Below are 72,089 nucleotides of genomic sequence, written 5' to 3' on the forward strand. Positions count from 1 at the left end.
TGGTGTTATTATATATATTGCACGCTACATAAATACTATTTTGGAAAACATAGGGATTTTATAAAACTATGAATCAAAAATGAAATTATAATATTTTAATTATTTTTTAATAAATAATATTTTTTCTTGAGGCAAATACTTTTTTTATTTAGATTAATTAAAATAGATAATATATTTTTTCTTCACGTCATGAACTCAAATGTGTATTTTGCATTTTAATTGATATTTACAAGTGAAAAATGTATCAAATAGCTAAGAAAATATTGCAATATAAAATATTTTAATTTTGAGTTCATGTCATGACTGTATATCATGTATTCATATGTATTAATTTTTTACCACAGTTCGTTAACTACGTTAAAAACTTTACTCACCGAGGATTAATATACAGTGAGTCGGAACCTATCAGTTCCAAAGACTAGAAACTTAAAAGTCTGTTGTACTACATAAATGGAGAAGATATCCCCTATATGTATCTCTAATTTCCAAGTTTATAAAGCGATATCAATTGTTACTATTAGCTTCAGTTTAACAATCAACTGAGATGAAAATTGCTTTCATTTTGGGCATGTCAAAAAGAAACCCAAAATCATAATGGCAACCCTGAAAATTTGAAGAATGTTTTGGAGGAGAGCAGGTTAGCAAACTTGACGTGCAGGTTAGCAAACTTGACGTTTCATTGGATCAATTAAAATCAGCAGTTACAAAAGAGGAGTGGTAGAAGGAAATAAAAAAGGACATAGGCAAGAATGACTCCTTTGTCGATCTTCAATTCTACTCCGAGTCCAACAAGGACTTACAATTATATCTCCGCAACAAATCCTCAAGATTACTATCCGTCTTTTATGAGCTCACAAGAATGTTCAATCAGTTTTTGAATATAATTTATCAATGAAAGTTAACTATTCAGTAGTTAAATAATAATTACAACAGCTAATGAAAAGAAAATTCGTTCTATAAATTAGCAATTCCAGAAAAACAAGGCAGTTAAAAAATACACACGACATCTACATCTATAATTATAACAATGATTTACTTTAATAGCCACACGTGTTATGCACATTTTAAGTAAACTGAATTATCTCTTGGAATAATTAAATAGTTATATATCCTTGAAATATAATTTTTAAAATACAATTTAAACAATTTAGTGCTGAATTCAAGACAATTTGCCTGTAACAATGTAACAATCTAGTAAATGTTTTTCATAAACTTGACATTTATAACATGCATAAATAATTTATACAACTGGCAATCTAGTGACAAGGTTATGCTAATAATTATAGCAACATTTGAATTTTAGTGTACAAATTTTTGTCCAGATAACATATTTTCTCCTTCGGTCAACGATATTTCGTTTATTTGAACACAAAGCTTGTTACAACGCAAATAAATGTAATAAATCTTAAATAAACTGTCTGATTTACAAAAATAAATTTAAGAATATTAATGAAAGTGGTGTATAATATATAATTTATGTATTTCTATAAATATATTATATAATATAAAAAAAATAGGAGTTTAGAAAAAAAAATAATACGTTTTTTAATTAAAAATTTATCTATTTTTAAATGAAAAACACATATATTTCAAATGACAATATTTTACATAACTGCGTTTTTAATAGAAATATCCATATTTCTTCCAAGTGTCTATATGTAGTTGACAAATGTTTAATATATAAAGATATACGAGTATATTAGTGTTTACTGATACGATAATCGTTAACCTTTGGGTATCACAGGTTATTTGTTATATTATTCATCCTAAGAAATGACCAAAAAAAAGTTACTTTATTTAAGCAATTCGAAATACTGACATCAATAATAGAAGATGATAAAAGTATTATAATTAAACAACTGAGAATCTATAATTTCTATAGTATTTGACATAAAGAGTATATTTGATAATATTATATTACCCACTTGCTGCATACAATCCGCAGTACTAAAAGTTCATACATATTTATTTGCGACATGTTTGGGACTACAATAATCAAAACGTGAGGGAAATTATAGTAACTTGTCAAATTAATGTTGAATAATGAAGTTATTATTTACAATATTTGCCTTCATTAAAATCATGATTCAACTCAATAATTAGTCAGAAAAAACGTGAAAAAGTCCATTTTTACATTTTTCCAGATAAATATCAAGTACATGAAGTACTTTTTTTCTGGTAAATATGTATAATAGGGTTTCCTATTTGACATAAATAAACATTGAAAGTACAAAAGATAATATTATATTGGCCGCATCCTATCGAAAAACGAGAGTCGAGTCCTACAAATGTAGGAGAACATTACAATAGTTTCAAAAAGTTTATATTTGTTACATGTTGGGACCTACATACACAGATAATGGGGAAGTTAAAATAATATTTTTAAATATTGTTGAGTGATATCTGAAAATCTACAATAGTTAGTATAATGAGGCTCCCGTATCTTGATTTAACTCAGTAATTATTACGGAAAAAGAAGAAAAAATATTATATTACAGCTTTTCAGATCAGCTTTCGTATATTTGACGGTGATAATCTTGTTTAAATGAACAAAATGCGGAATGAAAAATATCCCGTGATATCTAAGCCTAACTTTTGTCATATCAATATACACTAATATGTTCTGTATTGATGTACTCAATTTATTTGTAAATAGGTCATTTTAGGTTGATCTTTCTATATTACGAAAATACATACTAAAAATATAAAATGATGAAAGAGGGAATACTCGTAAATATTATGTATTTTTTATACCCTAGTCAGTTAATTACATCTCTCTATTATACTTAAATGAGAATGTAAAGACATAAATCTAAAAGTTTTTATTTTGTATTAACAGATGTACATTTCCCTAATAAGTCCCAAAATTCATTAAAACCTTTAATTAATGATTTATTTACATATATATTCATATATATCGATTCTATGGAAGAGGTTAAAATGAATTAACTATTATGTTACTATATACTTAAGTATTTAAACAAATGTTTGTTTACATTTAATCGCAAATATTTTTCAGAAAGCTCCAGGAAAATTCAATTTTAATTGAGGTTTAGTTAATTTAATTATCTGTTTTGCTGAAAAGTTGTTCCTTCGTTTTTCCTTTTCATTTCTGGGATTCTTTTTTTCTTTTCTTTTTTTTTTAAATGTGTTTCCACTAAAAATTTGAATGAGGTAACGGATTTTTCTTAAACTTAATATGAGGCCTTATTGAAATTAGTCCTACCCAGAAATGAAATATTGGATCCGTATGTCAATTCAACTAAGGACTTAGCGGTTAAAAATTAGCATTTTGATGAATTTTTGCTTAGTGATAAATCGTGAACCAATGCAATGATAAGCAAATATAATCAATACATCATATACATTTATTATTAATCTAAACAAACTTATGTTATAAGGATATTTGTCATTATGTAAATAATAAACATTGACCTTAAATTTTTCAAGTTCAGTGGCATTTGATCTTTTTTTTTGTTATAATCTTAGCCATTTAAAAATAAAACGCCTAAAAATCTTTTATTAATAAGTGTACAGTAACGGAATTAGAAGTAATGGCGTGACTTATAAAAATTATAGCTTCATTTATATACAAATATATTGTATCTTTTGTACATATATTCTATTTTACTTCTACAAAAAGATATTTTTGATGAAACCTTACTTTATATATATATATTAATCAGGGGAGGTCTAATATTTCTGTAAAAAGGCCAAATTAAACTTTAATTAATCAATAAAGTGTTCTACTACTCCAATATAAAATTGATATTTTATTAACATGTAACTTTAATCCCGTTGCTATATTGTGGAGTCGGAATGAAAATTTCGTGAGCGGCAAAAGCAAAATAATATATTTGAAATTTAATTTCGTCAGAAAATTTTAGAAAGTGTGACATACTCTATGTTATTTTGCTTGTAACGTATTATATAAAACAATAATGCTACTAATATTTGGAGGAAGATTTCCTTTTTGTCAATTATTGGATAGTACAGATGAATACTTCCTTGCACAATTAATTATTCCTTTAGATTTGAGAGCTTTTATCTGATGTATATAGTTGTAATTAGATTGAGATATTTGTTGTTTATTTATCACAGCAAGACTTCTATGTGGATCCTTCGTATGGATGTGGACCTGATGTTTCCTGTCATTATTGAAAATCTAGACGCCAAAGCAGGGGTAGGGAACCTTTGAGACGTGGAGTGCCAACTTCAACATTTCTAATCAGTGAAAATTCTGTTATACATTCATACCAGGTGGGTAGTTGACATTGGTACGCTTATAAAAGGGGTAAATAAGAAAAACAAAAAAGAGGAATTCCTCCCATCTGGTGACAATCTGTGTGTATTGACACTTTCAATAAAAAAATAACCTCACAAAGAGACAAAATCATCAATATCACTGTTCTTCTTTTCGCAGAACACACATCCATAGAGATCCAAATATTAACTAAGGCAACTAGGCAGACTGTTTACAATATCAAGAAGCTTGTAACTGGTACTCTACTTTTTAAAAATATCAATGACATCCTAGATGCTGTTCAGAACAGCTCAAAGAAATACAATCGATCTCATGGCAAAGAAATCAACGTTTGGGAGGAATCATCCATCAAGAAGCTATATTGAGTACTAAGTTAAGATCCTCTGGATCAAGGAGAAGTTTCTGTACGAAATGTGGTACTTCAACAAGATGGTGGACTGTCACATAATACATATGTTATATGGTCCTTTTTGGATATCAACATTCATTTCTAGCCAAAACCAATGTAGCCTTCATACTCTCCATATGCCAACCCGATATACTTTTCATATTAGTAGCATATGAAGGGCAGAGCCTCCCAAAAATGAACACCAAATCTTTTTGCTTTTAAAAGTCTGTTAATTAGTGTTTGAACTCCTTGAGCCCAATTACATTATTACCACCAGTCAGAGCTTCTGTTGGTGCATCGAGATATAATCATTGTTGATGTCGGCTACATTGAAGGTAGAAATGGTATCCCGTGTGCCAACATCTGTACACAGCTTATTTAATGTAGCTACTGTAGTTTCTGAAATAAAACTATTTTAAATTCCACGTGCAAAGTGTCTAATTTTCAATTACACGCCCAGTAGAACCTTGGACCTATTGAAAAAAGGGATTGAGTTGTATTGTATGCAATTATTATACCCAGAAGTTTGATAATAATTTAGTCATTAATTCGCTAAATCATTTTTGATTATTATAAATATTCATGAGTAAGAGAGGATTTCATATTTTGTACCGATGTATGTACATCAAAAGAATAGTCATCAATCAAGCTTTCAACGTTTCTTCAGGATTTCCTGTCTTATGCGACCCAAAGAAAACTATTTTTTTTTATTGGATTAAAGAACATAATATAAGGGGAAAAGGTAGGTCTTTTGAGGTCCTTCCTTTGCTTTTCCAAGTAAATTGTATTTATGTTACTCAACTGTTTATTTGTGAGACGTTATAACCGTCAACTGACTTTGTCAGGCTTTAGTCAAACAAGAAATTGTAGTAAGTATTTTTTTGTCAGCTGTGGTAAACTATCTTAAGAACATTGCATTTTTTATCTTCAACCCTCAACAATATGTGTCAATACTTTTAAGAATTATTTGTTAACGTCTGCAGATATATGTTTCAAATATATAAAACTTACTAGAATTCTTGAAGTGGCAGCAAAACTTTATAAACAAGTGAGGAGAGTGCCTTTTATTAAAAACCAAAGGTCATTTTTTGGGGACTGTTTGATATTATAGGATGTATGTACGAAAGTTTAATTTTTACTGAAGAATACCTTCGGATGTAAACAAAGTAAAGATGATTTTTTAAACCTTTTTTAAAACACGATCAATGAAAGTCTAACAAAAACTCAGTATGCTTAATATAGAATGAGAATACAAAGGAAGATTGACACTAATGTATTATTTAATATTGCAGAACACTATAATTGTTTTTTATTGAGTATTTAGTGCTATTAGAGATGATTTAAATAACTATTTTTTTGACGAATTTTATTTTAGAGTAACTTTGGAAAATTTGTTTTCCTTCTTATACATTTATTTATATAGTTGTGGTAAAATTGAATTCTAAAACTAAATGTATGCCACAAATAAAAGCCAAGAAAGAAAAAATATCTATCAATCTCAACAACTCTCTATCACAAAATAAAAAGGTACTGTGAATTAAAATGTTTCTTGTTTGGAGTAAAGAAAATAGTCCGTTAGTAGTTATTTTGATTACAAGAATATAATATACCAAGGTATAAACAAGACAGATTTGAAATAAAATAGATATTTTTCCTCAAAAACAGAATATTCAATCATAAATTAAATAAAACACATTATATAACAATGATGAAGTTTTATTAAAGTTCAGTTAATTGAAGTTCAGTCTTAATCTCCATTTTTTAGAAGCACACTCACGCCTCACCCTTATATAAATTCATATGTATTATTGCCTCAAGAACAAAATAATAATAATAAGACTTTTTTTAAGAATATGTTGGGATGGCTGATGAGTACATTAGCATTTATAGTGCTCACTAACAAAAACAAACAAAGTTCATTTTAACATACCAGCGTTTATATTTTATTCATATCTTTATATATACTCTAAATGTATAGGAATTATAATATATGTATATAAGATACCAATAACAAAATCAAACGGAAACTTTACTCTCTGTATGAATGCACATATCTGCATTATTTAATATCGATGTTATTTCTTTGATAGAAATATGTTTAAGATATTTGTACATCATGAAGCACTATTGACGGTGCATCTACTAACTGTTTTTCATACGTTCAGATAGAGAAAACAATCTTTGCTCTAATAAAATACATTGCATTAGTAAATTAAACAAAAAACAATCAAAATCCTACTTTTTTGTTCGACAAATCTTTTTAAATTGTGATGTCATACTTTTTCCTTTAGTTTTAGCAATAATATAATGACAATGAAAACAAAAATATTATTTTTCAAATTAAATCCTTCATTTAATTTGATTTTTGTACACACTTTTTTTTTCATTTATATAGTTATTTCAATTCAAAAATTGGCTTTGAATCGAAATTATACTTTAATCTTGATATACAAAAAAAAAAGAAAAAAAAAGGTTTTAAAGACTAAAACTATTGGCTTTGAAGTTTAGAAACTTGTCAATGTCGTTTTCTACGCCTAAATAATAATAATAAATGTGGGTTTTAGCCGATGGGAGTTCCAAGATCTTAATTTCATTGTAGTCCAATTTGACACCTATTTCTCAAGGTTATACGCTTTAAACTAATAGAAAAACGTCAATAATCTAATAATTGACAAAATAAAGTAAATTCCTTAATTGATACAATGAAGTAAATTCTTCTATTGATGATATGAAGTAAATTCCTTAAATGATGAAATAGAGTAAATTCCTTCATTGATGAAATGAGGTAAATTCTATTAAAATATAGAAGAAATTTTTAGCTTTTTACATCTTTTATAAAAAGGTGAATTGTATCCGAAGAGGTTGCAAAATTCCTATAAGAGGTTCTTTATTTGTTTCTTTACGCGTTGGGGCGTATCCAATATTTTTTTTTTTTTCACATTAAGACTTTATTTGTTTGGAGAAGTTACATATATAAAATTTTTTTTAGATGTATTTGTTGTATTAACAAAAGTCAATACAACAATTAATTAGCACGGTGAGTAAAAAGTCAATACAACAATTAATTAGGACTGTTAGTCAAAAGATAATGAAAATACTCTTTAGTATTTAATCACATTTCTTAAAAATCTTTGATAAAATTTGTAAATTGATCTAGTAGAATACAAATATATGAACATAAATTATCAAAATTATACGACTAAAAATAGTAGGCTGGAGACAAAAGTCACAGCAATTAAGTATTTAATGCACAAAACTTCTTAAACTGTCTTTGGATGCGTATTAGACGGCGAAGAAATGCCATATTATCTTATGAACTATATGGGTAGTAGCTTATCAAATCCCCTTTGTACTTCCACGTTAGATTTAAAAAATCCGGAATTTGTTTGGCAAAAACATAGTATCATTCAGCTGTTGAATTAAGAATATATCTAAATTTTCTTCATTTCGGATAGGGTCACCTTCTGTCAGCTTCTTTACTATCCTACTTCTACAGTTCGAGAAAGCTAACTCTATAGTGCCAGTTGTTGTAGGAAAACTCGAAATATTTAAAGTGAGCCCGAATAAAAGAAAAGTAGTCAGGACTTTATCAATTATTCCATCTATGTTTAGTTATATGACTTTGGTAGTAGATATAATGAAGCGCAGTCTGCAAAAACAAGAATAAGTTTGTTAAACAGTCCTTGCGAGGAGCATTGGTGAATATACATCTTTAGGATATTTGAAATTGCGAAGCAAATCGCTTTCCATCTTTTATTTTAGAAATTGAACGCAAAACTTTCTTCTTCCACGATGTGGGCAGGTCCAATATTTTTAAGAGCTTGTTGTAGATTTTTTCAGCTGCTGCCTTATCATTTAATGCAAAATATATTCTCAAATATTATAGAATAGGCATCAAGTGATTGTCTGTGGCTCTCTATAGTAGATAAAAAAAATTGCCACTCAGTCTCTGGATATCTTGTAAGGTATATTTGTACTTTTTCTTGAGATCAGAGATAATCCTCTTCCCACAAGAGATCTAAGTCGTTGGATTGAAGGTAAATAGATCCAATGAAATAAATTATGAAACCAGGAATTTCCTTCATCAATTGTTTCCGTAATTGAACAGCTTGGCAATTTGAATATCCTTACTTGGGCTACCAATAGGAAGAACATCGGTTTTTATAGTTGATTTTCAAACCGGACCTGATTTCATACTTCTTAAAGTAATTTAAAATAAATTTAGTTTTTTTTGTTAATTAAGCCTCTGATTTAGCTTCTAACATCAATGTGACGTCGTCGTCACAAATATCAATTATATGTCTCAAAGTCCCAACATCAACTCCAAACCCCATGAATTTCTATACAATCGAATCTCCAAGATATTTTAGGGTATCAACAAATAATAGGGAGGCTGAAGGACAACCTTGACGGCTACCTTTCTTAAAGTAATTGGTTCACTTTCTCCATCCCCCATCAAGATAGTTGACGTACCATAAAGGAGAAGAGCTCTAATGGGATTAAAGTATTCTTTTTGAAGAAGTCTTTTAACTATTGTCTAAATATGAATTTGTAGGACAGAATCAAATGCATTGGTAAAGTCCACACGTATAATTGCCCAAAAAAAATTTACTTACAATTTCAACAGCAGACTGTACATTTCTTAAAAATTCTGAAATCTTCCTCCCCTTGAGGAAGCCTTTTTGTTCTTTGCCAAGTTTGGAGTTCAAAATTGGTTCTATTTTATTGGTTAGACCATCCGAAAGAATGCAATAGCTCTCATTGAGTACCGTGATTGGTCTTGGTTAGGGATCAAAACTATTTGGCCTCTTGTTATGGATTATGGAATATTTTCCTAGACTTTCCCAGTTCAACTAAACAGGGAACATTCTCATCTACACATTAGGTGAAAATCTTCACACCAATACTATCTGGACCAGAAGCTCTTCCATCCTTACAATGTGTGTGTTTTATTTTTATGTATTTTGATATAATATTATTCCTGAAGATTGAATGTTTTCCTAATTTAGAACGAGGAAGCTTTTTCACCCTCAACAAGCTTTTGGAAGCACGTATGAAAGAACTTCAAAACTCCCAATGAGTCCTTGATAGTTTCGCCTTCGACATTTATTTTCTTGGTTAATGTAGTTGATTGGTCTTTTGGAACCATTTTTGTTTAAACTCCATCTCAACAATCTCCAAAATACTATATAAATTGGCTGTTTCTACTGTAATTGAGCGTAAAAAGAGAGATCCTTTTTTCAAAACATCTTTAAGATCCTTTTGAAATGATACTGCTCTCTTCCTTTTCCATTTTATAAATTTAGAGGTCAACAAATTTCCCATTTTATTTGGATTGAAGGTAAAGTTAAAAAATTAGTAAATACAACTTCAGTTCTTTGATAAAATATTTTTCCATCACAACCCACCTTGGGGCCTGAAAATGTATCTATGAATGATATTATTGAATATAAATTTCAATCATTTTATGATCTGATCCAGGATGAAGGTAATAGAGTGCATTCTTTGTTTTTGACCGGATAGAAGAAGAAGCAAGTGCTAAATCGATCTGTAAGGAATTCTTCCAGCTATTCTTCGACACACTATCCTTCGGATTAAAAATTCTAATTATATCACATTAGTCAAGTTCCATTCCGGTCGTATGGAATATGATTATGGATAGCTTACTTAATACATTTAAAAAGGATCAATCAATGTCGTTGGCTATTCAGACGACATCCTCCTTTTAATTAGTGGAAAACATCCCCACACCCTTGTCTATGCAATGCAATGGGCAATCAATACTGTTATTTAATGCGTAAAAGAAAATGGGATTACCTTTAACCCATCAAAATCAAGTGCTATAATCTTTTCCAAAGCTTTTAAACTTAGATTAAAATATTTTCCACAATTAGAAATGGAGAGCAAAGTGATGGAATATGCCACACATATTAAGCACCTAGATGTGACTTTTGATCAAGAACTCATCTGGACAGAGTATTTGAAAAATAAAGTGGTCTCTGATAAGAAATATGACCAAGGCAATCATAGTACATAAATGGGGACTGACCTCAGACAAGGTTCTCTGGTTGTATGAATTATGATCAGACATGTCATCTCCTATGGGTGTCTAGTATGGGGACATGAAATCACTACAAAGAAAAGTGCATTGCAAATATTAAGCATCATTCATAGGCCAACACTCTTGATAATGACTCATACATTTTGATCGACACCAACCGCAGGAATGTAGATAGTTTTGGGTATTTCTCTCATCTGGAAATATACAATAAGGAACAAGCAACGAAATCAAGATGAAGAACGAAGGATTTCTTACGTGATACCTGGGATGGAATAGGTAATCTTCCAAAAGTGTCGTGGGCATAGGTTCCATTGTTATAAAATACTTATACAAGTCGGAATGGCTCAACTAAGTGACTACATAAAAACTAATTGTATTTGGATAAATATAGTCAGATTAAGAATCTTGATGCAATCATCGACACGGACGGGTCTAAGGACGAAGACAAAAACACGGGGGCTAGATGGGACATTACTAAAGGTGATGCATCAATTTTTCATTCTGTGTTTCAAGCAGAGTTGTTCGCCATAACACAAGGTGTAAAATCACTTTTCAAATACAAAAAAAACACTGAGCAATGTAATAATCAGATTAGACTTCCAATCAGCAATTGCTGCAATCTTTAATCCACTTAAAACTAGTAAAGAAGTTTTAAAATGTAAAGAAACCATCATCAAAGGAATGAGTGAGAAAAATATACATCTAGAATGGTGTAAAGGACATTCTGATATTACAGGAAATGAATTTGCAGACCATTTTGCGAAGAGGGATACTGAGAGCCAAAACCAGTTTTCTATTGGAACCCCACCAAACTACATAAAGAAAGTAATCCATGACTTCTTCTTTCAATATTGGTGTGACCGATATAAAAAAGATCAAGGTATGAAACATACACATACTCTGCTTAAGTAGCCGAAGTCGAAGGTTATCAAGCTCGGAAGAGAAAAATTGAGACTCATTGTACACGCTTACACTGGGCATGGCCCTTTTCTAGCACACCTAAGCAAGTGGAAGGAAACAAGCTCAAACTGTAATGTATGTATGTTTATCTCTTGACCCTGTATATAACAAAAATAATGTATGAATGCAATAAGTTTTTAATTTTATAAAATTCTACATGTTGAAAATTTCATATTTGTAAGTTTAACCTAGAGAATAAATGAATTAAACAAAACAATAATAACTTCACATGGGTAGTACAATTATCAAATAGTTTCCTGATGTATAGGTAAGTACTGAAAATAATCGATTCTGAAGTTGTGCATAAAATTAAATTCTGTTCAAAATTCAAGTATCTGTCCTAATTGAAAATTGATGTTAGTTTTATATGAATGATTTATTCAAGTTATACTTTTATATTCTGCTAAGTTTATTTTTGTATAATAAATTAATCACAATTGTCAGCAAAATAATGAAATATATGTGAGTTTTACGTAGAATCCGCAAAAATAAGATATAAAATGTGTAATTTCTTGAATGAATCGAAAAAAACATAAATTTTTAATAAATCACACTGCAATATTTATAGACACACCGAAAAAAAATTACAACAAAGAAAAATCTTCTCTGTCGTGGATGCATATAATAAAAAAATTATAACTAATACTTGGTAACTGCTAGTTAGATAATGTTAATAATTGTGCGTCTTGCTTCCTTGTTTTAAAAAGAGCTCATCTTCCGTACAAGTATTGAGGTGGTAGATGATTACGCTAGACATAGAAATTTATGTATCTTGTAATCTGAGATTTGAGAAGCATATCAGCTATATTTTAAGGAAGACCAATCGAAACTTGGGATTCATTAAAATAAGTTTTCAAACATGTTACCTTTTGTTGATTGTGAAACTTAACAATCTTTTTGGCTTAATCTTAATGTACGGATCTGAGATATGAAATCCTTCCAGTAACTATTTTATTAAGTCCCTGGAATAAGTAGAAGTTAGGTATGTGTTGTTTTTTTCCACTTCATTGGGAGATAACAATAACTATCAATGGAAAATCAAAAGAATACGCTTAATCACTCTGTATCGTAGACGTGCTATTCAGGAAGTTATTACGCTCCACCTAATTTTAAACAAAAAGATAAGGCTTTCTCTTCCACCCAGAATAATAAACACAGGATACTTCATCAACGAAACAAGACTCTCTTATCCCAACATCCTAATACCAAATATATAAACATTTTCAAGAATAGTGTTATTATAAATCAGCCAGTCTCTGGAGTTCTATAACTCCATAGTTTCGTCAGAGAAGTGAAGCTGATACGAATGATTTTTATTTAGTTTCTCATTGATTTATATATGTTGATATTTTTGCAGTTTTTTGATCATTTAAAAAAATCATATTTTTATATACATTCATTACTTTTATCTACAATTACAATTTGTATACTTTATAAATACTAATTATAAGTTGACCTTTCTATGCATGGATTATGTCCACTGATCAAAAAATATTTATATAATATTTTAATATTCTAAAGTAACAAAAATTATCTTTTTGTTTTTAATCATTTATAACAACAATTTTGTTCTTCAAAGAATTATAAAATCCTTGGGAGAGGATTTCAGTTATTCTACAATGAAGGAGAAAACAATATTAATATAAACCTGAAAAATATAAAACACTGCGTAAGCTCCTCCATTTTAGTAATTGAAACGTTTATCTGTTACTACTAATTAACCTGCAGTTAAAATAGCAATAGTCAAACAGTTTGAGAGAAGAATTACGTATGGCAGAGGTGATATTTCTTTCTTCTTAAAAATGACACTGTGTTCTCAATCGAGGGTTATGGTTAATTGATGCAGTAGAACTTAAATTGACGAGTACTCCATCAATATAAACTTCCAAGAAAGTGCCATTTGTTGCCATTATTAATCGAGATACTTCAGGATCTTCATATTTCACCAAGGCCCTGAAAAATTCTTGTTATAAAGACAACAGAAATTCGTTGATCACCTTCAGATGACATTTTCATGAATTCTAAGGCACTTAGGAAGATCTAATTATTTTTTTGTTTATTTCATTTTGTGCTAATTTTTAGTGATTGAAGGGAACAATTTTACTGCTTTAACAAAAACCTTAATTTATCCCTTTAACGTCCTCGCCAAAAAAAAAAAAAAAAAGAATGTTGTTTTTTTAACAGACCCCACAGGTTTGTTTATAGGTTTCAACCACCTAGTTCAGATATCTATTGATGGTAAAAGTGGAGTCTAACAAACATGCTTGATTTTTTATGCATTAAACTAAAAGAAAATAGATTTCTATCCATATAACGAAGATAAAATGACTGAAAATGTGCTTTATCAAACGGTCAAGCGTTAAAAGATTATTTAGCAAAAATGGAGCGTAAATATTTTTTCCTCGCACCTGGTGATAGAAAGAGGCGTACCTAAGCTATTATATAAAATTTTTTTTAATAAAATAAAATAAAAAATAAACGAATGTGTATTCAATTAAATAATTTAAAGATAATTAAATCAGAATAAGCTGAATTAAATATGGAACTTTATTCATTATGCATTTATTTTAACTGAAGTACAAAGGATATTTAGAACTATTATCTTGTATATCCAGTAAATTGAAGCACTAACAGCTTTTAATAGAAAATTGAAATGTTAAATAATGATCTTAACAAAAATGATATTATATATATTTTTCATTTATCCCAATTTTTATAATGAAAAAGTTATGTAGAATATACATTAAAACAGTGAAGATAATATTGAGATAATTCACAAATTTTAAGTGAAAAAATAAATTCTTGAATGATTTCATTTGTTTTATTCCCATGAAATTAACTGTTTGCTTTCGAAACAAAACAATTAGACCAGATATGGAAATATTTTGATATAATTTGATTGGAAAAAGCGCTGAGTAGATGGTTATTATTGCACGATTATTTTTGAAAACATGTTAGTTGTGTGGTAAAGTGACTTTTTTTGACAGATGGCATGAAACCCAGGAGACTGGAGAGGTGCAAGAAAATCCTCACATTGATTAAGACAAATAGGTCAATTTTTAATATTTTCTAGGACGATTTTCACACTTGATTAATTCCACTACCGCCAGAACAACCACTCACTTGCAGAAACAAAAGAAAAGGTCCAAATGGTTTACCACACAAAATATCTGCCCCAAATAATGGTCCTCGGCGTTGGGGTCTGTGATGAAAAGAAGATACCTTCGTTCTTTTTCAAAGCTGGACAGAAAATCGGACAGGAGTCCTACGAAAATGCGTTTAGGTTCATCATCTTATCATGGCTCAACACCAACTCTCCGGAGGGTAACTACGTGTAGACTCAGGAAGGCACCCCCTCTCAGACGTTTGTGTCAAGTGCCAAAAGTTATGTGCAGATAACATATCTCGATTCTGGTCCAAAGATATATGGCCCCTTCCTCACCTGATATGAACCCACTGGACTTTTCTATTTGAGGCATTTTGAAGAGGGAAACCAATAGGACCTCACACGCAAATGTGGACTAACTGATGTTCTTCATCTGTGACTAAATGGCACAACTTGTCAGAGGGTTTGTCATCAACTCCTGCATGGCTTTCAGGGGACGTGTAAAGGCTCTGATGAATAAGGAAAGTGGTCATATGGAGTGAAAAAAGTATTGCAAAAACCTTATCTACATGTTTTGATAACATCCTTTTTTTTCCCTATTAATGAAAATAGAAATTTTGGATTATTTATAAATTCATCTCTCGAACCCTACCCTACCCTGTATACTTTTTGAAGCGAAGCAATTTTGCTCGCACACACTGTAAAATTCATATATAATGTCTTTAAAACAATAATTATTTAATGGTTTAACTTTTTATCAAAATAAATTTATTTACTATAAAAAAAATGGTAAGATATGAGCTGTTAAAGTTTTCATTTATTGCAATTACGTTGTGAATATGCGAAAATTATTTGTTATTTCCGTCAAGCACAAAAAAAGAGCGTTTTATATAATCGTTTCGGTGATCTGTGCTTAAATATTCATAAACATACATTCTTGACATTTCTTGGCACTTGGCATTCAGAATATGTTACAAAAAAATTTCCTATAAGGTAAAAATGAGAAACAAAAAAATAATTGTAATCTAATAACATCATCAAAGTTACATATTTTGAAAACATCATAAATATATTCCTTGTGACATATTTAAGTTTACACTACAAAATTGTTTTTCAATTAGAACAAAATTAAGTTTGTTTTTATTGAATTATCACTAAAATCGACTTTTTTTTAATAATAAATATGGCCTCCCTTAGCCTCAATGACGGCCTTCACCCTCTCCCTGAAGGTTGCAAGCCTTACAAATTTAGTCTTCTGACATATCAGCGATGTAGCATTGACGGCATACTCCAAAGAAGGCTTGTTGCAGGCAGTTCCCTCCACCATTGCCAAGATGGAATAATCTAAAGGAACGTGGAGCTGTGTGGTCAGATTTTTTTTTGGTCACATTCAAAAGATGCTTGACTTTAAACAACATTTTCTCTGTTGTAGCTGCAGTAATGAAATTTATACTACGGTAATAATACTTCGTGCATATTCATCATCTTTGTCATACCTTGAAACGTACTCGATGGATATCTAGTAAGACGGTTTTGACACAAATAGTCATGGCCTTTGTTCTTACTGTTCGTTTCTGACCTTACATAGACTTTCTGTCAACTGATCCTTTGGTTTCAAATTTTTAATACCATACACTGCCGTCCAGCTGATCCTGATTTCAATTGCATATCAGTTGGCGAAGGAAATATTTTGACTTCAAATTTGTCACGTTAGGAGATACAGCCAATAAATAAATACAATTAAAAACAATTCTTAGAATATAAACAACCTCAATTTTGTAAAAATTAGTATCAAAACTCGAGCTATGATCATTTCTTTAAGTGTACCCTTGTGAATAACGTATGAGATACATTGAATTTGAAAATTTGCCCAATATCACCGTTTTGACTCTAATTAAATGTCAAATTGTCTAATTTATTATTTATTTTGAATTAAATTATACAAAATTCAATATGAGATCTTACCTACGGCTTTTTTAAAGTATTTTAGCTTCTTATAGGATTAGAAACAAAACTAATAATACTATTTTATTTTTTTCATGTCTGATTCATTTTTTTTATTTTACAAAATTACATATAAAAATTTTAAATATTTTTAAGCAATTTAAATTAGACTTATCTTTGAATATACTGTGCCCAGAGTCACACTTAGGATAAAAAGTAGCTTCTGAAACATTTCCTATTTCCAAATCAGATTATTCAGCCAACAAAAGTTTACATTGTTGATTCTGTGAACGAATTATGAGCTAGTAAATTGATTTGGTGGTCCATATCAATGTGATAAAAGTTATGTATGAAAATTACAATCGAATACAAAGAATCTGCAGGAGATTTTAGTGCACCTCAATTACAAATCCATCAGAAATCTGTTGTAGCATATTCTTAAACAAAATCAGAAAAAATCTTTCTCTTTAGATTGAGCAAAAAATACCTTTTTGCTCTCAGTCAGATTTTCAAGTATTTATATAAGTAATAAGTTATAAGTAATTATATGTTCATTTAGATAGTCAAAATAAAAATAAAATATTAGGTTAGATTGAACATATCCTTTTACATTTAAGTAGAATAAATATATCTTTTATATAGAAAAAGAAACATTTCTATCTTCCTCCTCCGTTTTTGCTGCCTAGCAACAATTTTTGTTTATTCTATCTCTAACTACTATTAAGAATAAGAAGTAAGGGGAAGATTGTACTATCCAGTTAATTCGTCTTGGATGAACAATTAAGAGAATTCAATCTGTTCAATAGTTTTTTTAGGTAGTAACATAAAGGGAGATTGCATTAGCCAGTTAACTATTCTGCAATTCAAATTCAAATAAACACTTATTGCCAAAATTCAATTGAACACTTATTGCCGCAATTCGAATGAAAACTTATGAGTATTCTTTTTAAGCATTGTATATCACACAGAATACTAGTTTATTTGGAAGTAAAATATTTTAAAGTTGTTTTGTAGTTGGTGCATGTATTAAGCGATTTTCATTTTAGGCAAGTAAAGATAAGCTTAGTTTATTGACATGGGGTTGAACAGGGTTTAATTTACAATTTTTACAAAGGTTAATATAGTAAACTTTTTATTTGTGATTAACAAAAAAATCAAACAAAAAACTTACTAATCATAAACGTGGTTTATATTGAGAGGAGTGTTACATATAAATTTTTTGATTGTTTAATGTATCTGTTATTGATTATTTGATTTACCAAGCTGTAAAAATTTGTATCTTGGAATTTTCACTTTTAAAGTGGTTCACGTATAAGTACAAATTTCTTGGGTCATTTTCGAAGCAGGCGATTCGGTGGGAGAATCGCCGTACTCAATATCCGTTCAGGAATAATTTAAAAGAACTTTAACATTTTTTATCAAAATCAGGAGACCACCACGCAAAATTTTTAACTTGGATTTTACTGATATATATATTTGGGTTTTTGGGTGTTTTAATTATTCTTCTGAAATAAATTACGTAGTTTTACATTCGATTTAAATAAACTTACATAAATTATAAATAACGTTATTTATTTGAATTTTTAATCATTTGAAAGCCAAAACATGGACTATACACCACAAGCATTTTTTGTCCAAATGCATGCATCTCCCCCCCCTTGCATCCATGGAACAAGCAGGATCACACTAGTAAATAAATATATTACGTATATAAATGAAGTTATGACTGTTATCATTCAAGTCATCACTCCTAATTCCACGATTACACCAATCTACACTTATTTAAAAATATTTATAAGTGTCCGTTCTTTATATGACTAAAATTTTAATAAATAAAAAACGTCCAATCTTGAAATTAAGAGTCAATAAAATGATATACTTTTTTCCCCCAAAAATTAAAACATAACTTTTGTTAAACTAACTAATGTATTTTGTATAATGAAAAATATACTTGTTTATCATTCGGTTGGTTTAAAATTTATCACTTTTCAATATATCATCAAATATTTAATTTCCTAATCTTTAAAGCATCAGAACTCAGAGTTTAAGAACTAATATTTTATTTCTGAGTAGGGCTACAATTGGTTAGTTAATCCAATATTAAGAATATTGGATTATGAATAACGAATACGCAGGTCCTACCATAAGTTTAAAGCTTTTTTAAAGCTTATTAATTCAGTGACAGGTTTATAGTAAAGTAAAGCACCTAAAATAAATATTTCAAAAAAATTATTTAAACTTTAACCTAAATTTTATTAGTTATTCAAATTAATCTCTTTGTTTATTAACTACTTCTTTAAGACGAGATTAAAACGTCTCACAGGATGAATATTTGGAAATTTGACCCATTCTAACTCAATTCTACCGTGGATATCTTCCAAATTTTAATATTGCAAGAGTTTTTCCTTCTAATGGAGATAACCCTACACAAACAGAGGTTTAAAATCTGGAATCGAATGGGGGATACATAGACTTGTCCAACAAATAATTTTTACTTTATGATATTTTGGTTTTGAATGCTTGGATGTATTTGAGCTCTGTCTTGCTGATATGTCATCTTTTTTGTATTGAATTAATTAGTATCAAACTATGGAAGAACTATAGCCTCAAAAACTATTAATTTTTATCACCTGACTTTATACGTAGACTCTCCGGGATAAAAAAAACTGAAACTTTTCTTCTTTACCAGAAACCCCTTGCCAACCCATAAAGATGGACTATTACCCCAATTTGGAACAGTTTGGAAACTTAAAGAGACACTTTTTGATGAGAATGCCAAGATTTGGTTGTTTTGTAGGTTGAATATTGGATCCAGGTTCAATTCGACCAATCGAAATCCTTGACACAATGGTATATTTTGTCATTTAAGCCACTGATGTGTAATAGGTCTAGTAAATTTTAGCTTCAACTTTTAAGATGTATTCTGGAATTGTATTTGATAATGGGCGATAACATTAAGGTTTGTCATCAATATTTTGAGTCTCTCGAATCTTCTTGATGTTATACTTACAAAACCGAGAAGGTCTCAGAATCAGAAAAATTTGGTCAGATAATTTACTTCATTATAGAGATTTTTTACTTTTTTCTTAAATTATACTTGATAAGGCTAAACAGAAATATTTTTTTCTTCAACGTATCTTATTATAATATAACTATAAGAAAGTCTCAAATTCTGTAACATCTCTCAAATATCGTGAACTACAGCACAAAATTACATTTTTACGTATTGAAATTCAATATGCTAATTGTGGGTACGAAGGGTACCATTTGTTATTAAAATTTCCTCTTTCCACATTTGATTTTCCTTTCCAGAGGCTGGAATAAAAATTAGCCTACAAGGGCGTTCGTAGCGCACATGATTTTTGTGGTGTATTAGCTTAAACGTAAATTCACTTTTTTTAAATCCTACAAAATTTTTGCCAAAACGCAGGATTGGTAGTATTTCCAAAAGGTATTACAACTAGCAAAAAATTGAGTATAAAAGATTTTATGGAAGTTTTCTTTAAAAAGAGTGGATGTCAAAGAGTAGATTGGAATTATATGAAAACATTTTTTGACAAACTATTCCTATTCTCTCGAAGACATAAAAAATTATTACAGATATACCATCATATCTACTTATATTAAGGGTGTAAACGTAAAGCAACTGTTGGATAAAACACAAGTTCTTCCTTTAAATATCCTTTAAATTAATAAAACTATGAATCTGACTATTAGTTGTGCTATAATTTGAATCAAGCCCTACGTCAATTGTCGACAATCGACATAATATATCAAAAATCATGAATAGATAAGTATTTAAAAATAACATAATTTCTATTTATGATATTAAATGTAATGATACTTACCCGAGAGGGAAACTACTCTTTCCTTTGCAAAGAAAAACAGCAACACACTATCCATTGACTTCTTGGCCTACGAAAATTGATTCATTTAAAAAAGTATCTATTGAACGCTCACTATTTCAAGAAAATATCTCCATATTGTAACTTTAAAGGACGAATGAAGAAACCATTTCATGAATTCCACTAAAAGGATTGTTTATGGCAGGAAATTCACTGGCCAATTTCAAGTGGCCACGGGTTTGCATAATATTTAATTATTATTGCAAAGACAGAGGTAAGGAAAATATTGACCAATCATAGGTTCCCATTTTTAGAATTCTGAATTTTTGGGCATTTTATGTTTTTTTTAATATCGGTATATCTTTATTAATCTGATAGACTGATACACTTATAGAACGTTATATTTTATGGGGGAATTAATTTTTAACTGTTTATTTATAATATTGATTATAAGTGTATATTTTTAAGTAACGAGTTATTTTCCTTTGTGTACTAATTTTAATCTACAATTTGTATTAATATTTGTTCATAAAATGGAATTATTCATTTTTTTATTTTGTATCTATATATTGTAAAATATATACAAAAAAGTAAATCTGAGGACTTGAAAGTTCAAAAACTTGAACTTTTGAGTTAAGAGTTGAAACTCGAAACCAAAAACTTTGAATTCTTCCTGGACTTGGAATATAGATAAGACAATCTTTCACTTTTGGTGATTGATAAGAAAATTACAAACTTTTAAATAAAAAAGTTTTAAATTGTAACGAAGTATCTTTAAATCTTGGATTAGAACACTTAGATTTATGAGAATTCCTTATTATTAAAAAATTTATCAAATATAAATTAAGAAATAATCGTATTTCATGTATATACCATTTAACATTTGCTTCATGTATGCCAGGATAATATTTCAAATCAAAATCATAGGATTCTTGAAATTACAGTAGTAGGCTAACATGTTAATTTTAAATAATTTGGGCCACTTAAAAACTAATATTGGAATTTACAATCATTGAATACTTGTTCAAAGCTGAAAAGTATTTAAAAGGTGTAATATAAACCCTTATAGGGTAATTAAAGTTCAGTTTCAAATCTTTCCTCACATGTCCAAGTTCTTAAGATTTTTATTAACTCCTTAGATTTCTTTTGAACCCATTTCAAGTACATAAGTATAATATATAGTCCATAGAACTTTGCGTTCCATATAAACTATATTATGAGTCCAAGTCGAGCCGTTAGGTTTAGTTATTGAGTCCAAGTTATGTCTCCAGTCTTTGATTGTAAGATCAAGTTGAATCTCGAGTCTTTAGAATATGGAATTCAGTACAAGTCGAGTCGCAAGTATAGTCCAAGTCTACACATCTGGTATTCAATAAATTGAGAACATTATATAAAAACCCAAATTCACAAAAATTAATTTATGGATAGAATTTTCGGTGTAGTTGGTCTTTTTGAATTTTAATTTGACCAAAATTAGATATTAAAAGACTTTAATTGTTTAAGCGCTTCTTATTAAATTTAGGAGTATTAATTTCCATAGCTTAATTATAGTATAGTAAGATAATTTCATTTCAACCTTAATTACCGGTTTTTAAAACGATATAATTAAAACATTTCAACAATCAGAATTGTAGAATAATGAGCAATGAATTTTAAACTATTGTTGTCTCATTTTTGGAAAAAAAAACATCATTTCCTTGTTTTAAACATATAAAAATACTGGGTGTAAGAAAAATACGGAGACCCGTCTCTAAGTACTCATTAAAATACTCATAATTAATCAGGATGATGTTGTACATAGAAAATTTTAATTTATAATATTTTTTACTATTACAATGCACATAAATTATGAATCTCGCCACCATCAATCTCAATGTCACCCTCCAACCGCGCCAGACCTTTCACACATTGGCAACGTTGTCCTTTGTCATGATCATCTACTGCTAGTTAACGGAGTTCTTCAAAGTATCAATATTTGGATGGTGGACATTGTCAGCCTTTTTACCAACTTACCACGAAATGGAGTAATCCAGTCGATTCATATCTCGGCTCTGAGGGGACAAATGTTCTTGGATAAAAAGTTTATGTTTCTTTCCATCTACTTTTGTGCAATATTAGCAGTATGGGCCGGAGCCCTATCCTGCTGAATTACGTATGTGGCCCTGTTGGTTTTGATAACCTATGGAACCACATTTCCCTCAAATACCATCATGTAGTCGGTTACGAGCACATTTTTTCTTCTGTTGATGCCACAACCCCAAACATCATCACAGAGGCCATATGTTTATTCTTGGTAGCTGTTCTGATGCCGATGACAGCCTTACCAAAGCATACCACCTGATCATTTTCCTTGTTGTAGACGGGGTCAGCAGTAAAGTTATTTTAACTGAAGACTGAGGAATTCAGTACCAATTGATCAAAGATCAAAATATTAGCCCTTCCAGTTACTTACTGGTCGCTCCGGTTCTTTGGTTTCAGGCTTCTTCGGTTTGTTTCCTATTCCTAAGGCAGATGCCGATGTGGGGTGCTTCTTCGAGACGATGGAGAAGGCGGCTTACGTCCCCTCCCCCTGAGTAACCCTGAGAGAAACGTTCGACAATCGTCTGAGCATAGCTGACTACGTTTTTGTCAAAAATACCCCAATCAAAGAATCTCTTTCTCCCACCTTTTTGGGTCATTTTCAAATGATGGGAAAATACAATAGATGTTTTAAATTGGATTTGGGCGCCAAAGTCGACAATGTCTCCAAAGGTAGACTCCGTCCTGCTTTTGAAATCGCCAGAATCCTACCAGAATCTTTAATTGTGCGGTATACAAAAACCATTCTATAATATTAATTTCTGTTGTTTATATTGCCTGCTTGATTATCTTGTGTTTATTTTCTTTTGTACTAAACGATAAAAAGAAAGAAGGGATTTTTTTTTTTCTTCCGTCTGAGGGGGGGAGTTTGATTTGATCAAGTTGATCACTTCTCCCTTTTCTTATTATTAATCTAGTATATAATCAGTAGATATTTGAACTTTAAATACTTTACAGATGAATGTATAGTAAACAATATCCAGACTACTCACCCCTTGACAATTATGATCCAAAATCCACTTACAAAATACACCCTAAACCCAATTACTAGGCAAGGGAGTCCATATAATATCCAAATATTAAGATGAGAATCAACTTGTCAAAGGACGATTTCAGAAATAAGTTTGTTAGGGTAACAGTCAAGAGGGAAAAATTAGATCTATATCTCAAGATAATTTGGGATCCAGTCATCAATCCAACGGAGATATACCTTAAATATCGGATATCATCGGGGTCTTCTTTACTTGGAGACATTTTAATGAAGCTCGGGCGCACTGCGTGGAGTGACAATCTCTCCCATATTCCGTGACTGTGAGACTCTGAGGGGCATAATAGAGAACGTTGGAAATGGTGTAAGAGAGAAAATAGGAAGACACCTAGATACAGACGGCTTCAAAGGCACTAACAAGGTTTACGTTTGGCGTTGTAAGTGATATGCAAACTCCAGACTCTTATCTCAGCGGCACGTTCCAGAGGTATCTACCCTTCACCAAGAATAGCGGAGCTCTCAACGAGTTCAAATTACGCGAATAAAGCCGGACCCATAATTCATTTAATGCGACAAGAATGTTGTGGTAGAGATATGATGATTTTTTTATGGTGTTTGGTGTACCAAGGACAAAATGTTACGTACGTAGTGGTAAAAAAGTAGTAAAAAGTAAAAAAAATGTTTACGTATATATCTTGGATAATTAAAAATAAAATAAAATTATAAGTTCAAATGTTGATTAGATTGTAACAGAGATGGTATAATCTTGAAAAAAAATACTTTTTGTCTTTATTCAAATAATTCTTTTCCTATTACAGAGTTTTTATATTTTGTTTAGTTATATATTTTGAAGACCATTTTTTATTAATATGAGATTTACTCATTTTGAAAGCAAAATAAGTTTATTTCTATATAAAAAGTGTCTAAACCACTTTTTTGAGTAAAATCTAGTAAAGTAGACTCTTAGATTTCCTTATAACATATATCTGTTGTAAAAAGTTTTCAAATCATGGTCCTTTTGTTATAATTTAACCAAGTAAAAGTATTTGATGTGATTTTATTCATGTTTGTATACAGTTGAGATTTTTTATTCAAGAAAAATTGCAAAACACAAAAAAAAACTTTTAATCTTGCGCATCTTATTTCCTTATCAAAGGATACTTACATTATGTAAATATCTCCACATACTCAAATGATACTTGTTGATTTCTTAAATAAATTAATTATTTCAAAAATAAATGTCTTTAAAAACATTTATGTACTCTAGAGCGTACTCTATTTTGTAAAGTTGACCCAATCCACAATTATGATTGATCACTAGATGTGTTTAAGTCAACTAAAATATTTTTTCTGTGCTTTAAAAAAAAAGCCTATGGAAAGAAAATAATATTTTAAAATTATTTTGAACTGTTTTGTAAATATTTTTACTTTATTTCGTAGTCGGTTTTGTTAGTTAAAACTCATGAAGTAATTATTGACAGCGAACAAATTTAAAAAAATAATTATGGATTTTATACTTCTTTGGCAATTTATATTTTTTTAAATAAAACTACTTTACTTTTTTCTGATTAAAACAAATTATATGTATTATCCTTTTTTTATTATTAAGCATACAAATGAGCGTGTACAAAAATAAATTTCAAATCTTAGAATACTCAGTAATTAATTCATAAAATCAGGCTTTTAAAGGTTATAACTTTTTTTGAGGTGCATGTATTAGTAGTAAATAAATATCCCTATTATTTTATCCTGTTTCACTTAATAGTTGATCTAAGTAGATAACTTGTTCATACGATTGAGTATAGTGTATTGACCACTTAAGCAAAATCTCAGTCGAGATTAATTAGTAGATAATAAAATACGTTATGTTTGGAGACTGAAGTTATTATTTAATTTAAGTTTTTTCAATAGTAGAGTATATTTTTTGCATTTAGAACGCGATGTCTGCAAAACACATATTCTAATGAGCATATCGTCTTCGGTAAGCCAACGGAGTAACCGTCTAATATATTACTTTCTAAATAGAAATAATGAAATATTATATGTACTAAAGAAATCATCATACACGTGTACATTAACTAGATATATTATATGTAAACTTTGATTGAAAATGGACGTGTTATTTATTTCTCTGTGGAGTAATAATGGCAAAATCTTATATAAGTTACATTTTCAGAGTTTTGGGATATCATAAGATTTTGAGTTCTTCAAGGATTATAATAAGATTGTTTCTGTTTTGTTTTTAAGAGTAGAAATAAGAATTTTATTGTTTATTGTTGTTGTTTTTCCACTACTGGTGTACATATATCACAACACCAAATAATTAATAATAATTATTTGGTGTTGTGATATTAATAAATAAAAAATAATAGGAAGAGAGCGCCTACTAGTACAAAAAAAGCAAAGAGATTATTTTATTTGTTTTTTTTTTTAAATTACGGGAAGACAGATTTGTTTTAGTCATTCCTTATAAGTTTGCTAGCTATTTTTTTTTAAATGAATCTCTGCAAATGAATGAATCTTCAAGTGCGTTTTACCATCAATATAATTATCTAAATGCATTGAAAAGGATCTCGCAGCAAAGGCTATCAAAAGCAAGATTATAATACACCTTAAGACGATTGATGGTGATCGTTTACCTAAGCATCGTACTTATGAAGAAGTAGAAAACCTAATCTTTGGGACTCTTAAGCTGTATAATTATTTACTTCAAGTAATGCATGTTTGCCCAGGCGCTAGAAATATTAGTGCTATTGTTAACAAAGATTTGATACATTGGTACTGCCTTTGCTCACGTTGAAGATGAGTTGGTTATCAGGAAAATCAAAAGAATATTAAAGAGCTTAAGAACTCAACTTTATTTATCTTCTACAAGTCCAATTATTTTTGAGAACAAAGTTTACTCCCCAAATGAAGATTTTGTAAATGAAGAAATTAATATATTACGATGAGAAATATGGAACTACTGTCAACCGTTCAAAACCATGTATTTTTGGTGAAGGGAAATTAAAGGGTTTAAATCATTGTAACGTTACTTTAAGCGTAATCCCTTAGTGTGAATTACCAGGATTGATTCTACTCAAAGGTTTCCAAACCAGAGTTAGTTATTTAGGTTAACCTAAGACATGTGGTAAATTTTATGAAAATGGTCATTTTTCTAAAAGCTGTCCCAATAAGTATCAGAATTGGTCGCATTATTTAAAAATTCTAGAAAAGGAAGTTCCTCAAGAATTTGACTAAGGTCATAAAACTAATACAGGAAAAAGCAGTTACGAGAAAATTCAAAAGATTTGGAAAAATTTTCTTGAAAGGAGAGTATTGAAATTTCAAAAATACATTCAATCCTCCACTCAAGAAGAGATTGTATGGATGCAAAAAATAATGGAAATAGATTAGAAGACGAGGGAGGATAGTCATCAGAAGCCTCACACGCTGTTCGTCTGAGAGAAGACTGGAAAGTTGTGTTGAGAAAATGTGAAGAGGTGCTTCAGAAGCCTACTCTGATATGTAAGGCCCAGAATTCTAAAAATATTTCCAAAAGATCTTCCAGTCCTGGAGAAAATCCATTGGAGAAGAGATCAAAAGAGCATAGTTTCCTCCTTATGTGAAAAAAAAGTACTTGTTACCTGCCTAGTTTTTTTAGCAATTTCTACAATGACTCTGGTGTAAAACGTGGAATTCTTACTTTTGTTTCTGAATTTTATGGCAAAAGTGAATGACATTAGATCTTCATTAATTTGGCAACATCAAAATTCTTTTTAATCAACGCGTTTTTTCCGAGTGAGAGAGATTCAACTTTTTTTAAAGCTATTATAAATTCCAATAAGGGAAATCCTTGCCTTTTGCTATTTCGGTGATATAAATGTGAATTTAAATAAGAATAGTAGTCCACACTTGAAAATTTAAAAAAATAATAATGTTGGTGATGAAAATGGTTGATCTATTAAGGAAAATTTCACCAAATAAAAATATTTCACGGAGAACAAGAAACAAGTCTTCAAGAATGTATTTATTTTTGGCTTCATCTAGTACGGCAGTACTACCAATTGGTAAGTGGTCCCTGATACCTTACACTAAAATTCGAGGTTATGTAATAATAGAAAGTTTAGAAGTTATTGGGATTAAGTGGGACTGGCCCGGATTAACGTTAAGAAACTGGACTTCCCTCAACAGTTTTATACATAAAAAATTAGCGGAGTGAAGATATTTTAACTTAGAAGAAAGGATCGACTTATATAACACACAAGTAATTCCATGGATCTTGTATAAAGCGACTTTGTCTACGATATTTGGAGAGCATTCGATTAAGGAGGTTGAAAAGTTATTTTATAAATCATACGTTCTATCATTAAAAAGAAGACAAGGAACAACTTGGATTTGGACTTTCCATGATTTTTATTATTTTGCCTATAATTTACAAGAAAATTTTTCTTAATTTAATTGTCAACCCAGATGTTGGTTGGAGATCTTGTATTAACTCGAGTTTGATTTTGAAGGTGATTTTGTTTGGAACAAAAATGATAAATTGGCAAGGGGTCCAATGCTTTTCTTTTATTGGGGCAGCTCATATAATTTTGTGATTGAACGATGTAGTTTTTGACTCGGATTCGACAATAAACATAATAGATAAGAACAAAGGAAAGAGGTACTTCTTTAAAAACCATGAAAATCCCATAAGTATGGAAAGGGAAGCGTCGACTAATAAAGTAATTTCAATTAATCATGTAAAATGTAATGATATTTTCTCGAAAGGGAAGTGTCTTTTTCACTATAAAAAGGACAGCAGCAACACACTGTTTGCTGACTACATGTCCTATGAAAATAAATTCATTCAAAAAAGGATCAACCAAAAGCTATCATGGTTTATGGGAAATATTTCTGTATTCTAAGTTTGAAGGACGATTGGAAAAGTGATATTATGAATTCCACTGAAGGAATTGTGGATGGCAGGAAATTCACTGCCAAATTTCAAGTGGCTACGGAGTGTAAAACATTTAATGACTATTGCAAACTTTGTAAACTTTGGCTACATTGTCAACAGTTTATTTGGCCATCTTTGTAAACTCAATAATCTCCTTATGCGTGCGCCTATTATGGAGCTAGACATAATTGACGGATGGCGTTTGGGTTAGGAGGATATCTCCAGGACTTTCCAATTTTTTATTAAGTGTTGTCAGCTGAATCTGATGACCACAATTTCATAAACATAGATCTCCGAGTTACCAAGAAACTTGTTCCGGACATAAAATCCCCATTTAGATATTGCATATTACCAACTCACTAAATTTTCGAGCGATTGACACTTGCATTGAATTATTATTCTTGTTAGACAACTTTTTTTATTAATTTTTGCACTCTATCAACAAATAGCTGTCTTCGAATCATGTCATCATCTCTCTTTCTATCTAAAAAGTGAAGACAGGCTAAGTGGAAAGTTGAAATTCAATGATCACTTACTTTTAATAATAGAGAACAACTTCGTTGAGCGAATAATTTATTATAGTTATGAACATCATTTTTGCAAAGAAAAGGTTTAGTATTGAGAAATAGAAAAATGTTTCTAACGTGTGCTCTTTCTTCTTTTTGTTAATTATTTAATAATTCGGCTCAGTGTTAAATTTTCCTTCTGAAGTAAGCATTCCAGCTTATCTTCGGGTCAAATTGTTATAAAATGCATACTAAAGTAATATATATTAATTCAAATATAATTTTTATATTTTCTCTAGACTAATGCTATTTTAAATGGAGAAGGTTTCACTCTTAAAACTTAAAATTTATTTTCTCACCCAAAAATCATTAGAGGTAATGTTAACAAGATTATTAATTCATTAATACCATAAGGCTTGCTCCCGTCTTCTCCTCTTGCTCATTGTTTCTTAACAAAAATGACATTTTTAACGAACGGAGTAAGAGGAGCGGATCTTGGCTCTCTTGAGCTATTCGGATAATTAGAACTTTGGAGAAAATTAAAAAGAAGAAATAAGTTTTTATTACCTTGTGTTCAATTTAAACTTTGACACTTATAATTTTCAAGTTCAAAAAAATTAATATTATAAATAGATGTCTGTCTGAGCTCTATTAAACATTAATTATTTTATCTGCCCTTAGCGGCAATGATGCCTCCCATGCAGCGGCGGAAGGTCATGCACCCGCTTTGGATAAAATTATCTGCGATAGCTTCCAACTTCTGGCTGGTAGTGGCTTTGAGGGCCTCGGTGTTTGAATGACATACACTGCAGACCTTTCCCTGGGCATACGCTATAAAAGTATAGTCGAGAGTATTGTCATCAGGCCTATAGAGGGCCATAAGTTTCAAAAAAGAATTTAAAATAACTTCTACGGAAAAGATAGGTTTCTTTTATTGTTGGTATCAAAAGTGACCTCTCCATCCTCCCCAGGATTTTTTTAACTTTTTTATAGATCTCTGGACAGTAAATAGGGAAATCCCAAAATTCCTTGCACGGGCCCTCATGGACTTCAAGGGATTGCCCTTGGCTATTTTCTTAAAATCATCAGGGTCAAGTTTGGCATTTTTTGAAAAAACCCTTCTCTTTCTCCGAAGTTTTGGACTTGTTGATGGTATAAGCGGTATTCCTGGAGATGCCCAACTGCTTAGAGTGCGAACATGGAATTTTGTCGATCACGTTCAAGTGTCATTTTCTCGACTTGTACATAAGGTAAAGAGCCCAGGTTTGTTTTGTAACTAATTAATTATTGTTTTAATATATCTAAATACGAAATAACTTATTTTACTCAACCTTCATTAATACGTGTTGAGATTTCAATGGATCACCTGGTATGTGGAAGAAACTGTGAGTTTATATTTTATGAAGTATAGAGGGAGATCTAATTGTCAATCTTGGACTGAAGGAGATCGCCAAAGGAAAGAACCTCTCTTTATTTAAAACACTACAACTCTTTCTCATGATAAAAACAATATTTTCAGCCTTAGAGGATATTTTCCATCCACTTTCAAGATCCTCCAAAGTAATTATACCAATGTAAAGTATCTAATTTCAAATGAGAACGAATGAAATTTTTTTTTATTGATTTTATAAGGAACAACACATTTTTATGAACGTAATTAAAAACCATCCATTTAATGCTTTTTTCTTTTATGCACAAAAACTATTTTTATAATTTGGAAACATACTTTTAAAAAGAATTTCAAAACTATCAACAATTCAAACTATTTTCCATACATTTGTTTTAAAAAAAGTAATATCCTATTCTTCTGTAAACTTTTTTTTATTTTAATATAGATGTAAATTTGTAATAAAAATAGTTGTAAAAGAAGATAAACTAAATCATAATTAATGTTATGTAATGTAAATAGGTAATTATACAATACCAACTAATATGAGACGTCATATTGTCAATAGAAAAAAAAATGTTTCACGTCCGTGGAAATGCTAAAAAAATAACATTTATGGTGCTCATAGAAGACGGAGAGTACCCTTGAGGATTTGTAGTGGAGTTATAATTGTAAGTGTTTGTTGTATACAAAGTAGAATTGAGGATCTTCCCTGTGCCCTTGTTTTTCACTCTTTTTTCCTCGTCACAGCTGATTGTAAGTGATTTAATAAAAAGTCATGGCGGATTAGCTGATCTCCTTTCAAACATTTTTCAAAGTTTCTATTTCATCATGTTGAGTCTTGGCTTTTTTTAGCATGCCCAAAATGTTATCGATTATCATCACTGGATATTAACCCCTGTTAGCAAAAGTAATCAGCCTTCTTTGTCCGATATTGTTTTTGTGTTGCAGTAGGCATTTGATGTTTCTATTGTGATCGAAGACTACTTTTTTTTTGCTATTCAATTTAATTTATTTTATAGTCTATTGTAGTAATTTGGCAAGTACTATTGCACTTACCTAATTAAGCAGACTGCTAAAGTTGGACAAACCTGGTCTCCCAAGGGTTGACTTCACTACATTAATACTATTTAAAAACCCTTTTACTTCATCAAAGCAAAAATGGTTCTGCTACAGAATTGCTACCTCATCAATTTATACGAATAATTCGAATAACGAGGATGAGAGTATGAACTGCACATTCTGTATCGAGAAAATAGAATCGTCAGCACATATTTTCTACAAGTGTAATATGGCGAGTCCTTTATAAGTAAGGGCTTTTAAGGCGGAGGCCATCATCAGTAAAGTACAGGTCCTAATATATTCTTACAGATGTAACAAGAAAACCACACTAACAAATTTGGAACGTGTAATAGAGTAAAAACTCAACTTTGTAGCTAATTTCTTCGACAATGGTCGTTATTCAGACTTTTATGTAATTGTATGGAAGAAAAAAATTGAAAAAAGCTGTTATTTTTATTGACGTTTTTCTTATTGTTGTTTTTTCTTTACCCCATATCAGTTATGTGAAAGGATTGTGTAACATTCAGTTAAAAGGTTCGTTTGTTTTTGTTTGTCAGAATGATAAATAAAGGTATGCCTATTAGGCTTTTTAAAAAAAAGGAAAAAAAAGCCTACTCCAAAAGTTTATCCAATAGTATAAATCATACAATTTTCTAGTTGGGTGTATGTGCACTAATATAAAATTTATTTTATATTCATACAAAAATAATGGTTTTGAATTTTTCTTTTTTTCCAAAATTGTGTTACTTGAAAAACCTTGTTGCATTTTTAAAAAAAGTGACGAAACAAAACCTGAGAAACACAGACAAGACAGTGAGACAACTTGTACACTTATAAGAATATATTTGTGAATAGTATTTAGCTCTGAATACCGGTACTATACTGCCCGTCTCTGGCAAAAACAATGTATCTGCAAAATTTTCAATTTTCAGTTATTTCCATCAATTTTATATTTTAAGTGAATTCTTTCATTTTGAAAAAAAAAAAAATAATGAAACAATGCATTAAAAAAATAATATTTCAACGGTCCCCATAGTTTTAATCCCCCACCTAATTCTTTTATGCATAAATTATAAATAACTTAATCATAATTTTTTTACAATGGGTTTTATAACCTTAGTAACCTAAAAAATATTTTAAATAAAATTCACATTCAACTTTTTCCCAATACAAAATATTATCCTATCCACTGAAGTCAACATCATGCATTTCATTCCTCACGGCTGGGATTATTTGATAGTTGATGTTATATTATCGTATTTTATCGATAGTTGCCCCTTGAAGGGAATAATAATTTCATCGACCCACTGTAATTTTTTTGGATCCATTGCAGAACTAAAATTTTTGTTGAAATGTGTATTGGAATGTTTTGATTTAAATAAACCAATCATTAAATATATGATTTATGCAGCAATTATCGGTATAGTGCATGCATGACATATTTTTTCAAATAATTTTACTGTCATTGCATCGGCTATTAGTTCCAAACGAAGTACTCTTTTATAGGATCAGTACATTCTAGTTTCTGATTATTTGACATTACATTTCGCTAATGCATATCTATTACAAAAAATGTTTATGAAGATATGTATTATATACAACGTCACCAATCATACTATCTATCAAAATATCCATGTAAAAACTAAAATTATGAAGGCTACTTTATAGACTGCCTCCGATATAAGAATATACACAATTTCATCTTCAACAAATTCAAAAGCTAGGATAAGTTCTAATTTTTTATTTACGCTTTTTGATCTCCCGTAAAATTTGATAATAGTCAGTTCCACTGTTTTACAGGAAAAGGCAAGTATAGTGGCACCACGATAATAATGCATATTGAACAGCACCATTATCAGTCTAAAGTTGAAGTTTGGATCTGGTATATGTTGCGCCCTTACGGCATAAAATAATGGCAAATACACAACAAATTGAGTCAGTCTATTCCAAAAGAATTATACTTAGAAAGTGACCTGCGTGCATAAATTATTTTCTTAAATGTTATGGCTGTTTTATAAACATTATTGTTGAATAGTTTTTTTGAGTTTTATTGCTATAAAAACTTTCTATTGTGCATTGTTGTATTTTTTTTTTTTTTTTCCAAAATAGTTTTTATTTGAAAAATCTGAAAAAATAAACATGTTGATGATTACCCAGTCATAGCCATTACCTTTTCATTCATTTAAGATATTTGGACATGTAAAGATTGTTCGTAAATTGAAATAAATACTAGGGGAAAGTACCCGGCGTTGCTAGGATACATCAACCAATAGACAGACAAGCTTTGCTTTAAAAATAAAAGTACCTACCCCCTTCTTTTCCATTTGAATATGTCGCGCTGTGCTTCATATACACACACTTTTACTACATTATTATTTGTTAAAACAAGGAGTCAGACAGTTTATCTCCAATGACTACCTTATTACCTGACTTAATAGCTTGGCACTGGGTTTAGTGACACAGAAGTACTTTAGAAAAAACCTGAGTTGGCTAAAAAGACTCATGAAATGCGAAGACGTTAGGACAAAAGTATCAAATATGCATTCGAAAGATCAATTGGATATGAAATCTCAGACAGAATATTCTCTGGACCGAACAAAGTCTTTAAAGTAATAAATACCTTGGATAATTATTGGTATAGAATGGAAGTTTCTTGGGAAAGTTGAATCCTTGGTACTCTCATTACCTTAAGTCCTGATGAACGACTCAACTTTAACCCACGTCTTGGAACTGTCAAGCAATATTATAAAGAACTTGTCCTAACTTCTAGAGGGTAGCTGAAGACTATAACTCCTTGCTTCCACTTACAGTAGAATTGATGATCGACATCGGAGTCATTATTGACAATGTCCTGGTTTATTTCGTTGTCCTACCTCAAATGATACGTCATGACAGCTAAGCTGCTCTCCTCTAAAACCTTTTTCAAATTGTCAGGATCACGATGTTGATTTTCAGTTTCTTTTTTTTTTTTTTTTTTTTACATGTCCAAAATGCTCTTTATTTTCTTCACTTATCATCACTAAATTAGGAGCATTACATAATTGCTTTCATGTACTTCTCCCTCGTCATGGATAACCCAATGAAACGTCATTACAGCTAAGCTGCTCTCTTCTAAAACATTCTTTAAAATATCAGGGTTACAATGCTGATTTAGGGTTTTCTTTTTTTTAACATGCCCAAAATGCTCCTTATTAGAATCACTGCAAATAACTTGGAAAAATACGGTGTAATCTTGCAAGTCTTTTAGAAATTATTTTTTAACAAAAAGGTTATATTTTTCCACTAAAAAGATGTTAAAGAGCCATTGTTGTAACTTGTCGTTTAAGCAGGAGGAAATGCAAGTTAATGACTTTCAAATAAACATTCTAAAAAGGTGTTGGAAGTAAAATTGAGAAAGCTACGTGTTATTTTTAGTTTTTTTAATACTAATATTTGAGTAATTGTAGAATAACACTACGTATTTTTGGTTGTATTTGTGTAATTTCTAATATATATGTATGGACATATAATTATTCATATACAATGCCTTTTTTCACTACCAGTAAATATATAAAATATCTTATTACATAGGTACATAAAAGTACACACGCAAAATTAATAGGGTTAAAAATAAATTAATTCATTTATATTTTGCAAAAACAGAGAACACACACATATTTTATATAATAAATTATTATATCCTCTGTAAAAAAAACTTTGTAAAGAGGAATGATTTTTTTCCTACACATTGTGGAAATATCATTGCAAGAATAGCAATAAATTAATATTCTGTTATGTTTTCTATATATACAATTGTCTAACAAGAAATGTCTTATTAATGAGATTAAGCATTGCAGTTTCAAAGTTTGTAACAATAGGGAAAAAAATATATTGTTTGAGAAATATTGTGATCTGAATTTCAGCTGTTAACAAACATGGATGTTGGAGAGAAGATACGAAGAAAGAGAAGAGTTAGAAAAGAAAATACAGTCACATTGTTATTAAAGAAAAAGTTAATTTTTTCTTTCTTTTGATATATTATCTTGGTGTACAAAAAAAAAAAAACAATTGAGTAGGGTTGACGTTGTAGAGTCCAACCTTGTTCTTCAAACCAAAGACATCCCTATCCAAATTTTCTTATAGCAGCTTAATTCTTCTAACCGAGTTGTACAAGGTGGCTGGAACCCTTTTTTTTAGATTGGCTAAGATAACCCAATGAAGTACTGCTATTATTATTAATTTGTTTTGGTGTGCCGAGTTTCGTTCAAATAGCTTGACCAACGAACTCACAAGAACAAAATCGGTAAATTATTGCCAATGTTTTTCAAGCTCATCATTTTCTGTTGCAAAAAGTTATTCACATAAGACAAACTTTACAACCGTAGAAATAACCGTTACATTGAGAAGAGGTCGGATGGCTTGGTCGCACAAAGTTTCCTCCTCTGGCATGGTCTTTCTTTGACATTTAAACTAACGGAAAAAGGATGTTCCTATTTTTTTAATAAGGAAAATCTGTCGACAAAGAGAGTACTACCAATAGGATAAGTGCCATATATTGAGCAGGTTGAAGGGCAATTACCCGAAAGATGATTATTTGTTGGTTGGCTCCCTGCCACACAGCAAAGAAGAACCAGACCTTTCTCATGTCAAAATTAGAAAATTTCTGGGCCTCAGAATTCCCCCCCCCCAATCATCTCCCATGTTCAACCCTCCTTCTTGATTATTGTAGGTGTAGCACTGTCGAGAACTGGTTCAACAGCACCCACCACAACAGCATTCACTCCATCAATTCAAACATGAGGTTGACAATGGAAGTACTGTCAATTGAGGAAATACACTTTTTCCTCATTTCGGCTACAGGTTGAGGGTGTCATTACATTTGAGAAAATTACTTTGAATATTTCAATTTCCAATTCAAAAGTCTAATAAATAATAAATTTATTGTTGTGAAACTTTTTACTTTTATGAAATTTTTTAAAAAATGTTCAAGTATATTTCTGGCCATTTATTATATTCAAACAGACGTTCCCCTCACAACATTAAACTTACATCAAAGTTTACTTTTCCGACTTTTCATATTAGTTTGTGAAAAAAGTAATTTTGCATTTTTTTAACTAACTATATCTTGTTCATTATTGTATAGGTGGGAGTGTATATTGCAAACGCTTTTTGACATTATTGTGCTTGGCTGGTTCAGTCAAGAATTATCGTGCGTTTGGTATGGAGTCTCAAAGGAAGAAATTCGTCATATTTAACATTTTTACTAATGAAAGGGGAAAATGCTTCAAAAGTAACATACAAAAACTAGTAATTTATACGGGGCGGATACTCTTTCGGTTCGTATTACACAGCAATGATTTGAGATATTCTTCCCGGTTCAATTATTGGATCAACTGAGAAAAACTCGACTGTTTGAAGCTGGCGATTGAAGAGAAGAGACCAGCATAGGTGAAAAGCTACCAACAAAAACATCATCAAGACAACACCAGGCCGCATAAATCATTGATGACTCACCAGAAGCTCTGAGAGCTCGAATGGGAAGTTCTTATACACCCATCATACAGTCTTGACCTAGTAACAAGTGACAACTACCTGTTCCTGTCAAGACTAAGACGATAGGGATACAAATTTGGCCTTAAAGGAGGTATGTGAAAATGGCTTGCCCAAGTTTTTTTACTAATAGGAGCAATGGCTTCTACAAGAAGGGCACTGTGAAGTTGGATTCTTTGTTAGCAACAAGTTATCGAAAAGAATGAGTCATACTTGGCTAAAATCCTGTGATTGGAAATCTCCCTATGATATAAAGCATTGAAATAAAACGAAAAAGACAAAATTACTTTTTTCCAAACCTATTAATTATTTATCGATGTTTAAAAATATAAATAATTATTATTTGAATTTGACAGGGGACAAATTTTAAATGTACAAATAAAATTGATAATTTTTTGTATCATTCTTCATTTCTTGATAAAGAATTATAAAGCCATGATTTTTTCATTTGTGAAGAACAAACATAAATGCAATTGTATATATATATATATAAAAGGAAGAAGTTCCTCGTTTTACTTCATAAAAATAAGCTGTAATTGAAAAAAAAAATTCAAATGAGCGAATTTCTAAGAAAAAACAACTCTTAGGATAAAGTATATGAGAGTCTTTAAACTATTTTATATCACTTATTTACTAATACTATGTACTACAAACTGCGTTATTTGCCTTTAATTGTTATTTGGAAGTAGTTTTATTATACAAATATTTTTATACCGGTTGTATTACACAACTGGCTCTCGATAATTTTTCCTTCAAATATATAAGACAAAAAATATATAAATTATAAATGTTACCTGCTATGTATAAAAATCCGGTATTATATATAATAGCTAGTTAATGTATATTTTACCTGATGGTCTCAGGCATACCTTATAATAAATAACATTTTTTACATTACCTAGTCATTATATATGTATAATGCCGGGATCACATGTTGACAAAGTATAAAACACATATAAGTTACAGACTGTAAATAACAATACAAAGTCAAGCATAGTGCATATGCCCTTGTGCTTTGTGGACGTTAACTTATTTCCTGTAATCAACATTATAGCATTAACTAAAGCATTTGAATTGGACAAGGAGTAGATGCAATAAGTGATATGTATAAGTCAGTTTCTACAAATGTATAAAGATATCTTAATCGAAAGGTGTTGTAGTATCAGAGTGTCAAAATAGTTTTTTGTGAATAATGTAATATCTAATGCCATTCCACTTTTTATATTTTCAGTCTCAGTTTTATTATCATTTTTTTCGCAATATAATATTTTTTTCTATCTTTTTAAATGTTCCTTAAATTGGTTAGATGGCGTTGCACTGAATAAGTATAAGTAAACATTGTAGTATAACAATTACTCCATCTAACCTAGGAGTATTTTTGGTGAAATCCATATACATAGAGTATATTTCTTTCTCTAGGAATCACCGGGGTGCGAACGTACAAACAAGAGAATAACTCTCGAGCTTGCTGTCCATGAGCTATGGTGATTATAATATCTCTATTTAAAGTTTATTTTTTTCAAATGCATAATTCATAATAAAATTTCTATCCCATATTGTCAGCATTTAATACTTTGCCTAAAGAGTTACTGGTATTTATTTATAATACCTAGGAATGACATAAAAACCTAAGGAAAGTTGTAAATAAATCATTAATTATATAGTTTACCTGACACTATCAAGCATTATTTACATAACTAAGGTACTCTATATAATGCCTAATTGAACATATTGCCGGTGATATATACAAAAAGTTCTCAGTTATAGAAAAGAAACCAGTAATAACTGGACTTGAGAATATATAATAACGTCACTGGGACAGGAAATGGGGAAGGAATTTTAAATGAAACCATACTAAATATACTTCCAATGGCCTTTATTAGTATAATTTTAAATAATATTCATCGAATTACATATTTTTTTTTAGAAAATGATGTTTTATTTTATATTTGAATTAAATCAAATAACTGTTATCGGTAAAAAAAAATGTACATTTAATGTTAAAATGTTATCCAGCACAGGGGTCCGAGTAAAAAAATCAACCTTGCTTTTGGCTGAATATACCACGAGCATTGATCGTTTCTTCGGAATTAGAAGTCTAGGAATTTCCCACTCTCCTTTGCTTGTGCTCATTATATACAGAGTGGAGACACAAAACTTGCAGTAGCGTTTATTTACGATTTTTAATTACAAGGTATTTCATTATGCAACCAACCCATGGATGAATCAAAATAAATCAAAATTGTTTTTATCCCGTATATCAATGTGTCAAAAAGTCGGAGCAACATCAAAAGGCAATACGTGTCCAATCTCCTCTGCGCCAGTGTCACTACCAAGAAGGATGCAGAGACCATGGGCATCTATATCTATGCCGTCTGCAAGAAAAAAGAGTCAATTACAGTACAAAACAGCTAAGAATTAAAAAAACTTCTGCAGCAACAATATAGCTGACTTCTGGTCTCCTCCATGTGCCCCTCCTCCAGCTCGAATCTGAAACCTCTGGACTTTGCAGTTTGGAGCTTCTTAGAACAGAATATCTGCCACACTTCTTATCCAAAGTTGGATTGGCTCCGAGATACCAGTGCACAGTATGGTACGCTAAAGACACGACCTTTATCGTCCAAAGCTGCCAACGTTCATCGACGTGTGGAGGTTGTTATTATTTTTGAAGTAAGATTACTTGAATAGAAAGATATAGCTAAGGATATAAATTTACCAAATCACAAATTGGTTTTGAGTTGTCTTTTCTCGATTAAATAAAAATCACGTTTATGGTTATGTAATTATGCTACTACAAGTTTTGTGTCCCGAGACTGTAGAGCTTAATTTTGAGACAAAATATATCCAATGGAAATGTTTGGTTCTCACATATACCAGGTCATCGAAAAAAAATCCAGACAACTTATGTATTTATACATCAGGTTCTAGATTAATTAAAGTGGTTTTGTGAATTTCTATCGAAAGTTCCGAGGATTCTGTATATTTTTGTTTTTGACTATTACGTTGGTAAAGTCTTTTATAAGATGGAGTTCTGATAAAAAAAGATCTCCACTCTCCCCGTTGCATACGTCTTCACCAAGGAGGTCATCGAACAAGTCAAGTGCGACTGCAAGACCGTCTACAACATTAAAAAGCGCATGGAAGTTGGCCAGGACCTTAAGCGACGCAGTGGAAGTGCGAGAAAATAAAAAGTGTATCCGGCGAGATGCAAGGGGGCTACCATGGCCAACCTGAACTCCACGATCACATCCATTGCAGAGGATCAGGGTGGCAAGGTTGACTGCATCTCTCCAGAAAAAAAAATAGGCGGCGAATACCTCAGAAGAGGTGAATGGCCTTTATTGTCAAAAAAAGAAAAAAACAGCTTGAAAAAAAAACTAATAAATACTTTTATTTGAAAAAAAAAATAATAATAACTTTTTATTTTAAACTCTAACTGTAAAAAAAAATCATTAATTACACGAAAAAAGTTTAAATTTTTTATGTTGCATATTATTTTAAATCTATATACATTTTTTTTTACATGTGTATTATGTATAGATAAAACATTAGTTTTTATCAATATTTGAAGAGCAAAAAAAAAGTTTATTTTTGTTTTGTTTTTACTTATTTTTAACTTTTGCTAAAATATGTAATAATCAAATTACTATAAATTATTGAACCTAGAAGTATATAAGGAATAAACATATTGAAATACGAAATTCAACTCTCATAATATATATTATTTAATTTCAAAAAAGCACCTGACTTATCTACTATAATATAACATTTGTAGTTGTATGTCTTTGGAAAAAAACACTTGGCTATTTATTTTAAAACCAGAGACAGATACATACTTAAATTATCAAATAAAAGTTGTTCATAATTCTGATGTAAATACCTACGGCATGTTTCATTTTGATCAAACACTTGATTCCTAGGCTCTAGAGGGCAAGTTTTTTTTTTGCTATAAAACGTTGATTTTTTTTTTAAAACAATTTCAACTCCACGTGTCTCAAAGTTTTTTTATGGCATTTTTGAACGATTCAAGAATGCACAACAAAAAAAAACCTGAATTATTGTACTAATGAAAAAAGGGAGAACGTATATTGTATACGAATTAAAATATGGAATTAGGTAAAGGATTAGCGAATAGTCTAAGTATGTATTTGCATTATGGTTGAAAAAGGAACGTATTTTCAATTATTCCTTTTATAATGGCCAAAGGGATGGTAGAACTTCAAATGTTTTCATTCGACAAGTTTTACTAAATTCTGGAGATATTTAAAGTATTTATAAAATAGTTAGAAATAAAATTATAATTCGTGTACGTCCTAGTAATATATAAGAAAATAAAAGTCTGTGGAATCTACATTCCACAGACTTTTATTACATTGATCTTCAAATTGTCAGTGTTACCATGTTAAAATACGTTTTGTTTTTTACATACCAAAAATAATTACGATTTATAACCCTTAGTATACCAAATCTATCATAGCCAATAGATTTTCTTCATAAAGGGATGGAAACCCGTATGCATTTTCGGTCCCTAAAAATGAAAGTGGAAATTAACATAGTATCCCTTACAATTAGAAGAATGTTTGGGACGAGAGCAGCTTTCCCAATTTATATTAAGCAAGGAGATAGAAAAGAATCATTTCGTTTTTACCTTCAACTATACTTTTCTATTGCTTTATATATTTCCTTTAAGTAATCACGATAGTTTGAAGATTTTTTTTTAAAGGTAGCAGCATTTTCTCATGAACGTGTATAAAAGATCAGCTGCAAACAGCCGTGATAGAAATAAAAAAACAACAATCCCCACTCCTTATATATCGAGGAAATATAGGTTTGAATTACTCCAATATCAATTCTACTATACCTCGTCGATAATTTAGGGAAAAGTAGAGAGCTGTGAAGGAGTACGCAGAAGTAAGATTTATTCACGAGATAAAATCAAATCTGTACTTTCAGTTAAAATGATTTCGTACGTCTAAAAAAGGGATAATACTGAGTACATATAAAAAAACAAAAAAATCTAAAGCCAGGATAAACATACTACCCATCTTATGAGTGTAACATTAATAAAATAGGTACATGATATCTGCTTCCAATCAAGACAACCTTCGAAAGCAGAGTTGTTTAGGGTATTTTCTCGAAACATCATCTTGTAATAGAGTTGCTCACAATGCTTTAACTAGAGTTCTTGAAACCATTTTGGTTTTGGAAAACTTCCCAGTCATATCTTTCTAATATACAGGTCTGGCGGCTTCTATTGCTTTGAGTAGTTCCCTGTCCTGAGGGAAATTACCGACTATAGACGACCCAGCTGTTTCTGACTGAGTAAGGGATAAGACCATCAAAGCGTCCGTGTGATCTACTTCTGGTATTATGTTGTCAACAGGAAGTCTTGAAGGAGTATCAGCAGTAAGATTGTGCATTCCTTTGATGGGTTCTATTGCATAGTCGAACGTGGAGAGCAGTATAGTGTATTGAGACAATCTAACAGACACAACTCTTCATAACTGTTTTCATGGATTGACTATGTTATCAAGGGTTTATGATCGATCTGTATGTTAAAATTACGGTCCATAAGACACCGCTCGAAAGTTCCATAATACTACATCATTCCTAGAAAGAACTTGACCTAAGTACAAGAGGTAGAAGAATCACAAACTCACATTTTGGTTTTCTTTAACTAGCTATGTAGTATTTAGTCTAAAAACATTAATTGTTGTATTATTATTCAGCAAGGAGCCAACTCCCCAATTCATAGCGTGGTTAAAGTTGTAAGCAGCTAAGTTTAATTAATTCATTTACAAAAAAAAAAAAAAATACTTGTTCTAAATTCTATAATTACTAGCCCAGTATCTTTAACTTCTAATTAAAAACTGGGTGGCAATTTATTTATGGAATTGAAAATATTGCAAATTTTTAAAATGACAAACAATGGAGAAATTACAAGTTTTCAAACATTCTCCAAGTGTTTTAATCGGATGGTCAAATGACTCTTAATAACATGATAGACAACGCCGTTAACATTATTATTACTCTTAAACTATTTTACAAATTCTTTATGATTCCCGTTTGATACTTTAATGTACATTTTTTTTTACATATAGGTATATGTCTCAACTTTTTAGATTTTTCATATATAAATGTATATATTTGTTATAGTACAGAATATACCAATGGGGGCAGAGAGCAAATAACTATAAATTATAAAACAAAAACCCTCTAGCAGGCGAGGGGTGGCCGTACTTTTCAACCATTTTAACAACAGGAGCCACTTTTGAGCAAAAATAAAACAAATAGAATGAGTTTCCATGTTTTTTTACACAAAAGGAGCACAGCTTAGACTCAACATTTTGTTTTTACTTATAAGTAACTAGTGAAGAGGTGGCCCATTGGTACCTCAACCAGTTTTGACGGTAATCTATATGTAATGTACTTTTCATCATAGATTTCAGCATTTGTTTTTGTGAATGCAGAGAGTGTCAAAAATTTAGTTTGATATACAGCTTCACCTAAGAAAAATCAATATAGTCCTGAAACCCAATAATAAAGTGGCCCACCTGCGTTACCACATATCCCTACTAACCGTATTTTTTTACATCAAGAGATACTTTCAGCCATGCCATACCTGAGGGTTTGATTTTATTACCTCCAAATACCCTTAGGGAACTTGGGTTTTCTTCAAAGCGATCCAATTTTTTGAATTTAATAGGGAGTATTTTAACGTTGGAACCCGAATATAAGAAAAACTTAACTTTTTATCCTTAACCACAAAATAAGCATAGACCCTATCCTCTGGACCGTTAGCTACATAAAAAGTAATGGCTAAAATTGACTGTGCCGATGATTTGTAGCGCAATGAAAAATGTCCCATTACGCCACACTTCCAACATTTCTGGGTACTCATTATTTAACAATACATGTTCACAGTTACAGAAGAAACATAACTTTACAGGAAAAAAGATACTTGAGCTTGCAGATCCACTTCTTGGAGGTATTTTTCATTACAGACATTGGCCCCTTGTACTCTGTTAGAAAGACATCATTTTTTCGTGCATTCTCACTAGTATTGAGTGCTGATGTCTCTATGGATCTGACCTTGAATTGAGAAAGGACTAGCCTTTCTCGAAGACCGATCGACGCAAATTAGAACTAGAGACATGTCTCAGAATTGAACCCAAAACACTTTCGTACTCGAAAGATGTGAAACAAGATTTACATGTAAATTTTCCAAATTATGCTTGGCCTGTGAGTCGCAAAAGAAAATCCTCTATAGGATCAACTTGGTCTTGCTTCATTTCTGATAGTCTATACCTTTCGAAATGCACAGGCTCATTGGGAGAAAAAGCTTCAAACATGGCTCTGATGAGGATTTGAATAGCATTCTCCTTTTTAAAACTTTTTTAGTAAGTTTTAATGTCTTAAACCATAGCTGTCCTTCGCTTCCAGAGAAATGTAAAAGTAAAGCTTCCTTTTTTTCTTTTTTGCCAACGCCTCCCTAAAAATGAAACATAAATCAAAAATAAGTACAACCAGGATGCCCACCTATGACCACGATGGTTCCCACTCAAGACATAAGGATTGGGCTGATTACCCCCTAACAACTTGGGAACGACGAAAGTGACACCACTACAAGAATTTGGGCATAAGTACAAAATCAAGTATCTTGGGATCACTCCCACAAGATAGATAGTATTATGGCGGCTGCTTACGAATTTCTTTACCCCTCCAGTTCTTCTATTTCTTTCACGAGCTCCAACTCCACACAGAGGTAATGCAGCTCAGCAAACCGAAAGGCATATAATGTCTTCACCATCCTTGACGTCACGTGTATTAAGGTGGAACGTTTTATAGTTCGTATCCAATTTAGGAATAAATAGAGATCCGTAAAGGACTAAGTAGAAGTAGGGTTTATTCACGGGACAAAAAAAAATTCTATACTACCAGATAAAATGATTTCGTACGTATAAAAAAGGGATAATACTAACTATCTTTATAAAAACAAGCAATATCTTAAATCGAGATAAACATTCTACCTATCTAATTAAGGTAAATAAATAAAATACTTGATAGTTATTGTTACTGTACATCTTTTTTGAGTACATGTACTTGTGATTACTTCATACTTAGAAGTTATTTCTTCAAAAATTAACTAATCATGATAAAAGCCTTGAAAAATAACAACCACTCGTTTTTAGTTATTTTTTATACTAATTTAATCAATATTCAGAATGAAAATTGAATAATGTTTAAATAGAAAAATTAAACAATACTTTCATAACATTTTAAATTTATTTTTATCCAATTATTTACTCATTTTTGGACATATTTCTTCGGTACATAAAGGACAATTATGCTCATTATCTGGTAACGATTTATAAGTTAAATACTCAAGACTGTCATTCTATATCTGAAGAACTTTTGACTTGAGTTAAAAAAAAGATTGTCACGAAGATTTGAAGATATTTACATACTTGAAAAACTTACTTTGAGACAGCAACTAAAATTAATATCTCCATCCATTGTTAATTGTATTTTCATTTAGGTTATTTCCTTAATAATATGAGGACTTCATTCCATTTTAGATTCACTATATATGTACCGATAATAAGAAACTTATTTCCACCATCGATTAAAGTTGATTTTTCCTTTTAAATGCGTCTTCTCATTTATCTTCAGCTGTCTAATTCACATACTTTACATGTCGCAAGTTTGTGCTTTCAAAAACTAGCACAATTTTTTTAGCATTACCAATTATGTAATATTTTTGTTTATGTTGGTGAATCTATAAATCTACTTGTAGCAAACGATCGATTTTTTTTTGTGGACACGATATTTTTCTACTTCTACATTCATTTCTGGGTCATTAAATCCATTGAAAATATATTTTGGAATGAAAGCATTTATTTAATGCTTTATTTCGTTAGGGCTATCATGGCTTTCTGTGGCTGTTCAATCAACACTTTTATACAAGTGCTTTTGAACAAATTCCATAAATATAAAAGAAATCTAAATCAACCCGTGTATGCAGGACGAGGTAAATTTTAACATTAGGGTTCATTAAACAATATCTCTAAATCTTATTTGACTATTAGCACGAGTTTCAAATCCTGTGTTCTTTTATTAAATTTCTTAATTCACTCATAATTATAATTTGTATTTTACAAATTAAATAACCTTTAAAAATATGATGTAAACTATTGCCATATCTTTCTTTTTTAAGGAATAACTATTCTTGGTTGCTTTTGTGTGGATGAGTTAAAAAAATTAAATAATTAAAAATCTCCATTGACTTATTGTAAGAATTATAACTTGTATTTAGTTTCAAAAAGGTTGATTCTTTTACATAAACGATTGTCAAATCTTTTATTTTTTTAAGGTAATACATTTTTATGATTTATTCCTCTATGAGGATACATCATTAGACAACATGACAATGACGACAGCTTACATGTAATTAGATTCAAATCCTAATTTATTAGGAGGTAACATATTCATTGTGTATGTAACTAAATACCTACAAAAATATAATTATGGGTGTCACTTTGTCATATATAAGTTAGTCTATTATGCATAAATATATCTTCTGCAAATTATATCTGCCGATATTTTATTGGATCTTTTTAAGCAATAGCAATAAGAAAAGTAATAATTTGATAATGTGTATTATAATATATCCGTAGAACAAACATAAAAGGAGAAAAGAAAAAAATTGAGCATAATCCATAAATATTTAAAGGTAGCACAACGAGCCTAAAGTTTCCATATTTACTCATTTTTGGACATATTTTCTTTAAAATCTCAAAAATACATAATGATACAGCAAGGACAACGAAGTAAAGATTTGAAATGAGGATTTGGTCTTCAAAAGAAATAAAACAATGGTATCCCTAAAATTAAAACTAACTATCAGAATGGTATAACAATTTTAAGGGATGTTTTAATACTGTGTATAGTGCGCATCTTTTTTGACTTGCATTGATAGATTTTGGGGTAATAACTCTATTTTTTTTTGTAAAAAATTAGGAAATATTCATTCAAGCAGAAAAGTAAAATGATTTAAAATAGGTGTAGTAATCAGAAATCCATTATTTTTCGAAATGATGGGTTTAGTAATGTGTATCAGGCGTTGCATAAGTGCAGTTTACGCTCTAAGGGGTTTGTAAATTAAGATTTTGTACTAAAAATCTTAGTTTCGTAATTTTTTTACTCATATTCTTATTTTTCGTCGTCAAAGATGAACATTTCCGAAGAGAAAATACCACATATTTTACTAGTTTTCTTCAATAAAGGCGGAAAAAGAAGCCAAGCAGTTAGAAATGTGAGCAGTTTTTATGGCCCTGACATTTTTAGAGCCAATTATGCTCTACTTTGGTTTTGTCGATTTAGTTTCAGTCATTTTGATGTCAAAGATGGTGTACGGTCTTGATGGTCAAATGTCGAATATGAGGATAAAACAATGGAAATAATGGACTCTAATCGTCATGTAAGGACTGCTTTGATTCAAATATAATACATAGCTATACTTACAATCCTACAATAGTTATAATAATATTAAATTGCCTTTTTATGTTTATTTATTAAGCTGTGTAGATATATCGTACAGTCATTGTACGATAAAGCAGTTCCAATAACTTGTCAACTCTGGAAACAAGTACAGGGTCGATTTGATATTTTTGACACTGGATATTATTACTCAAAATGACCGTTAGATAGCAGTAAATTACTGTAGCATTTTTCCAAAATATTTGATGAGTACTTGAGAACATGTAAAGCTAACAACTATGGAATCCATGGACTTTAACCCGTCCAACCAGTGGATAAGATTAACCGTGGTTATGATAAATGCCCTAGTTTTAAGGACTGTGACAAATTGACAACTACGACTACATCATTAGTCACTGGTTCTTACTTCCCATTTTTTCGAAAATCAAAATCTGGTGGTATTTTTTTACTGTGTTTCTTGACGTAGATTTCAAACACTACTGGTTTTTGATTTTCAAAGAAATGAAAAGGACGACCCACGTTCATACACAACCTTAAAACATTAATAAATATAGGTCCAACTGTTATAGAAAAATATATTTACTTAATTTTTAACAAATACTAATTTAATACCTCATTACAAAGTTATAAATTTCATAGACTCCATGTAAAAAATAAATAAGACAAAATAACAAGTAAACTAGGACATAACAAAGCAAGCACGTGTGTATTAAATAAATTATATATAATCAAACAATAAAAGAAGACAAGCATAGTGTGTCAGAGAAGGGTCATCATACTGATGTAATTTTCCAATAAGTAGATTAGGAGGGTGTGGGACCGCTATTGCTCTATTTATGTTTATAAATTGATAGTTTGAAATCTTTTACTATACACTCCAACGTCATATTTTCTTCCACCGCCGTGTTTATCATTATAAATCAAGTCTTCTCAGAGATCTTCACTACAATTACGCTGAACACTAAACCTTCTACCGCCTTTGGAAGGAGGCCAACTTAGGGCAGCTATAGAATAGGTGGTGTAAGGACTATACTTTTCTTTTTGAAAAGGTGAAATATTTCTCTAGCGGGTTCGAGGTCCTATTATATGTATATATGAAGCCTAGTTTATAATTATATCACTTTTGTTTTAAGTTTGTTTAGGGATTTTGCATCTCTAACTAACTACATATTGATTTTGTATCAATATGAAATTTTTTAGGGTATGTTTGAATAAAGAAAGCCCATCTATTATACACGCGTAATGGATGTTGTAACTCTCCTTTAGAGCTCCATCAAAAAATTATATTACCCACAGATGACACTTTGTATTAGAATATGTATGATTACTTTTTAATAGTTTTATTTTTTTCCTAAAATAGACCAATATATCATTCAATGTGTTTACCCTTGTTCTGAACAGCTTGATGGAGACACATCGTTACTGACTTGAAACTAGTGAGAGCACAACGTCTAATGGAATTTTCGCCCTCAAACTCACCGGTGCTGACATCAAAGAGTCATTACTGAGTCTAAAAACTTCATTGGTCTTCAGCCCCAATCATACTTCACATTGCAAAGTCAAGGGGATTAATATCTGGTGAAGCTGGATGTTAAAAATGCTCTCAATTGTCTTTGCGACATTTATGCTTTTCATAGCAATATTTTTTATAACGAAAACGCCATGCCAATATTTTTGACTTGGCTAAATAAATCTAAACACTTTTATTCTATATTTAGCCATGTTAAATTAGTGGGACTCAAACTCTGTATCACCTTGTACATATACATATGGTGAATTGCACAAAAATATAATGCAAAAAAATCAAGAAAATGATAAATGAACCATTTATTATTATTTTTTTACAACCCAGGTATTTAAATACATTCCCATACTTCAGACATATTTTTCACTAAATTAAAGTCTTTCTATTCTAATTTTTGTGACGAATTAAGTTGTCCAAGACTGTTAACTACAATATCTAGCCTTAATTTGATTTGAACTTAATTTGGTCTGGATTTGATCTAGGAAATAAAATCTATCAATTTTGCATTTTTTCATTGTAAAGCTGAATTTTTAGGACAATTTGTGGAGTATCCTAAGGATTTATTAGAATAATTAGTTGTTATATTTAACTAAAATTTGGCAATTCTCGTTAATAACAATAAAAATGCTTTTGTGTGAACTTGCTACATCTTATTTTATCTTATACATCCGTCTTATTTTACTTTATATTAAAAAAGAAAAGCTTACAAATATAAATAAGAACAATCTAAATGTATGCCAACTCGTCCTACTTTTTTTTATAAAAATTGGAGACAGCGACAGCTGATAGTTGAAATTGAAATATTGCAACCTTTTAATAATATTGAAGTAGGATCTTTCTCTTCCTACTCCAATAAATTCGCTTTGCTAAGATATTTACTTAACATTAAACGGTATTGATAATTGAACTTCAACTATCTGCTGTCACTATCTTCGATTTTGAGACAGAATTTATTAGCTGCTAGTTCTATATATATTAATTATTTTATTTATTCAATATGATATTTTAATTTAAAAAGCACAGTTTTTATTATTATTCTACTAATAAATAATTTACTAAAAATTTCCAACACCAAATTATATAAATTTAAATCGTGAAACAGGTAAACTCCGGTATTTCCGATACTGAATGCACTAATATTTATCCCTAAACACATATTAACACGATCATTCTTGCAGGTCATCAATTTTTAATATTTTTCGATAAAATACTATTTTCTATTGTACTATTTTGCAAAGTGTTACTCCTGGGCAACGTTACTTGAGAAAGAGACAAGTTATTAAGGATTAAGAATCTGGTTTATACTCCCTTCCTCTTTTGCGTGTGTTTTCTTTTTCTTTTTTTCAGAGTCATTGTCTATTTTATCATTGTGATTGTATTTTTGTGTTGTTTTTCTTTTTAGCGATCTGCTTCAAACTTTGATTGCTGTAATTTTAAATTATGTTCATAAAATAATTTTATGACTGTGTGTGTGTCTTTTTATTTCATTTTTACACAGAAATTAGTGAATAAATGAAGGAAGAAAAAAAATATGGAGAAAATAATATATGCACAAAAACGTAAAATAATAATTTTGAGAGAGAAGAAAACTATGAAAATATTTGTTGCATTAAGGATCGTCAATGCAAATCTTAGTCATTTATGTAGGCGTACATAAAGTTTTTTATACAAGGTCAAATATCTAAATATACTTTAATTAATTATAGAAGTTTGTTTTTTTAACGAAAAAATGACTTCTTCCATATCAGGATTTACTCCGAAAGTACTCTCATTTTTCTTTATTTAAAAAAAAAGTTGTGCCTTTTTTGCTATGTTCCTCATCATTCATCTCAATTTCTTTACCCCTTTCGAGTATAGAAAAATTGTAAAACACCACTATCTGACAGGAAGAAAAAGATAAAAATGGTATCATTCCTTTCAGAGTAGGATATGTGTCTTATTTCTATATTTGTTTTTAGACATTCACAAGTTAATCAATTAAGGATTTTTTATTACTTCTCAGTATACATGTTTAGGTAAAATTTATCTTTGTATATTGAAAGGTACTTATTGTTTGTTGTATGTAGACACTAGACAGTCTTACATTTAAAAGGCGCTATATCATAGATATTATGTATTAATTTTTAAAAGTTCTAAGGTTCAGACTTCCGTTCATGAACTAAGATATCATACACTCCAAGATCGATAAGAGACCTTCTTATTCATTTGAATCTACATTTTATCGTCAATCCTTTTCACTATAAAATAAATCTGATTATATACAATTCTTTGTTTACCTTAACCTTATTTACGAATGATGTGTATATTAAGTAATTTTTTATTTTGATAAAGTAAATTTAATCAACTATTTGGCTTTATAATTGTTATTTTGATTTTCCTTTCGATTTCTTAGAGTCTTCTTCTTTTTTAAAGTGAAGACTGGGGCATGCAACACTAGCTTCAAAATTATAATACCTTGTGTATCTATTATTCTAAATAATACGCGCAAAAATTGAGTGCTACAACGAGGGGGACCTGACAAAGTTTCTGACCTTAACGTAAAGATAGAAATACTCGTAAATAGAAACTAGTCACATCTATCTAGCATTTGCTGACAGTTACTCACCAAAGTTTCAGTCATTTTGGACACAGAGTTATTATGTAATAATCATTTGAGTGAGTTGATCTGATTTTTTAATGAGAAAATTGACAAAATCTAGAACTGAGCTGTCTCTAAATATTTGTAGTCCAAAATGGCTGAAACTTTGTTGAGTAACTGTCAAAAAATGCTAAGTAGATGTAAATTGTTTTATTTTTTACAAATGCTTCCAGCTACACTTCAAGTTCTGACACTTTTCAGACCACCCTCGTAATTAGACTCCCAAAATTCCTATGAAGTAATGAATATTTCATAGAATATATTATCAAAATAAAAATGTAATCTTTTGCTATAACAATAAAAAAAATTATTTTGTTGAACCCTCAAACTTGTGATATTAAAATTATTTTTTAAAACGGATTCCTTTGTTTGTCGATGTCTTATATTGATAGAACTTGCTTTAGCCATTTCTTTAATTGTTCAAATGGAGTTGCACTGATTAAGTATGAAGAAGCATCATAGTTTTATAATAACTCCATCAGACCTAGGAATTGTTTTGAAGTCGATATACATAATGCATATTTCCTTCTCTAGGAATAAGCGATACCCAAAGCTACGCACATAGAATTAAAAAAAAATCCCGAACGCGTTGTCTAGAGCTACGTCGTTTCTAAATAATAATAGAACTACTTTTAACAATTTAATGTATATTTATGAGTGTAAATTGGAGTGAATAGTTTTAAAAATATTAAAAAGTCTAAATGAAGTAAATTTATGATTGTTCAGCTACTTATCATGTTATTAAATACGTCTTATTTTCGGGGTTTATTTTTTTACCCAGTTCATTAACCGAGTTATAAAATATATGCTCACTTTAGAGATTTAAAGAACGCAAAGCATGTTGGTGGATAAAATATCATAGAAATACGCTCATTTATGTTGAGATACATTTTAAATTTTAACAACTGTGATACAGGATATAATTTTTGAGAGAAGGTAAATAGGGGGAGGGCACGCAACAAACCAAATTATCACAAGAACAGGAGCAATAGTGATTATACCTATTATTTATAAAATTGTGTCAAGTATTATAAAAATAATAAATATTCCCTGAAATAAATAAATATTAAAGCTGAAGTAAATCCTTGGGGAACAAAGTTAATCATAGCTCTAGACACACTTGTAAAAGAGAGAGAGAGAGAAAATACTAGGAGAGGCAATGGGTATATGCACTAGAGTGGAGTAGGCAAGAATAATCTTTTGTTATGTAGTCTTCTTAGCAGTGATGCATAATATTAGGTGTAGTAAAAATAAATTAATTATTTTTAATGGATTTTTTTTCCACTTATTTTTATCTCCTTGGCAATCAAAACTAGGCTTACTCAACAGTTGGACTGAACGATTTCCATTATTTTATCCACATTTTTGATAATAAGCCTTCTAGAGCGTAATATATCATTGACATCAAAATTACCAGAACAGTGTCTTGGCTGTTGCAGTATCACGACCATGTATTTCTCTTTGATTGTATCCATTTTTGACGTGCGCTCCAACAATATTGAGTCAAACAAACACAAAACTGTCCGTTATGTTTTTTTTAGTGAAAAATCTTATCTTTCTTACCCTTTCCAGCATACACCAATTGGACTTATACAACACGAGATACAGATGACTAAAGCCATATATTGAAAAAATAATGGATTCATTTTGTATTATACCCATTTCTGTCATTATGTAAAAATGGTCACTTTCACAATTTGTCTCCATATAGAGTAATAATATGGGTAGGAATTACTCCAATTTTGGTCTACAATACTACTTCGAATCCAACAAATATATACACTCATAATTCCCGGGAAAAATTCATTGTAACTCTTCAACTTTCATAAGCATATACATCCACCCTATTTATTTTGAGTTTTCATGATTTTGGTATTCGTTTTGCCCCATTTAAGTCAATGTAATCAGCAGTTAAATGACTTTGTGTCATCAAAATGCTAGCCATATTTTACTTTTTCTCCTTGTAAAATAAAACATTGCCCATTGAAATTTCAACACCTTAAAAAATACATTTGAGTAGGGTTTTCTTGAAATATTACTAAAGCTCATTTTTTACCATTCGAACTGTCTTTAGAAGACAATTACAACTTTTGAAAAGTGACATTCAAAGGTAATTTATAGATTACTACATTATTTAAATAGATACAAACAACGGGATGCAAATAGGCATATATACATGTAGTGTTTAAATTTGATGGGTTTAATTGAAGCCAGCTAGTAAATTTTCTCATTAACATGCTGTTGAACGGATGTCGGCCAAAAGAAGTATGTATGCCGAATTGCAAAAAAAAAGAGGAGACTATGGATAAATGGGACGATGTATTGTTGTCATATGTTGTGAATAAGAAACACGGTGCCGATAAAACGAATCAAACTTTTATTATTTTCAAATATTTCTTAGATACTTTGGAGAATAAGAAGAATGGTTGGTTCTGGACTTGTCCGAATGGTGGTCAGGATTGCATTTATAAGTATGTACTTTCACTTTGTTTTGTTTTTAAAAAAGATAACAAACGCACAGAAAAAAAGGAAGAAATTTCAGTATGATAACTTATTGAGCAAAAATGAGCTGAATCTAGTAACAAAGTTCACCTTAGCAAAGTGATCGTTGAGACCTTTATTGATTAGAAAAAGCGTAAGCTAAAAGAATCAGTCTTAAGAAAAAAAAGAGAATGATAAAAAGAAGATAGTTTATCAAGCTGGCAATACGATTAGAGTTTCTGGTAGAAAAATGTTCTCATGAAGGTGGAGGGGCTATTGATTTCAGTAAACTCGAATCCGAAGAAACAGAAGATGAACGTTAAATAATATGAGAGCTGCTTTGATCAATATGATGTAATGGTTGATGGTCTTGATAAAAGTACTGATAATCAACTCTCGAAAATTAACAAGCATCTGGCACAATTGATGAAGATATTTTTGACAGCAAGGACTTGGACGAACTAGAAATAAGAAGAATTTGAGATTTGAAAGCTCTGAATTTCATCTACACTTCTTAATGTGTCTAGTTGAATAAATAAATATTGTACAGATATTAATTCGAATAAAATAAAATTCAGTCTTACTCTAGTATATTACAACATAAAAATATTTAAATATAAAAAAAAAGTACAACCAGCTAGTTGTAATTTGGTAAAAAAAGGGTATTGCTACTTTCTGGAGGTATTCTACAACTAAAATAAATGCATTTATATTTAAATGAAACAATATCCCTAAGAGCAAATTTACAACTAACATATTCTGTGGATATAAAAGACTGGCAATGGTTGGAATGAAAATGGAAAAGAAAGGGGCCTTGAAATGACAAGCTGTTCCAATATTAAAAAAACCAAGACTAAAAAACATCTGTTTATAGTAATAACTTTACTTCAATGTCAACTTTTAGAGTTATGTTTAAAAGTTTTTTTTATAAAAAAAAAGTTTATTGAAAAGCAACATTTGTCAAGTAAAACTTTAAAAAAAGAAAACCTTTGCAAAATTTTACAAATTGCTACAACATATTTCAAATAAGAGGATCTATAACAAACCCTTGAGTCTAGTTTTTCAAGAGTTGCTGTGCATCCAATTTATGATTATTGAGGGATGTAAAAAAATAATTTATTTTCTTTCATTATTAAAAATGGATCATTCATCATTTGTAAAGAAAAAAATTATCATCGATTCAATCCCCCCCTCTGTTAATGGATTTCATTTCCTGTGCTAAAAAAAAAAACTTTGAAAGTTAAATTATACAAACCTAATTTCGAAAAAACTAATAGATCTTTCTCATCAAAATATATTATTTTTAAAAGCATAATGTTCATATATACATAAATTTAAATAGTTAATCTAAACTTCTTTAAAAAATAAACATTAATGCTCTGACGTCATTATACGTATACCGTAAGTACTGCTGAAAGCATTTGATAATATATGTATTTTCCCTCCCCTATTCATTTTATTGATGCTTAGCACGACATATTCCACTAACATTAAAAGCTACAAATAATTTTTTTTTAAACACAGTAATAAATGTTGATTAGCTAAACTCAAATTCAGTTCTTGTATATCTCTAAAAACTATAAGCTTTTTAAATGATAAATAATTTTTATAATTGAAAGGATTTGTGTGACTATCAACTGATTTTGAATCCTTTGTTTGTTGTATAAAAAATTGTGTGAGACGAAAAAGATATTATCGTACCAGGGATTAGAAAAATAGACTTTCGTGGCCTGAGTTGATAATTAATAAACTTCATGTTAATTTCCTTAATGTAATGAAAACTAAGCTTGTCATCTTAAAAACATTCTTGAAATTGTTAAGGTTAATTTTAAGGTTATTTTCTTTTGGCATGCTGCCGGATATAATAATATGGGTTTTAACTCCGGGGATGTATTTTAAAAGAGGCTAATATGTCATGACGTTTAATTAGATACCAAGGAGCTTTGAGTGAAAGGAAATAAACAGAAACCCTACTCGTATCTACCAAGCTGAAATTACTATGCTGTCGATCCTCAATTCTATTCTGATTCCAAGAATAAGACTTACTTCCAAGTCCTAACAAAATCATCAGTGTTATTATTCTTATTTTATGAGTATACGCATACGAGGTTACTAGAGTGACAATAATAATTTTTTTTTTTGGAAAAGTAAATTGTATTTGAATACAATAAGATGCTTTGATGGCAAAAATATGTACACATATATAAACAAAAAATTTACTAAAATTAAAAGGTATTTTATATTGTTCAGTTTACATTTATCAAATTAAAACGGATATGATATTACATTCCTTATAATACTTCATGCAGATTTCTTTTATAAGTTTTAGCATATATCTAGGTATAAGCAAATATGTTAGTACTATAATTAGCCCATCTAACCTAAGACTGTTAATTAGAGAAGGTAGGTTAAGAGGAATAAAATAAACTATCTTTAGCAAAATGTCAACTTTTAAAATAAATTGCAGCATCTACACGAGTTGGAAGGCCTTGCACCCTTTGATGACATACTCATCAAACTTGGCCATCCTCTTACGCAAAATAAAGGCCTAAAGCAAAACAATATTTCTGTGGAGGACAGCAAAGCCCTTGGCCTTAATGGCACCTCAAATCCCATAGTCAATTGAGTTTAAATCTGGTGAGGAAGGAGGGCACAATGTCAAATGTTGGAGTTGTCGCCATTCATCCAAATTAGGAGTTGCTTGGCCTTGGTAAATCTGATGGGCTTTACCTTTACTGTTATAAGCTGGCGTTTTCGCCAGGCATAAGCTCTTGAATCCCATGTATTTCACGGCATGATCGTAATTTCACTAACGTTTTTTTTTTTACAAGATAAAATTTATTGAATCCCAAGACTTATCAAGTTCCTCTTCAATTAAAATAGCTCTTTATTTTTAAACGTTAATCTTGCTAACATTACTAAACTGGGATCAAATACATGAATTCATATATAATTAGTTCAAATTTTCTTATCCAAATAAATGTGTTTCTCAAACCATTGGAATGAATTAAAGTATTACCCTAAAAGGGATGAAAAAAGACGAAATAGAACATGTTTGTGAGTTATCATGTACAACTCTAAAACTATGAGTCATATAACATAGCCTAATAAAAGTTTTGTCACTGAAACCCTTATAATAAATTAAAAATATTAATACTAAGAATATGAATATGTTGGCAAACGAAACAAAAAAATACTATGAGGAATGCATGTACATCGAAACATCTGTAAAATATTAGATTGGATGGGAAAATATTTTGACATTAGCGCCAATGTCTAATAGAAACTAAATTTTTATATTTTTAATGTTTTACTTCAAAATATTGCCTAATAATTTTTATGGTTTTAAATTGACTACAATAACGAATTGTTTTTTATTTTTTTTATTAGGAGAGTAAATGTATGGATTTTTAAGAATTTTAAAATAAAAATTATAGTAAGTTGAAAAAGAAAAAATTTGGGGAGTAGCATTCTCTTGCTGCAAAATAATAATACTCTCTCAATAGTAAGATATTGATTATTTGTATTCAAAATGTAATTCAAAAGTCTATTTCGAGAGCAAGAAAAATAAATTAAAAAGGAATACCCTTTTTCACTTATTCAGGCTATGCCCCATACTACAAACTGTCACACCTCCTTGATGATAATATTTTTTTTACTTTGTTCATAGTCAATTGTTTAATAAGATGCGTCAGTTTACCATCTGATTTCGATTAGTAAAGCTGTATGTATTTCCTATGGAGAAACATAGTTTGCTAAATTAGTTAATTTATGCTTAATTAAAGTTTTAACCCTTTCTCTCATAATAACGTTGCTCAGAAGAAAAACTTCAGAAAGTTGTCTGTGTTATCAAAAAATATAAAAAAAGGTTGACTTGCAACACTTATCGTGTCGATTTGTGTTTAAAGATGAATATTAATCCATTTTAGTATAAGAAATACCGGAGTTTACCTGGTTCACGATTGTTAGAATCCCTTCAGTTTAAATAATCTTTATATAATTATTTTTTAATAGAATAATATTAAAAATTGTGTTTTATGAAATGGAATTTCATATTAAATAAATTGAAGCATGATTATTATAGAATTTAAAAATAAAATTATTTCATTTTTATAGCAATTATAGACCTTAACTTCAAAATGTTGCTTGAGGAAAATGAAATTTTTTTTTTTCATAAAATAGAAAATTATTTGTTATTCCTTTGGTTATGTTTCTTATACTCAAAACATTTCAAAATCAAAAAGTTTTTTTATATTTACCCTATTTTTAATTCATGAGAGAAAGGGTTAACTATACTTGTAAACAGACGATGTTTAAACCTCCCAGCAGGGACGTCGCTAGCTTACATTGTTGGGGAAAGGGAGGGGGTGGGGTGAGGCCCAAATATTATCGACACTTTTATATAATTACTTATTTTATGATAGGTGAAGTAAAAAGAAAACAGCGCTTTTACGATTTATTTTGACAATAAAGTAAATGTTATTAGGATTATCCTGTTTAGACCAAATATTGCCGTTTTAGTGGATAACTTTTGTCCATTTTGAAAGCAATTTTATAATTCTGCAATGGAAGAAGTCTATGTCCCTATTGGTAAAAGACTTGAACAGCTTATTTTCACAAGACTTCCTAGAGGCCAGTTTGTAGCATGAAGATATTTTTTCAAATGTTTTATAAGGTGAGAATCGCTTGGTGGCAGATCTTCACTATACGGCGGGTGAGATATAACACCCCATCCAAGCTCTCAGAGTTTGGATGGTATGTTTTTGGCACATTGTTGTCTTGACGAAATACAACACCCTTTCTATTGGCCAATTCTGGGTTCTTTTGGTCGATCATCTTCTTCAATCTGGTTAGTTGTAGACTATACTGGGTCCAAAGAAAGTCCTGTTAAATTAACTTTACACAAATTAATTATATTTAAGCTAAGAGATACAATATTTAAACTCAAGTAGTATCGAAACTAGATCAAAACAAACCGTTTTGAATAAAACAACAGTTTTATTAACCACAATGGAAGCCATGAGCGGGGATATAATCAAGGATACCTGAAGAGCAAATCTCGACCTTCCATGTTGAGGAACTGGAAAAGCATAAAGGGCAACCTTATTTTTATCAAAAGAACCATTGAAAGGTATGAAAAGGCTCATTCTATCCAGGACAACCCCAAATCAGGCAGATCTAGTTCAAAAAGGACAACTCTAGTTGTCAAGGCAAGGATTGCAAGAAATCCAAGGAGGAACCTCAACACGGGTACAACAACAATGAGAGATCTTATCCAAGATTACCTTGTGATGTATCCTTACAAATTGAAGGGGCAACATCACTTGCCAAGCAAGGTCAATGATAAAAGACTTGAGAGAAGCAATGCCATGCTTCTGAAGCTGAGGACTGGAACGGCTCCCAACATTGTATTCACTGTTGAGAAGATTTTTACTGTGGAAGAGGCTTTTAAACCCCAAAATCATCGGATTGTGGCAAAAAGGTGAACTGGGTGACCATAGAGCCAACAGACTACAGAATACACTGTTTGTGATGGTTTGTTTGACCGTGACTGAGACAGGGAAGACCCTCTTGGTTTATTTGCCTTCCAGGGTGAAGATTAATAGCATGGGATACATCAGCACCATCCTAGAGGAAGGTCTTGTTCCCTGGGCACAACAGCAATTCTAAGCCATAGACCTCCCAACAGGATTGTGCCCCCTCCCACACATCCAGAAAGACACAGGAGTTGTGTGAGGGTAATTTGACTTCAAAGACAATATAGTCGAGCCCCCCTTCAGCCCCGCTATCAACGTCATGGATTACTCCATGTGGTCCATTCTTAAGAGCAGAGCCTGTGTGACCACCAGTAAGAATTTGGATAAGGGTGACTATTTAGTATGAAAGTTATATCACATGTTTTTGAAACTGGTGTCCCCTATGTCTATAATTATATGCAAATTATGTAATAAGTGATATAATTATTAATTTAATAAAATTTAACAGAACTTTCCACGTACCCAGTATAAGTCTGAATTAAGTGTTTTGCCCGAAGGGAGAAACTCATATAGTATTATTCCTTTCCAGTCCCAGCAAACATAAAGCATAAGCTTCTTGGCCATTACTCTGGGCTTGGAATCATTTGAGTCGTTTTACTGTTCTTTAAACACAATATTTTTGGGAGTTGTTCTCATATGTTAACCATTTTTCATCGTCAGACCCCATACGCTTCAAAATTGATCGATTTTGTTATATTTCAGAAAATAGTCTCAAACATTAGTTAGATATAAAATGTACTTTTACGTTAATTCGTTATGCAAATAGTTCAAAACTGTTTTTTTGGCTAATCTTCAGTTTCTGGACAATTGAATAAGTGCTCACATGCCGGTCCAACTTGACAATTTTTATTATTTTATCAACATTTTTGATGATTATCTTACCTGACCGTACCTCATCTTAGATGTCCATATTACCAGAACAGAATTGTTGAAACCACGGCTTTACTTTTGCATTGGATACTCTACCAGATTCATAAACAGCACTTTTTTTTTTGCCACCTTTCGCCTTTTCACATCTAGCAAAAAACGCTCCGAACTCTTTACTTAATGTAATCTAAAACCTATAGCATCAGAAGATGCTTGCGTTGCAGAGATGAATAGAGGGGAATACAAACAAAGAAGGAAGTTAGAAGAGAAGAGGGAAGAGACTGAGAGAAAGACAGAGATATAGAAAGACAGAAGGTAAATGAGGTTTTATTTCAATTAAAAACAGGCTCTTAATGACCTCAGAGCCCCCAAAAAATTAATACCGGTAGTAGCATAAATACGCGGACTAATTTTTAAACGCGTATATCTCGAGGTTCTGTGACCGAACATAAAAAAATCCAACACAAGTAACTTAGTAAGTCTTTTGGCTTTGTTTATGTTTTTCTTACTCGCATCAAACAAAGTCGTTTACGATGAATGACGAGGCCAAACGTCATATGGTTGCACTCTCCTACGCGCCGGTAGGTCTGTCAAGGAGATAATCAGGACACTGGACTATCCAGGACTACTGTGTTCAAGGTCCAGAAGCTTGTCAAGGAGGGAAAAGATCTGAAGGAGGGTTTTCGGACCGGCAGATCACGTTAAATCAATGTGGATGAGGTGAAGGAGGCCTTCATGGCCAACCCAAAGACTTCCATGACAAAGGACATGAATGTTCATAAGGCTACCATTTCCAGGGCTGTAAAAGAAGTTGGTGGTCGATCTCTAAGGATGATTGAGAGGCCTTTATTGGCTTAACTTCAACGTGATAAGCGCAAAGTCATGCTGAATGATATCAAGCATGCCCCGGCTAGTTGCATCATCATTTTTTCAGATGAAAAGAATTTCACTGTTGATCCAGTGTTCAACAGGTCAAGTGACCGTGGGGTGGCCTTCAATGACAATAGAGCCATGGTTGAGGAGCTTCGGACAATCATCACAGTCAAACATCCAGCATTTGTGATGATGTTTGGTGCCATAGCATCAAATGGGACAAAAATTGATCTAATTTGGTTCAAAACTGGTTTCCGACTTAAATCAGAGACCTACTTGGATATTTTGAAGGACAAGGTCCTTCCATAGGCCCTCAAGATCTCTAATGGTGCCCCTTTATCTCCCAGTAGGATGGGGTACCTGCCCATCCCTCTGGAATGACTCAGGATTGGCTCGCTGCCGACATGCCGTTTTGGAACAAAAACATTCGGCCACCTCAATCACCTGATTTGAATCCTCTTGACTACAGTGTGTGGTGGCAAATTGAGAACAAGGCATGTGCTACCCGCAACCCGAATTTGGATTCGTTGAAAGCCAGCGTCAATGAGCAATGGGCATCCATGGAAGACCATTACATCATCAATGTGTGCAAGGCCTTCCGCGGGCGCTTGAAGGGTGTCATAGCAGCTGATGGCGGTTATATTCAGTAATTATATTAAACTTTATACCAGAATAAATTCTTTATTATATAATTCTCAAAAAAAAAAACATTATAAGAATTTGATTACACATTTAATTATTTACCACAAATAGTCCACGTATTTATGCAGTTACCGGTATAAGATCATGTTTGATTATTTTATACGTCTATTTACAACATTTCAGACTGAAATGCTCGACCATTTTGGATTCTTTGTATGATAACACCAAAAACACAAATACAATTTATATATAAAATATAATAAAAGTTTTGTGGTTCTTCAGAAACTTTAGCCAAGATATATTGATGATTGAATCTCTGGATGAGACCTATGACAAAGTTTTTTAGTCAAGACTGTTCCATAAGACGATTCTTAAGATTTAATATGCTACAGGACGTCAAAATTTTGTGACAGATACATTTCTACTTAAAGCAATTGAAAAAACACCGAAAAGTTGTTTGAAATTAGCTAAGGTGCACTAATCAATATCTAGAACACTAATAAAAGGTAAGAGTAGTAGAAAAACAAACAACTGACAATGAAAACATAAAAATTGTATTTGCAAGAGTAGGTCATGGTGAACACTTTTTTTTTTAAATACCTTATGATTATTATTTGTTGTTTTAAAAATTGTCATGGAAACGTTTATTAAAATATCTTTTTAATCAAAATAATAGACAATAAATATACTACGTGGCAAAAGTCGAATAACACTTTTACTTTTTTATGTAAAATCTTTTGATATTAACAACATAAATTTTGTTTATGTGTTTATTTACAAATGTACTAAAAATGAAGTTAAAGTTACAAAAAGGATAGACCACCAGAGATAGTCCTATGAAACACGTTTCACAGACAAAATATGATGAGCCTTCGAAATAGCTACGTTATTTTTTTTTTTTTTTTAAGGTTAAAAGGCTAAGAAGTCATCTATCTCCATGTTATAATAAAAAATCTTCCTTTAAAAATTTGGCAATGCCATTATATATTGGACGGAGTGTCTATTATTGAAAGTCAAAATTATCACTCGACCTTTGTCCGAAAAAAGCAACACTTCCATTTATCTCCATAAAAAAATCGCCCTTACTTCCATAGTACCAAAAGGTATTCTATACTTTAGCCATCGTTCTGATCAAGATTGTAAGGAATTGTGTATAACAATCAAGCTCTTCCTTACAGGTTAATTTATTGTCCGGATCTCTAGGTATTTAAGAGAGATTATGTGGAGTATAATACCTACGGGAAATACTCAGAAAATGTTCATTTTCCTGCCAAATTGTGCATTTAACAATTTTATAAATATTATTATCTTCCTTTATTTTTTTAATTATGTATTCATGGATACAGATTTGTCTTTTAGCCACGGGTTGGGCTGAGTATTTTACAATTATACAAGCTCCAACTCAACCCAAAATTATATCTCTAATTATATCATATATAAGTGTATTATTGTGGGTTGGATGGGGTTACAAAATTAAAAATAGTCGGGCCGGGGGCTTCTAAAAACCAACCTGCTCCCAGTTGGTGATATTGATAAAATGCAGAAAATGAAAATTGATAATATATGGGTAATACTATCCAAAAATTCCTTCACTCTTCAAGAAATGTCCAAAAAAATACTTGATTAACTTTATTTAATATTTACTCCAAAATCTCGATATTTCCTAGGAAATGAGAAACCCCAAGGAATACAAAGTAGACGAAGAATAATTATTTATTTACTTTATATTTCCTTGACACAAAATTAGTCGTATCTAACAACATTGTATTATATTTTAAAGTTATATTTTCATGCCCTCTAATATCCATAGTGATAGTTACTACATAGCAAGAATGACATAGACTAATATAAGTTATCATTTTTTTCAGGTTGGCTATAATATAATTTTAAAAAGTTTCTCTCTCTGTACAGTCATTTTTCTGAGCAAAAAAATTAACAAAAAGGACAATGTAGGAAAGCAACTGTAAATTAATTTTATAAGTCACCATGATTTATTGTTGTTTTTTATTTTTATGATATTTTCATTGATCAGATGGAGTTGCACTGATTGAGTATCAGTAAAAAAGATAACTTATTTCAGTACAGTAGGAATAACACAAAGCAGAACATTACACAAATTAAATTTTTAAAAAGGGGCGGGGAAAAAAAGATAAATATTCTAAAATGATATAATTTTTATTTGTTAGTATTTATTAAATTTAACAAGTTATGATTGTTAGTAAATATAATGCATTTAATATATACTCAAATTCGATAACATTTCCTAACAAGGCATCTGGGTTTTTATCCATTGGGATTATTATGAATACCGTTGATGTTTATTTAGGGTCAGAGCATTTTATACCATTGAATTTATTGTCCAGTCAACATTAGAGTGTCCTCAAATCTCAGTTAGGTATATTTTTAATTGTGTTTTCTGAGTAAATACAATTCTGAAAAAGATGTATATTATCTTCTCACCCTGACTTTTACAGTCTGTAGCAATTGACTACATTTCCTCTAATACAACTATTTGTTAGTAAAGAATTAGTTATCAAACCATAGTTAACCTACAACTAGTAGTGGAATATAAAATATATCTTAACGAAAGTGATTCTACTTTTTTTTTTTTTTTTAAATTGAGGATTAGACCCATGCCCGATGAGGTGGGCATTTAAAATACATTTTATTACAATTACTAGGATCTGTCTTTGAAGTACATATAGAAAATGTATATTGGCATCTCTCTGAGCAAGAGTATTCAACGTCAGCACATTTAGTTCAATAGAATCATTAAACTAACTAATCATAGGAAAAATAGACTTTTTCTAAATAAATGATTTTTTTAACTGAATATATAATTAGACTTTTATTTAAGTGTTATATTAACATTAAAGCAAGCTAAAATGATTTTCTCCAAAATCGTAACAAGATAAAATTTGTATTCTTCAACTAATTATCTTTTTTTCTATTGAAATTTATTTCAACATTAAACCTTAAAAGGCATTGCAAATTACGTTTAAATGGCGTAAAAATATCTAAGTCACAATTAAAGAAAACGAAAATGGCTATAACACTATGTAACAAAGTTCTGGTCTTCGAATGGCAACCGACAAAACCCCACATTTATTTTTATCATTTAAGCCACACGACACGAAAAGGATCTCTATATTTTTTTAAATGCAATATCTTTACCCATTAAACCCTATTTTAAGAACTACGTTTCTAGATAATTATTTCGATTCAGAGCCAATCCCAAAAATACCCAAAAAATATGTAAGAATGTGGATTAAAAAAAAGACTTTAACGGGAAAACCTCCAAAAATTGAAAATTGTAGTGATCATTGTTGTGCTCTACGACTTAAAAAACAATAATAAATGTGGGTTTTACTCGGCGGGCGAAAATGCTATAGGATATTGTTAGACTTAAAAAGTCATTTCAGGCCCAAATAAAGTTTTATGTATGAAAATTTAATTTGTTAAAAATTAGCCACCATTATTTGATCTTTTATTTCATTCCATAAATTTTGAAACATAGCCCATAATTGGGGAAAATATGTTCATAATTACTATTCATTATGCATTTATAATGTAAAATAATACATTCGGAGTTTCTCCTGTTTTGAATATTTGTTCAAGATTCTTTTTGTGTTGAATCGCCACATATATTGATCAGAGTTATATATATTTGTGGTGTATTCATATAAATACATTTCGTTTTGTCTTGAAGAAGAGTAAAATCTAAATGAGAGCAACACGTGATTTTTACTAAATATAAATTAGCTGTGCGGATGTGTACACTGTTAATTAATGGTTATAATGGACACAAAATGTAAGTCCCTTCTCCTTTCTATTCACCATGATAAATTTAGAAAAGAATTTAGGGGGGAATTTAGTGTCATCAAGAGCAATAAGGATGATAAGGACTATTCTTTTAAATATTTAATGTTATATTATAAACATTGAATTTAATTTGTATTGTATGCATGATCGGCCTCGACTTCATTTACAAGCTCTAGATAGTTTTTCTCATTCACACACTAAAATATTAAACTACAATTAGAGGAACATTTAAAAAAACTTATAAGGTAAATTCATGACATATATTGTTATACTATGATTTTATGACTTAAATTTACGTCGAGCTTTAAAAGAAAAGTGAATCATTTTTATAATGGTGACAAACGAAACTAAAGTCGATTTTCATATGATGGCATTAACTAAATTATTATTATTTATAGACGTGTAATTATTAAGAACTTAATTGATAAATATTCATTTTAAATGTATAAGTTCATTAAATGCAAGATTGACTTATTCCTATGGTATTTTATACTCAGGATGAATTTTGTTATATTTTTTTAAAGAAAAACCAGTTCATATTTTAAATAGTAAAGTTGAAAACATAATATAAAATAAAAGTGATAAGAACAAACACCAAACATGAGCTGTATCTTCTTTGACGCAATACAACTATTAATTGCTCATTATTTACATGCATATTAAACCAACTGCTATCAAAAGTGGATGGGCATTTTTAATTTATAAATAAATAGTTTGTAAGATAGTCATAAGCGTGGGGTTTGATATCACATACTTAACATTTTAGTAAAGAGTTTGCAATTTTATAAAAGTAAAGGATAATCAGAAGCTTTGGATACATTTGCAACCATGGCCAAATACATTGTTTTTAAAGATAACTCGTCCATTTTCAGTTAATTAAACTCAATACCACTCAGTATAAATTAACATACGGAAACCAAAGTATAGTCACATTGGATTCTATATAATTCAACTCAATAAAAACGTATTATATAATTGATTTCGGAAAATGTTATAATTTTTTTAGTGATAAATTAACTTTAAAATTGTAGATTGATTTTAGTACTCGTAAAGTTTAACAGCGTCTTCTACTTGTGACGGTCATTAATAGTAACGGGCATTTGAAAATATGTCTAAGATATATGCCTTATGCAAGATTTTAGTTTTATTGCATTTTAAAGTGGTAGAAAAAAGTCCTCATACTTAGAGGCCAAGTCGATTCTTCAGTCTTTGCTCATAAAGCTTTAGAACAATGTCATTCAATTCCTTTAACACTTTCAGAAAATAAGGGATATTTTGAAGTGTCTTTTGAGGTATATCAAGTCTCTAGTATCCGATTGTATATCAAATGGCAAGTTTTCAGAATATGGAATCAAGTCGAAGTCGAGTCTCAAGTTATCTCTCCCATATGATGGAAAACTCTTCTGAATATCATTTAAAGTTTAAACTGTTGAAAGTATATTTAATTCTTAAATTACAAGATTTGTAAAAATGCATCATATTCCTTCAAATCTACATTTTATCGCCTATACTTTTAATTATGCTCCTAAAACATTCCATTTGATGATATACAATTCTTTACAATTAATATTGTTCCTTATTTAGAGTTTATTCGTATAAAACTCAATTTATTTAACTAATACTATTACAAATAATTTTAAGAAAAAAAAACACACCCATTTATGAGAGTCAAATAGTCAAATGTATGTTTATACCTAAAAAAGGCCTATCATAAGCTTGAAATAGGAAATGAATTATAACATTGATTTAAATTAACTGTTCTAGTTAAGTTGTTCTTTTGCTTTTCCTTTTAATTGTCTTTAATTCTTCAATTTTTCAATGTAACGACTGAGGCGTACAACGGTAGCTACAAAATTATAATATTGTAGCCAATATTTTATATAATAGCCACAGCCTCTTCAAAAACTTATGGGTACTAATTTATCTACCAAAAATTAATGAATATTTCATACAAAATTGATGTGTTTACTATAAAAATAAGAAATTATATCATGTTGAAACCACAAACTAATGTTGATAAGATTATTTTATAATAAAGATACATTTTTTATCACTCTCGTAAATTCATAGAAGTATTTTAACATTATAGTTGATATTTACGTGTGCATAATGGATGGAATAGTTGAAAATGATACAAAATTTATACCATCATTACTTTTATTTTATATGTAGTGTAATTTTTTTTTTTACCCAGCTCATAAACCTGCGAAATAAAAAGGTTTTTCACTAACGGAAGGATATGGGTGAAATAAGAAATGGAATATAAAAATTATATTTCTATTAAAGAGGAAACATTCCTTCTATTTGTGAGGGTGGCTACACACCCCCCCCTCCCTGTGGACGCCCCTGTATGTTCGAGCAACTATGAGAGAAGGGACACAAAAACCAGTTCAATTCCATATCCAGCAAGGCTATAGGCATAAATCACTCCATTGTCAATCCTCAATTCTACTCCGAGTCAAATAAGGACTTACACTTATAACTTCTCAGTAAGGTCATAGCATTAATTTTGTTCCATTTTGTATTTTTTAAGACATCCCATTTTGAAATATGAAAATTATCTTCTCATCGTGAATGTATTGATTTATTGTTCTGATCCTGGTATCTATTTCCCAAGAAAGAATCCCACTCTACTCGCTATGTGGTGTGGTAGTTTTCCTCGGATGAATTCTCCTCCCTTCAGAATCCGAACTCGAACATCTCTTGAGATGGATGATCAAGTTAAAAGTTTCTTGTTTCGATTGTCTCAATCCTCTTTTTACAAGGCATGACGTCATGGAATTGGCATTGGAATCGGAGAAATACGATGATAATGTCAACTATTTGCTAGTACACCCCCATAAAAATTGGGATCACTACAAAATGAAACAAAAGTCCTTGGAAATCCATATTTTTTAAATAGATCTTCTTTTTTTTTTAAATTTTACATTTCATATTTTCTATGTATTATATAAGCTATGTAATTCCTCATTACTATGTATTATGAATAGGTTATAAGGTTTTTCATCCTAAAAATGCAAATACATCCAATTCAGAACAAAATACAGAATCAATAAAAACGTTTTTTAATCCTAAAATGACACTTTTACATCAGTTTTATTAATCCTACTTTTAATTTGGGAATTGTTTTAAGGGTATAAAATTACTTTGAAATATAGCAGTCTCGTATTACTATAATTTCAAATATTTCAAAATTCAGATGACTTAGAGAAAAACTAAAATCAGTTTTGGATTCGGTGCTCATAAATAAATTTTATTATTTTCTTCAATTCATTTGTACAAAATTCTGACCCTTATTGTTAAACTGTGTAATTAAAGGTGGTTGATATAATAGCTTTTGAAAATAAAAACACTCTTCAAATAAACAACTAGAAAACAATCACACCCGCATTAAGGTCATATTTTATACAACTTTATATGTACTTAATATACGTAGTGTAGTAAATTTTAAGGAATTCTAAAAAAAAATTCATTTTTTTTGATAAAGAAAGGGGTTATAAAGTAGTGAAGATTTTGCTCAGGACTCAACTTGGACTTGAAAGCTTATACTCTGTAACTTACTTGGATTGAGACCATTTTTATCACATTTTCTCCAATTTTTTCACAGAATATAAAAAAATCCTGTTCAATGTGTGTTTTATAAGGTAAAAAAACCATTGGTCTTTGGGTTACATTTAAAAGGGTGGGGTTAATATTTTTTTGAAATTGTCTCACTTTGATATTGTGTGACATTTTTTATCCTTCACAAGTGAAGTGGAATTTTTTTGTACTTCAATTTTTTCTTGAAATTGCTTCAAATCTGTGTAAAATAGAACTTATTAGTATGTACCTAAAACATCCTTTAAATAAATACAGTTTTTATTCTAGTAATAATGTACTTTTTTCAAATTATTTGTAAAGTTTGCAATTTTTACCAAAGATTTTGCGAATTTCATGTGTTTGTATGCTTCCCAGTCGTGTAGTGCTTTATTATTTCACTTTTTTTAAATTTTATGTGTACGTTTTGCTAGTAATGTAATATCAGCGGATATATTATCCACTTAATCAAAATTAATTAGTAAATTTTTGGTACTTAAAATTAATTAAAAATACATTGTACTTCACAAAAGAAATTATGAAAAAAAAATTATAATGTATTACCTATAATAATCATAAATTTAATCTTCTTCTTAAGATTACTTAAAAATACTTATGTTGTAAGCATTTTAATTGATATTTAAAATTGCACAATAGATAGAAAAGTTAAGAAAATATTATTAATATAAATAAAGTAATTTTGAGTCTATGTCGTCTATGTATCATGAAATAATATGTATTCTATATTTCTGGTCACGTTTTACCCTAGTTCACTAACTACGTAAACAAAATGTTCACTAACTACTTTATAGTAGCTTAAGAGTCAAAATAATTAATGGCTTGAAATATGAGCGAAGCAGTTATGAAAACTCAAAATGGGTTCAATAGCTTGTAAGACTCCACTTCACAGGCGATACCCAAGATTTTCTCCTTTACGGAGACTTGGCAGTATTACTCTTTGTAAGATATTGTTAATTCTGTTTTGGACCGATTAAATGTGTAATAAATGAGACATGACGTCATTCATAATAAACATACTTTTTTCTGTCTACTGAAAAAAATTATATCTATATATATCATACTGTCTGTAATGTGTTACTTTTTTCTTATTTTGCAACGGAAATATTATTTTGATACGAAAATAAGGTCACAGTTTGTTATATAAAAGTTACTCAAATAATATATCTTACTGGATTCACATCATTTAACTTGCAATTTCGGTAATTATTGCTAAAGTTTTTGTTGTTGTTATTGTTTTACTAGAGAAGGAAGGGATATACATAAACACCTCGTTTGTGTTGTGATATTGTGTGCAATTTAGAAAAAAATGACCTACATTGCAATCAGGCTATTTCCAGGAGTTATTAATATGTTAAATACTGTGTACATTTACAATTTAAAACAAAGATGTAAGGGAGACCCAAGAAGGGTGCAACGGCACCATGTTTCAACCAGAACTCGACGGTCGGTAATACTAAACACTAGCCAACAGGACTTGCCCAAAGTCCAAAGTATTGTAAATCCTTCATAAAAAGTTTGTAAGTTCATTTTTTATTTGCACCGTATAGAATTTGCTTATACAAGTTCCAACTTGTATGAAATCACAACTTCTACAGCATATATATATATATACGATAAAAAACTTAAGGATGCTTTAGAAGCATTTTGATAGCTTAATACCCCCCCCAAAAAAAAAGGCCTAATGACGCCATTGTCCCTCCCTATAAAAATTTCAACCTAATCGAACAAATCATTAAAAAGGTCTTAATGGCCTCTACTTTCCAACTTCAAATAAGTTCATGATTCCTAAAGTAAAAACCCTTCAACTTTTGGGTAAGTTTAGGAAAAGGAGAACTTTTTTATATTTACAGATACCCTCAATGATTAATCTGCTGCATAGTCCTCGCCCCCACTTAAGATCGGAGGGGTTTTTAGTTATGATCTACAACTACATGTTCTCAGTAATATAGGTTTTTTTCTTATATAAATGATATCAATTCATGTGTTTTTAAGCATTTTGTTTCTAATGTTGAAAGAATGCCTGTTAGAAGTGTTGAAATAAACTATTACTGATTGAAAAAAAGTCTTCAACCATAAACTTAAGATGAAAGTTGTACAATATATTGCAGATTATGGCAAAACAAATCAATTATTTTTGTGAACTTTTTTTTTGAGATATTGAGGAAAAACTGTTTTGAGGGCTAAAAGTTGTGTATTTAAGAATAATTTGAGGTATTAACTACTTTGCAATTGGTTGACTTAATTTGATCAAAACTCCCTATTGTTAGGAGAAAGGGGATTTTGCCATTAATTACATGTTTGTGACTCGTAAAAATTAAATAAATATGTTTTTTGAACAGCAGAAAGTCTTCAAAAGTCCTTGTTTTTCCCCCAAATTACGAGGCAGATAAGTATCTACTTCATTGTCGTCATATTTGATTCAAGATGTCAAATTTTGCACTGAAACAGCATATGCATTTCCTTTAAGTTGGTGAAAGACATCCCTATCCTTATGTAAGGACTTTTATGAGAAGAACATGAAAAAAATAACCAAACTCATCCCTCGGCGTTGGAAGGGGCCTTCCTGA

The 72,089-nt window shown here is 30.4% G+C and overlaps 1 protein-coding gene and 1 pseudogene across 1 annotated transcript; both read left to right on the plus strand.

Annotated features, from left to right (window-relative positions):
- Positions 1-47,493: 47,493 nt before the first annotated feature.
- On the plus strand, positions 47,494-54,666 carry LOC121132204 (zinc finger CCCH domain-containing protein 15-like; annotated as a pseudogene).
- A 4,587-nt stretch (positions 54,667-59,253) lies between these two features.
- LOC139906173 (uncharacterized) lies at positions 59,254-59,670 on the plus strand. The gene has a single exon (XM_071890531.1). The coding sequence runs from the start codon at positions 59,254-59,256 to the stop codon at positions 59,668-59,670; it is 417 nt and encodes a 138-aa protein (XP_071746632.1).
- Positions 59,671-72,089: the final 12,419 nt, after the last annotated feature.

This window comes from Lepeophtheirus salmonis, chromosome 1, assembly GCF_016086655.4.
Source record: "Lepeophtheirus salmonis chromosome 1, UVic_Lsal_1.4, whole genome shotgun sequence".
Lineage (NCBI taxonomy): Eukaryota > Metazoa > Arthropoda > Copepoda > Siphonostomatoida > Caligidae > Lepeophtheirus > Lepeophtheirus salmonis.

Excerpts from the sequence above, each read along its gene's own strand:
- LOC139906173 (XM_071890531.1), top strand. The coding sequence starts at position 59,254 with ATGTTGAGGAACTGGAAAAGCATAAAGGGCAACCTTATTTTTATCAAA.